This window comes from Lissotriton vulgaris, chromosome 3_1 (assembly GCF_964263255.1).
Source record: "Lissotriton vulgaris chromosome 3_1, aLisVul1.2, whole genome shotgun sequence".
Lineage (NCBI taxonomy): Eukaryota > Metazoa > Chordata > Amphibia > Caudata > Salamandridae > Lissotriton > Lissotriton vulgaris.
The window spans coordinates 1,692,264,388-1,692,336,476 of NC_141689.1; positions in this window are offsets into that span (position 1 = coordinate 1,692,264,388).

A 72,089-nucleotide genomic window follows, 5' to 3' on the forward strand; every position below is an offset into this window, starting at 1 on the left:
TAAAATATCACCAGAATGCCTGCAGCTAAAGCCAGCAAAACAGGAAATCCGCCAAACAGGCTAACGAATATAGAATGAAAGAACGCAGGGATAATACCAAATACTTTTTCAAATGTAGTCACGAGACCACTGCTAACCATTTTAAAAAAATTAGCCAGGCCTGTTGTGGAGGAGGCATTGAAGATTTGATGAACCAGCTCGGAGAAATGAAACGGCAAATCAGTACTTAAAAGTGCCTGCACCTCTGTGCGTGTGTTTGCTATGTGAAGGACATAAGTTTTGCGGGCAGAGCTCAGGGCCACCTGCTTTTGAGACAATAGGGCTCTTATGCGGCTTAAACCATTGAACTCAACTTTCAAGGTTGGTATTCGTGGCCAAATTGAAACATCTGAATTCCCATGCGTGGGTGGATATAACACATTCTTGCAACAAACCACCCTCTCTGAAACGGTTACCACATAAGCGATACCGGCCTGTAACCCACAACACAGTTCGTTATTCAAAAGTAAATAACTACCGTTCGACAATAAAGTGAACGTGGGAACTATTGCAGGAACTGGTGTCCCTTTCAAAACACAGGCCAAATTAGGTTTGTCCTGATTACAAGAACCATACAACTGGATGTGTCTGCATATTAGTGAGCGGTCAGGCGACTGTGTGCATTCTTCACCATTCAGATTCACTTCATTTCCCTCTTTTAGGCATCTGTAAGTGTATGGTAAAGACCATGTCTCATGTAGGAAAGCACTGCCTAATGGTTCATATCGCCCTATAGCCATATATTTCATACAATTTGTAAATTTATACAGAGCAAAAGGTAAGGTAATAACACCATGGATAAGCCATGTAGCAGTAGTCACCTCAGCCACAGAAAAGGGCAAGGATTCTAATTTTTCAATGTGTAACATAGAAAATGATGCATCTCTCATTGATAGCATACGCTGTTTTTCAGTCAAATTAAATGGGGCAAATAGTGATGAGACGTTCATAAAATTCCAAGGCACTCGACCAGACTTCAAAGTCTGTAGTGTCCAAGCAAACTGCATCACAGAACGCAATTGATTTTGACCATGATATAACACGGACACTTCATCATGTACAATGTCAACAACAGAAGACACAATATTGTTCAACGTGTAAATTCGGGAAGAAAGCGTGTTAATACTGTTATCGACAACTGCAAGCACCTTTTCTAAATTTGCTTGATCAATAGCTCTCAGGCGTTTAGCAGCCTCAATTTGGGAAACTTTCCAAATTTCATTGTAAATCGCATACAGCCATCGTTTAGATCTACCTTTAGCTGGGCCTTTTATAAAATCATTCAAATCCACATTATCATTTAATTGAGACAGATGTAGTTTAACTGCAGCTAACGTGGAATGTTGTAACCAATTCTGACACAGCTTCCCCACAGAATAAGTTGTGACAGTATAGTCTTCTTCAAAACGGGGATCGGGTCTGACTTCTGTGAACCCTTTAGCCAAACCCAGAAAACGGCGTTGGCAAGAATCAGCACTCTTCTGCCATATCAGCCAACCCTTGGAATCCAAACTGGAAATGTTAAAGGATGAATTGTGCAAAAGAGCTTGCAACTCATGAATGGACAAATCAGTAAAATTACCCCAACCTGTATATTCCTCTAAATCTGGGATGGTCGGTGTATTTAATTTTTTAGAAGTAGCCAATCCAAAGCATGTAGTTTGGAAAATGGAAGAATTTAAAAACAACATGTGATTCGGGACGAGACATGCACGGTGCAAAGCCTCAGTGCCTTGTACCTGCCAATCTTTGGTACCCCAAACCGATTTAAGGTCAATTGTTCCTTTCCAAAACTCGTAGCCATCTACAGCCAACCTGTCTAGAAAGGACTTCGAATACAGCAATTTTGTATCGGTAAGTCTAACTTTGGACATGGACTTTTGTGTCATTTTAAAATAAAATGACTCGGGATTAGATTGATTAAAGTCTGTAAAATAAGTGTATTTTTTCAGAAACGTATTGGAGCTGCCACCTAATGGAGCAGGGCAATGTTCCCATTGTGTATAATTTACAGCAACCCGCCTGGAATTTGTCTTATGTAAAAAATGATTACCATAGTGTTGAAAACAAAACAAATCACCATAATTAGTAGAATCTGAATACAGATCCTCAGCATCGAAGGCAGCATAATACTTCAAATCAGAAAATAATGCTTCTACGGCCTGAATATCCCAATCATCAGAACGTATATTTTGTTTAATCACATCTCCCATGTTTACTCTAAGCACATTTGGAACATTAATCACTTCAGTGGGCCCATGTATCTGAAACCTAACCGCATCCCACACAATCCCATCAAGGACAGGCCAAGCAGTAATGTTGACTGTATTTAAGTTTCGTTTCAGTCTGTGCGCTGAATGTGAAGAGGAAAGAGGGGCCAATGTTCCATTCAGGTACCGAATTCCTGTTCTTTCTTTAACGTAGTGACCATCGATCAGGCGGAAAAAATAAAACACAAAACCAATTGACATAAAAAGGTAAAATGAAAATAGGATCAACCAAATGTATGTCCATGGAGGAAACAAAAATGTTTTTTAAATAACTTGGCATATTTTGAAATATTTGAGGGTTTCTTTGAAAGTTCCGAAACAGAGTCAAAAGAGAATCTGGATTGGTCTGCCAAACGGGTCTGTAAATCAAGCATCGATAAATCAGCAGGATAAGTGTAGTTCAGCTCATCAATGTTAGTAACAGGAATAGTATTTAATAAAGGACTGGATATGGCAGGCATCTCGAGGGACACCTCCTGTTCTGCACCAGATCTTATTGCTAGCACAGAGTGCCTCACCATGGAAGGACAGGATACAGCCGGTGTCATGCTATGAAGAATCGGCCACCCTGTGTGTCTTGACATTGTCAATAGAAATAAATCTGTTTTCCTTACGACCTGGAAGTGGTGGTAAAATGACTGTTCTTGTGCCCTTCACTCCAAGAACTCAAACCGGTGCTCGATATGAGGGACCAAACTCTTTCTTGTTATCGATCTTCTCTCGAACCAGTTCTCCAACTTGGGGTAGCCAGCCAACTACCGGGATCTGCAGCGCATCATCCGATGTGGAGGGCATATGTTCCTTTGCAAGACTGTCTCTGGTCTTTTGTAGATTCTGTAAAACATTGCAATGTTCATCTACGTCAAAGGCCGTGGCCTGGGCCTTGCTGTCTAGCCCATCGAGGTCAGGGACATACATCTTGATACCAAAGAGCATTTCGTATGGGGTCCGCCCACCAGAGACCTTCTAGGGAGATTATTAAGCGCACGCTGCACGCCTATGAGGTGGGCTAACCAGTTTCTGCCAGTGCCTATAACTCGAGCTGTCAAAGATTGCTTTAAGTCGTGGTTCATTCGTTCAACTACACTGTTACCCTCAGGTCTGTAGGGACTCGAAAACTTGACTTGGACCCCCATCGAAACCATAGCATCCTTATACGCCTTAGAGGCAAAAGCCGGACCCTGATCCGAATGGAAGGTACCACAGGCAAAAATTCCCACAAAGACTTGCAAATCCTTAATGACAGTACGTGAATCAGCGATTCGATGTGGCCATACCCACACAAAGCGTGTGCATGAATCTACGGCTACTAAGATGTACTTGTATGCAGTATCAGAAGAAAATGGACAGCAGTGATCCAAATAAACGCATCCAAGCGGTTTATTCGAGATATACAACCGTGTCTGAGGCGGACCCGCAGCAGTTGAAGGCTTAATCTGCTGGCAAATGTCACATTGAAGAATATAATCGCGCGTCTGTTTGTACAGTCCCCGCCACCAGAATCTTTGTTGTAGCTGAGTTACAGTGGCTGAGACGCCCGCATGCGCAGACGCCACACCTTCATGAGCCGCTGCAATCAAAGCAGCCCTGCGATCCGAGTTGGGAACTAGCCGTTCGCCAACATCAGGGATTCTCACACAAGGAACCTTATCGGGACTTAAGTGGTATGTGTATTTAGAAGGGAACCCCGCAGGATATTTACTTCCCTTCTCCATTGCAGCAACTGCTGCCAAGATGTCATCATCTATTTTGCTTTTGGACCTCGTGACTGCTGCAACTAAGTATTTTGATACCGCTGACTTCGCTGCTTCATCAGCAAGCGAATTGCCAACAGCGTGGACCCCCACGCGCTGATGACCGAGAGTATGAATCACAAACACGAGTGGCAACTTCTCTTTAAGTTCCGCCACTCGGACCCAGATCATTTTATGTTTTATTGTGCTACCTTTGGAATCACGAAATTCATTTTGAACCCAAAAGAATAAGTTTTCATTGTAAGACTGGACACAGTAGTAAGAGTCACTTACGATCAAAGTCGTCACACTAGCATCTGCGTACTCCAATGCAAGCATCAGAGCACGGAGCTCTGCTAATTGTGCGGTGCAGTCCCCAAGTTTCTGCGTGTGCACGACACTGGACTTGAACTCATCGTTCACCATGGCACCGACCACAATGGCGCAAGCGGAAACGTAGGCATGTTTAGAGCCATGCGCAACCTGCGCCGAACCATCAGTGTAAATGATGCAATGGAAATCCTCCAACGGCCGCATTGCTAATGGAGCAGGATGAACAAATTCATACTGTAAATACTCCTGCGACCGTAAAGTGGCGTCAAAAATAAACGTGACATCCTGGGACGTCAAGGACGCAGCCCATTGAATCCACCTAGGGTGCAAAGCTTTGGAATTAGGTACACTGGCTTTCGTAACCGCCTCTAAGGCAGGACACGGGGTAACAACCAACATGCGTTTTCCTTGTGACAGGGCACGTTCCTTAAGAATCGCCATCTGTACTGCAGTCAAAATTTTTCTCCACGGTGGAAAAACGCAATTCAGCCGAAGTGTACAAGTGTGACTTGTAAGCAATAGGTACTGTATCTCCTTCATTAAAAGTCAGGTACGTGAAACCCACCGCCCCAGGGATAATTCTTATCACTAGGTTGGTCTGGTTATCACGAGTCTGTAAGTATTCAGAAGCGAGCAAATCAGCCTGCAAAGACTGTAGAATGGCTGAATGCTCAGGCAGCCAGCATGATTTGGAAAAAGATGGTTGTATCAAAGCATACAAAGGCTTGATACGCTGGGCATATTCTGGAATGTAAGTCCTCCCGAAATTCAAAAAGCCCAGCAGAGATTGTAACTTTTTCAGTGTTGTCGGAGAACGCAACTGTGCGCATTTCTCCAGGAATTGGGGTGCTAAACCCTTCCCTTCGTTGTTAAGCTCGTAACCTAGAAACAACACTGGGTACTCTGCAATGTGCGACTTTGCAAAGTTAAACTTGTAACCTATGTCCGCAAAGTTACAAATTATGCTATTTACTCGACACAGATGCTCCCAAAGATCGTCGTCTGTGAGATAAATGTCATCCACATACGAACAAGCAACTGGGTCGAAGCCCTTCAGAAGAGAGACTATGCGGGCGGAGAATACTCCAGGACTGTTCTTATAGCCCATTGGGAGTCGCCGAAACATTTTATGCACACCGCCGCATGTAAAACTGGTCCATTGGGAACTTAGACCGTCTAATCTATGGGCATAAAAACCATTGGAAACGTCAAGCGTGGTTTTGAACCGTTTACGCTCAAGACTATTCACTAACACAGAGCCATGAGTATTCTGTACTGCGCAGTTACGGCAATGCGAGTTCAAATGCCTATAATCCAAAACCAAATGATATGAGCCGTCCGGCTTGTTCACAGTAAAAAGGGGGTTATTCATCGGTGACACACACGTTTCAATTACACCTTGATATTCCAATTGTTCAAGGATAGCCGCGACTGAAGCTTTGGCTTCACGCCGTATGGGGTATTGAGGTTGAGGCTGTGGCTGAGACCGTAAAGGAATCTCGTGGCTTGGTGACAATTTATCCCAGCCACACTGATTACGGTACACAGCCGGCGCAAGCACCAGAGCCCACTCTTCTGCAAAATGCAGCGCTACCATTCTCGGCACAGTGTGCGCGAAACTGGGCAGGATTACCTCCTCCCCTCGCGGAGCTGCGAGAACAAAAGGTGGGGGCCAGTCAGCCTCCGAAAGCAAAATGTCATACGTAGACGAGAGATTTTCCCAAAATACCCCTTTTACAGTTCGCTGCATGTCACCTTCAATTAACAGGACAATTTCAAAAAGCCTTTCAGGGGGAGCAACATGGGTATCAGCAGTTTCAATCACAACATAAGTATCAGTCACTGTCACCTTCAACAGTGGACGGAGGGCCTCTCTCACTATGGTAATCTCTGCTGCGCTGTCCATCAAGGTCAGAGCCCACGTCAGATTCCGAAGCCGCGTTCTCACTATCTGGGGCATAACGATGCGCTGTCAGGGTGGCGACTTTCTTCGTGGCAAACTGTGGTCTCTTGGGCGTAGAGCCTTCCTGCTGCTCTCCACTGTTTCGCGGGCGGGGCTGACCACGTCCTTGCTGGCCACCCCGGCCCCTGCCGCCCCCTCCACCACTGGTTGACGGAGCCGATGAGTCCTGAAAGGAACGAGGAGAGCGTTGGTCAGATGCCTGAAACCTCTCAGGCGATTTAATCATCGCGCGGTCGCGCAAATCATAAACACGATCCGACTGCGCAGGCAACGGAGTCGCAGGAGCAGAAACCTGTGTTTGTTGTTGTTGTTGTTGCTTACCCTGATTCTGTTTTTTAGGCCAATTTTTTTTCTTGGACTTTTGTTGACCACTAGTTTCCGATGTCTGACCCTGGGGCTGCTTTTTCTCTTTATCAGGAAAAGCTTTAACCCCCATTGCATTGCGGCCAACCGTTTTGTAAGCAGCCACAATTATCCTTGCCAACCGTCGGGGTCGTTCGGCCTCGGGAACCAACGCCAATGCGTTAGCAACCTGAAAGTTCACTGCATCCCCCTTGACATTCGCAAGGATCAGATCGCAAACTACATCAAAGGAGCCACACAGGCGCATACCCAATTCAACAGCCGACTCCGGTCCGTGTTCGTCTTGAACACGTTTAAGGACCCCACCTAGATTGGTCACAGACGGGGAGCCATAGCACCTCGAATAGACCGCTGCAAAAGTCTTACCCCAGGTCTCACAGTCAACAAGTTCAGGTGCCAAATCTTTCGGTAAACTTAGTGTAAGAATCCGGTGTTTATCACCCGGACTCGTGTTGGGAAACACAGCTTCCAGCTGGCCGAATTTCTCAGCAAGCCAGAACGGAAAATCATCCTTGTCCTGGGGCTTTTTAGCCATCACGGAATTTACCATGACCGGATTGATTTTCAGACCAGCATGTTCTGCACAAAGCTGTGCACCCCTAGGGGCCGCGTCCTGAACATTACGGCTAGTGTAATGAACAAGCGCTCTAATCACTTTCACCGCGACTTCATGAAGCCGCCGCAGATCTCCCACGTTACAAGTGGCGCGTTGAGGGTGAGGAGTGAATCCAGCAAAGCGGGCCAAGGTGTGCCCGGAATGGACAAAGGACCTAACCTCGAAGCGGATAAAGCGTGCGGTAGGGCGTCACCAAACCAAACTCCATGCTGCCATGCATCAATAGGAACCTCCAGTGCTCTGTACGGAGCATACGCAGCCGGTACAGCTGAATCAGTGTATGAATGGAACACTCCAGAATTAGCGTCCACTGGCGGAAATGTCACCCACGAATAAAACAGTTCGTACGGGTAAGCATGTTCCGCACTCACTACCAGAACAACAGCCAAGCCTTCCACAGGAACATCATAAGTCCGCAAATGGTCACGCACCGCAATGCGACTATGCTGCGGGATGTCCACGGCTTGTGCCATGTCAGCACAGGAATGTGAAAAAACAAAGATTACTTTGTAGCACAACTGGGTAGTAATTCAAAGAAACCGTTTACAGATAGATTCAAGCTTGAAAAAGACCTATTTCAAAAATAGGTAGGTTTTTCCGACACTGCCGTTTTCCGGAAACGGGAATGAAGGCGTTAAGGTTTGAATGATATACTACTCGAGTGTCATGATATAAGGCCAATCAACGTATGGGCGCCATGTAGCAGGGTTTCCGTTCTCCCACAGAACTGTGCACAGAGATCTAGAACCTGGGTGAGTTAGGGTGACCCAAAACTCACCTTTGTCTCAGAAATCCCCTTACCAAGCTAGCTACAGTGTCTCATCGGTAGTAATAACTTACCAATGACTTAGACAATCCAGAACATGAACTTAGAATACCTCAGGTATCGTGGAACACATGAACACTCTTTTGTTATATAATCATTACAAACCGAAACTGGGAGGCAAAGAACACACGTGCAAGTTTGAAATGTTTATTTTTCAATGCAACATTCTCAAACGCAGTATCTTGTATAATATCAACATACATATTAAAAAAATCAGAGTTAGCAGCATAGTCACTAATCCATAGTAAGCAAAAGGTGATAGCATGTTATGATGCAAAAATCTATAGAATTATGTATCACCTATATTTCGCGCACCCTAATTAGCATATTATATTATATCTAAGAAGGTCTCATCTGGGTTCTATCAGGGCGGACCCATACCTCTAATTCTCAGTAGGAGGAGATCACATCAACAGCTACCAGCTATCTGCATGCGAAGCATCAAGTGTGTTGATTCATTCCCTGTAACTGTATCTTAAACCCGCGTAGAGCCTAATGTTGGCAGCAACATTATTTGTGTTATGTCTAACGTGGTGCGAGGATCAGGCCTTCAGCAACCTTGTGTTAGGTTATTCTTAGAGTGTGCAGTTCTCGGTGTACAGACAGTTGTACCAAGTGTACCAAGCACGACTGATACTAGAGCAATAACATATTATTCTCAAATAAATCACATCTTTCGTCTAGGTTGAAACTACAATAACAATTAGGTGTTGTGTGCAAACTCAAGCTGAAAGGAAATATTGCGTTTAAACATTTAATAAGCTCATGCTAACTTAACACAATATATAGAAACGTAGTAACCATATGACAGGATGTGTCCCTTGCGACGACGGTGCATCACTTTTAATATGGGAAAAAGTGACGTAAAGGCGGCGCAGGGGACTTGTAAATAAGCCCCTCAGTATCTAATGACATTTCCACTGGTTTTCCTTTGGTATCCTCACTGTATGTATAATTTATAATTTTGCAGAAACACCTCTGAGTGAATTTGAGGATCCCATTTTAAGGCCCATCAAATATATATTTTAATATTGAGTGCGGGGCCCTTAGGTTCAGCTAACCAGTGTGGTGTACAACTAGGGCACACTGGGGTCAAGACAAACTCTTCTAAGTGTGGACTCCCATGCAGACATCCGTCTGGATGCTATACAGAAACTGACAGAAGAGTTGAAAACACTATTTGTGATTGCATCACAGAAGGAAGTCATGTTGGCTAGTAATGTATTTAATCATCAATTTATAAATTGAAGACAAGTGTGTTTGCAGTTTAATGTATAAATGTGGATGTAACTCATAAGCACTGTTATTCGACATTACTCTTTTGTCACTTTTTGGCACAGGGATATTTTAGAGCAATGCCAAACATAATTTTCCTGCAGTAGTGAGTCATGTTATTACAGTCCAATCTATACAATTAAAGCATAAAATAGAGCAGGACTTTTTGTCACGGTGAGTCTAGTGGTCGAAAGTAAAGTTTGTAAAGTAGGTTTGCAGTTTCTTATTGCTAGATCAAACAGTAAATGAATTCCATTTAATAAGGGTCACAGGGAGTTCGAAATGGGAAGAAATTGTTACTGTAAAAATCAATTACTCTGACTGCCAAAGGCTCTGCAAAATTTTTATTTTAAAGGGCAAAATGGTTGTATAACAGCGATCACTTAATTAGCAGTTCAGACGGGTTCACCAGAGGGTTTTCTCCTCAAAGGGATGATTTTAAATGTTGCATAACATTCTACACATGTTACTATCTGTTAGATAGTGAATCTAAGAGTTAAATAACAAAGGCGTTTTTATACAAAGGCATTCATCGATCGAAATAATCTGCGGCGATAATCTGTATTCACAGTAAGGCTGTTATTGTCTTTATTTGATCGAAAATAATGTATTTAGTGAATTGGCAGTGATTCAGAATTCATCAGCATCTAATGTGCAATTTAAATTTACACCAATGTTTTCTTAGTTCGTGTGTATGTATGCATCATCGAAACAGAAGGGAACACACAGTCAAAATAATAGCTCCCAGTTTCATTTAATATTTGGCCCTAGAAATAACATCTAACATGTGTGGAAGACCTCGCACATATACAACAATCACAATTAAACAGTAAAATATTAGAATGATATTAAGAACAATTTTGTTTTTTTGCATATAGTTTCAACTAAACGTTATACCACAGTATCTACAGTATCTTGCAACTTGTTGGTCGCGAGGACGAGCGAGGGAGCCCTTTTCTCTGTTTTTTCTATCTATCCATATGTTCTCTATTCCATTGTACCTTCTTTTAAGGACTATTTCTATTTTACGAACTTTCTGGGCCAGATCCACAAAAGTTCATTTTAACAGTAAATTGAGGAGTGGGGCGTGGTCAAGATGGCAACTGGGCAAGTCGCATAGTAATGAGCTCATCCCAGTGCCAGTTAATTCTGGGAACTGATGCCTTAATCCCTCCCTCTTCTGTGCATGAGAAAAGTAAAGAGACCGTGCACACAGGCGGGAGTGCTTGACCTGCCCTAGGTCACGCCCTCAACGCTGGGGCTGCGTTACGGGGAGACACCGACTGTCGTCTGAAGTGGGCTTTCCAGAGACTGTTGGGGCTGGAGCTCCAGATTGGTGATTGGTGAGTGGACGACTGGGAACAAGAAGAATGCAGGATGCCCGTGGTCTCTGCAGGGGACCCCATAGGAGGGCAGGCCCCGTAGTATGGCCGTGGGCAGCCGGGCAGCCCATCCTCGAGGGGGGGGGGGGGGGGGAGGGGTGGTGCGGCGCGAGCTATAGGGGGCGAGATAAGGGGTGGGGCCTGGGGAGGGTTTATATGGGTGGCCCCTCCTATCGCGCGCCCTCTTTGCTTCTGCCCCCCTCCATAGATAGATCGCATCCCTGGCTGCTCCCCTCAGCAGTCCGGCTGTTAGGCAGCCACCCTTCCCCGCCCGGACTCTAGACCCATTTTCATCTGACCTTAGATCACCTTACCAAAAGATCGAACGTCGTGCAAGGTAAGGCTGATGCTCTCTCGCCTCCCCCCGGGCCCCGTCCTTGGGCTAAACCCAAGTTGCACAGGGGCTCCGTGGTCGAATACCACGGGGAGGTGGAGGTGTCCAGGAAGGGGGGATGAGGCCTATGAGGCATGGGAGAAAGGAGTACGAGGTTACCCTCGCATGCGGGTGTCGCTTGGCCCCATTGAGTCTCAATCCGGCCGTCGCGAGGCGGTTTAGGCTGATAGAACGGACCTGTCCATATTGGCAGGATGGGGTTACTGGGTGTGGGGGAGACCACGTGCGCCGCACAGTTCCTGCTATTGAGGTGCATAGAGGGGTTGCGTGTCCCATTCCTGGCCCAGTAAGAACCTGCCACTGATCCGACCCCGGCCCTCCGAGGATTGTTGAACGAAAATTGTCGCTAAAACACTAAAATGCCGAAAGGCCAAAGACCTTGGTTGGCCCGTTACACCCGAGTGTCCCGCCTGCACATATGCATAGTGATGACCGAGGGGGGTTAGGCACGAAGCGGAAGCTCGTCACGATCGGCCCGATCGTGTCGGATCATTCCCAATGCCATTGGGATGCCTCTCGACCCGCCATGTGTCCGCCACCCAAACCGGAGCCGTTTGGGTCTCTATACGAGCACCGGCGGTCATGGTCTTGGGGTGGGGGTGCGGCTCTTGTGCGGGTTTCCCGGGCTTGGCGGGACTGGGCAGCAGGCGACTCCCTTCCTTGCTTACGCTTACAGCCGAGGGCGTCGGCAGATAAGTAGGTTGTGGGTCGCATCTAGACCCCTCGTGGCCGGCAGCGCTGTATTACAAAATGGCTTCAGCTCACCTGGTGGGCGACTATTATGCCCGGAGTACAATGGCGGTGGTGGGGTGATGATGGCGCCTTACTGCTAATCTTTCTAGGTTCTCATCAAGCAAGGTGGTGGGCCCCTGAGTCGGCTATCTACGCCCTCGTGTGGGGGATGGTGCAAGGGGGGGGGAAGCGTACGTCGCAAGGATCACCAGCTCTCTCGGGTCCAGTCTTGTAGTCCCAAGGGGCTCGACAGATCAGCAGCTTGCGGCCTTGTAACCCTCCACCCCCGTGCGAGCGTTAGAGGAGCAGCCGCATTATTTATCACCGCTGCCAAGTAGAGAGAGCACTCAATGCCTAGGCAGGCGTCGGTACTTAGCTGCACTAACCAGACTGACACTAAGGGAGTGTTGTGTCAGGAAATGACCTCATGTGGCGGCATAGATATATTGGTTTGTGCACGCATAGGAATAGTGCCATATATCGGGGCATTGTAATTTCCGGCACTTAAGCACAGCCCTTTAGAAGCGACACTTGTGGCCTGAGGCGCTTACAATCACGTTGCGATACCACAAAAGGAAGGCATGCGCCAAGATGGAAGCTCTGCCACTTTTGAGGATGATAGGGCAGCTTCCATTGTTTTAAAATTTAAGGAAAGGACAACAAGCATAATTACCGGAAATAATTATAGGAGTGCGTGCACGCGAGTAGCTCCACACTGCATGTATGCACGGACGTAAAGGAAAATTGAATTTGCTTAATGATCCTGCAGGTGCCTTGTGCAGCAATGGATGCGTTTGGTTTCCGACCTCCGACCCCCCCCCCCCCCCCCCCCCCACGATGGCTGCCACGCGGCCGTCCAGCTTGTTTGGGGCTGAGGACATGACCGCTTTATTTATGAACAGCAGTCTGGGTTTTTCTGCAATCCGAGTCCTTATCAAGAGCTGGTACCATAGGGCCCCACCGTGAGGCGGCGGTATACGATGAGTGTAAATAATTTGCACAGGGTCTCGGAATGTTCAGCTGTTGCCCAGACTCGAAGCAAGTGCCGGCAGCTACTAAATCGGCAGCGCTAGCGTTCCTTCGCAACACAGGAAACGCTGGGCAATGTTTACTGGCGGCAGACTGACCAGAGCCGGTGGCTTATGAATCTTGGTGAACTCTAAATCTTTGATTTATTTCAGCCATAAATGAGCCTAACATTTCAAGAAATGGTGATAATTTGTCAAGGGCTGGAGAACAGGTACTATTAACGGAAACGATTCGGACATTTTAGTGTCCACACGATTGTTAGGCAGATGTCCAGGTTTTCTTCCACTTTCAATCACATATATGGCAAGTGTCTGCATCGGGTCAATCGTTAGCTCAAGTTTATCAGACAACAGAGGCAGGCCGTTAACTTACTGGAGCTTCCAAGGTGATTCTTTTCAGGTTCAATTAAGTCGGCCATAGCCATTGTTGACAAATCAGAGACAGTTTACATATGCTGCTGGACTCTCTACTGATATGTTTATGAATGTGGCCTCTGATACACGAGCAGATAACAGGGCGAGGCTTTGAGAAATAGTTACTTTCTGTTGCACTTGCGGCATTGTCATCCCAAAACATTTCGCCTTCACGACTACTAATAATTCTTAAATTGTTCTTATGGGTGAAAGGGACTGAATTCCTACTTTAATAGTTTTATGCGTTTCTAGTGCACATTTTATTTTGATAATTTTATATTACCAGTCGCGGCTCCTTGTTGTACTCCAGCTTTAAAAATTTTAATTTGCCCTCCACCCCGGTTTCAGATTCGTACTCACAGAGCTAATTCGGACACACCCCCTCATCTGGAGGGTCATCCAAGGAAGCAAATTGTGCATCCATGCATCCGGCGCTAGCAGCGGGTGTGCAACTGGCACACCAATTGGGCGCCAAAGGCAAGTCCGTCTGTGCCCATACGCGGCCAGAACACTCCAAGCGCCATGAGCTCTGGTCGGAAAAAATGTCGAGCGTAGATACTATACATGTAAGGAACTTTTAGATTTAAATTGGTACGTTTCTAATACCATTTGTTGCCGATTCAAGCCTGCATGTCAATCCTGCCCGCAAAGTCTATAAATTGCAGCTGTGGTTATATCTTGCTAAATGTAGGGCTTGCTGATATATACGGCCGGTGGCTTTATCAACATATGATATTCGCCGTGCTCTTACTAACTTGCGATATTTGGCCAAACATAATTATGAATAGGCAGATTTTATTACGAATCAAAAACGGGATCTGTAGTCTCTTACTGAGACCTGGCAGATTCTGCGTCGGGTACCTACTTTGTTACCGCGGTTCAACCGGTATTTGATATATAGGTGAGATAGACCCCTTAAAAGAGGTAGAGGGCTGGCCGTAATATACAGAGAACTTTTGCAGCCAAAGGTTCTCTTGTCATCGATACGGAATGTGAAGCACTTTACTTGTACTAGAACTTAACAATAAACATCCTTTAATGTATGCGAGTTTGAGGCTGCAACAATAAGTGATTAGCTTCTGATACAGTGGATTATAGGTGGCTCAGACAAGCCTAAAATGCTAGGAATTAAAGAATCAGCCCTTGCACTGTAAATCAGCCCCTTATTCTTGTCATTTCACAGCACTATTTACCATTTACGCCATTAGCTATGGCTAAAAATGTTGGGGTACGGATTGATAGCAAATTGACTTACACAAATTAAATAAATGTAAGGGTCTCCCGTTGGAAAGTGGATTATTAGTAGGGGCTAATATATATCTGCTGGTGGCAATAAGGCCCAGAACAAAGTACAGGGCTTAGAATAGGTCTTAGAAAATTATTCCCATGCGCAACTCTTAGTAGCTTGGCGGTAACCAGGCAGGCTTAACTTCAAAGACAGGTATTTTAAAACATTTAAAGAAAACAATTCAGTAATTAATCGAGAGACAAGGCACGATAAAAAACTAACATCAATATATAAAATAGGAATATTGTTATCTTTTAAAATGACACCAAAACAACAAAATTCAATGTAGGGAACAGGAGATATGAATTTTCAAGAGTTAGCATTATCTAGCGCACAGAAACTATTGCGACTTTTCAGGACACCTGGTCACAATAGACCAGATCAAAGCAAATTTTCAGGGCAACCGCAATAGAACCCTGCGTGGCAAACCCTCACAGCAGGCCTCAGACAAAGTTTTTACTGCGTTGGGACAAGCTCCAGGTAAACTTGGAGCATTCCAGGGGGACGATCCAAGGATCCAGGCCAACATGCGATTGAAGGCAGGAAGCTTGGCTTTGTGGTTGCTCCCGGTCACCTTTTCTTCGTTCGGATTAAGAAACTTTTACCAAATTTTCTCGCGGGGTCCCTCAATGCTCTGCACCAGGCAAGCCCGGTCAAACGCTGAAAGCAGGACTAATGAAGCTTTTCAGCGGGACAAACTTGGCCGACTCACAGTGAAGGCAGGCGGCCTGGCTGGCCAGGTCGTGTCTGTCCTTTATGGAGCTTTGTTCCAAAGTTGCTCCAAAGTTCTCCAAACTTCGGGAATTTTTCCTGAAGTTCCCCAAAGGGTCCCAAAGTGTCTCAATCTCTATCCAATGTTTTGGATCTCCAAGATGGTCTTTGAAAGTTGAGGACTTCAGTTCCCACAAGCCACTTGGAAACCCCTCCCAAATCCACTGGTAGTCTTCCAGGTTGTCGATTCTTGGTGGTGAGGTTTCAGGCGAGCTCCGTTAACGTGTAGCTTGCAGGGAGTCCTATTACAACCTTCAGAGCGCAGGCCTTAGGAAATGCACATCATCCCGTTGGCTTTCTTAGGTTTCAAGAAGCAAATCTGAGAGGCTCTGCACCTCTCAGATACTCCATGTTCTCTGGGCCAAGCAGGAGGTCACTCCTGTCCATTGGGGTGTAGGGGACGCCCCTAAGCTGAGTGTACAGAGCAGTCTCAGAGTGAAAGACCCTAGGGGCGTGTAAAGCCAGCTGTTTGACCATATGTAACGCTTTGAATACCAAATGAAAGGACACCACACAGGATATATATAAAATATAGATGCATTTATTTCATCACTATCCCTCGGAACTCTTTATGAGGTCGGAAGTGCAAGCACATAGCAAGACACGGTTAGGCCCGGGGGGCCAAGCAAACGATATATTAAGAAAGGGGTCTAAGTACCAAGTTACAAAGAAAGGGAAGGCCTAGGGCCCAGGGAATGGCTGGGGCTACACTGATCTAACAATATAGGAAGTAGGATGCCTACGGTAGGTGCGTTCAGTGCCTTCAGACACATGCGGGTTCCAATGCAATGTCAACGGGAACTTAGAAATTAGAAGATGTAGGTCACTTAGATTAGATCAAGGTGGGCTACAGATATACTTACATGTGCAACTTTACAATGGTGTCGGTGTACATATCTGTCGCACATAAACGTTTCAGAGCGCGCCGAAGGTTCGTACCAGGAGGCATGTAGCCTCTATACAGATCCTGGTGCCCTCGACTGATCCCGTCTCAACAATGACAGAAGTGCTGGTAATTAGTTTGTACTGGAACATTATCAGTATGAAGGATAGCCACTTGCTACAGTTATAAGGGCTTACTTACAGATTAGTAAGGCAATGTACATAAAATATATCATAGGTAAAGTGGCATGAACAGACGCCAAGAAACAATTTAATTTTCCTTGGGATTTAGAGGTCCCCAGAATGTATTCAGGTCACGTGAATTGCAACACCGTTACAGAGCCGCCTGGGACTGATCGGTGGTCCTTGGTCTTTAGTTCACTGCTTATGCTGCCTTAGGAATAGGGTTTGCCAATTTTCACTCACACAGTTCATGCCTTTGGACCCCCGGGCCGGTTATCTTGATGATTAAGTGTCTCGGCGGGTCCCCCTAACATAAAGTTATTTAGGCACTTGTATTGAAGCCGAACATCTTTGTATTGATAGGGCCGGAGGTCGATTTTCTTGTCTCACTGTTCTGGTTTGCTTGGCACGTAGATCTGGCGGGCACTAGTGAACTGGAACTTGCTGCAAGTAAATAATTAATTAACTAACAATGTACTGAAAGGGGCAGCGTAGAGAGCAAGCACAGCCCAAAAATAAGATGCCAGTACGAGGGTTTTTCGTCTATTAGTTACAATGAAAACTTTCCCCGGATGAGTATCAGCAAGATTGACAAGTGCTGCCTCTCAGCCGGCATTAATCCCATTCCCCAGAGTCCGCTCAATTCAACACCATACATTAAAAAATCATTTTAGAACTCCGTGCATGTACCCAACGCCAAGCGAGTAACACATAGGAAATACACAGCTGGCCCTGCAATCACAGTGAGCCGGGATTGTGTGGCCTCTGGTGTTCAGAGTTAACTCCTAGACCCTTATGGCATGGGGCGAGATTCCAGGAGGCGTTGGTTGCTGCCCGCAAGCGCGCAAACGCAACCAAGCACAAATTCAGGGAGATGCAGGGTTGGGTTTCATAAGGCACGGCCTTCTGCATGTGAAATCCTTTGCCAAAGCTACACTGGTCCAAGGTGGGCATGGCGATATTCTTACCAGACTGGGGGAAGCTCTGGAAAAAGCGGGGGAAAATAGATGAGAACTAGGGAGCTAAGGGTGGGGGCTCTGGGCGCAGCGGTCGCCACGCCCAGGGCTGTGGAGGAGTTACAGGGCGATCCCTATACAAGACAGGCGCAGGAACAGGACCTGAAGCCTCCAGTGCAAATCACACCGTGCAGAGTCATACATACTCCAAGGGGTCCTTCTTGGGAACTTGGGGTACAACGGCGCCCCGTTAGTCCTTAGGACTGTTGTAAGCCTGAGCAACCGGGGGCTTGCCATATAGCGCTCCGCCCGATTTACAAAAGGGGGTGGTGATGAACACCTTGTTGTAAATATATAGCGCTCCGCCCGGCTGTGGAAGGTGTGAGTTAACTCTCCCTTGTTCAGAGGGCGCAGTGGGGGGACGATAGGTCCACCGGTGGGAGGAGTTTATCCTCCCAGGTACCACCCCGGGCTATGGCCGCTGGTGTTTCTTTGGCTTAACTTCAGGTACCTTGCAACAAGGGGTTGCGGGGCGGACGGGGTCGCTTGTAAGATAACCCACCTTTTATTTGTACAACAAATAAACCTGCAGCTTCTTCATTCCAATAACTGGTGTCTGTGTGTTATTTTGGTTTGGGGGCTGTGGGCATAGGCGTACCGATGGAGATACTATGATGTGATGATACTGGGACTTAAAGAGCCTATTCCAGTTCCCCACCCTCAAAGGGCAGGATACTGTGGACCTTCAAAGTGCATCTGGGCAGAGCCTGCACTGGAATCGACCCCTCACTTGAGGGAAGGTGTGTCACAGTGCACTCTGTGGGGCCTAATCCCAGCTATGGTATGTAGTGTCCTGCGTGACACGTTCTAGTGTTCCGCAAGAAGCTGTAATCCCAGCCACTCCTTTGAGGGCTGGACACTCTGCACCCCCACATCCATCCATCATGGGTGTCACGAGTGAGTGGGCCCGGCAATAAAAGGGCCCGGGCGCACATGCTCGAGGGCAGTTACTACACTGAAGTCCTCTAGTGTCTGCACGACCCCAGCTACCACCCAAGAGCTGCCGAGGCCGCACCAGCTCAGAGCGACACCCAGGGCATGTAGCGTGTCACATATAGCCAGCGTGGAAAGGTACTAAGGCTGCTGCTGCCCGCTGGAAAGCCTGAACCTGCGCGAGCCGAGCCAAGGAGAACTGCATGCTTACAGCACTTCCGTCACTGCCAGCAAGCTGCCCATCACTTGTGCTCTGACCCTACTGTGCCCCCCTACCTTCGTTGAGAGATCAGCACGGCCTGAATGTAGGCACACAGCCGTAGGCTCGGCCTGCCAGCAAGCGCATAGACCCAGCTCCAAATGCCGCCACAGACCTACTCCCAACAGCTGAGGGTAGAAAGTGAAACTTCTCCGCTGCCTTCCACAGGCACCTGTATTCAGTAGGCAAGCCCCTGCCTGCATCATCAACCCTGCGTGGCCAGCCGTCAGAAGGAAAGCTGCTGCTCTGCACGTTAAAAGCAAAGACAGTGCCACCTAGTGACCTGTGGTGCAAACTGCACCTGCCAACACCGCAAGGAGCCCTACACTAGCCCTGTCAGCACTAAGTAGCCTGCAGCAGACTGGCTAAGTGATTGCTACCCAGAAGCAGACTACCAGGGCCCTGCACCTTAGACACGGTGCTGCCACCCGGTGGGCGTGAGAGACAACACACCCTCCTGCAACTAAAGACAGGAGCTCCCAGCCTGGGACTTCACAATAAAAAAAGCAAAAGAAAAAGATGCAAACACACACACGCAGGTCAAGACAAGGTGAAACATGCCTAGCATTGCAACAGCCAACTGCCCCTAATCAAGAGCCTCCAGTTCAAGCTCGGAGTGAGACTTTCCACAAGGAGATGGCTACAGTGTCACCTATGGGCCACTGAAAGACTCCACATTATCAGCAAAGAAACCACAGCACAGGTGGCTGCAGCGTCATCTAATGACTGCTCAGGAGCGTCTCCAAAACCCATGCCCAAGTGCTGCTGCCAACAGTTGGAAGAGGGAGACTCCAAACCCGCACCTAGCAAAGGGATACCAGGCCCCAGGACTGCCTCAGCACAGGAAAGTTCCAAAAAAGCGAAACACGACCGTCAGCCCAGGCAGCACCACGGACCAGAGGAGAGACACTGATGCCTCACTACCCTGCCAAAAGAGGCAGGATCAGCAAAAGGAGTTTGCGAAAGGATCCTAGATGGAGGATCAAACAAGTGCATCCAAAGAGCTGTCCAGCCCACTAACTGCCCACCGCAACCAACAGATCAAAGAGAGCACATCACCACCACCTGGAGGATGGTCTGCTCATGCCCAGTGGCTGAGACGAACTGAACCAGACACAGCAAGACGCGCCCTCCGAGAAGAATGCTCATAGAGTGGCCCTCTGCACCCTGCAAGGGAGAACAGCCAAAATGCCGTCAAAGACAGCGAAGTCTCCAGGTACCATACTCAAGAGCCCCTAAGGTGCCCCCAGCTGCACCAGCGCAAACCAGCATCATAGAAGCAAGAGCACTGCCTGCCACTTCCGCAAGTACAGGGAGAGACTGACAAACCCCGCAAAGAGTCGCAAGAAGCTCAGAACAACACACGGACAGCAACCACCAACAAAAGTGGACGACCAGCCAGAACAGCAACGTCTCAAGATTGCTGGCCCCGCGAACAGCTCAGGAGCAGAGGAGAGATAGCATCACTTGCCCCTCCTGGTACACAGACCTAGTCGCAAGCTACGCTACTGGCACACGAAGCACCAGAAGAACACGTCCAAATAAAGCATGCAAAGTCAGAAGCGCGCAGAAAACTGCACCAGTGAACCTGACAGCAGGGGCAGGCACCCGAGAGAGAGCGACATCTCCACAAGGAAACACTGCTGAATGCAGGTAGGAGAGCACCCACGTCTCCATTGCCCCATCGAAGCCCCACAGTTAGCCGCGACCAAAGACGGGCAAGAGAGGAGTCTCAAACCCCATGTGAAAAGGCAAAAAAGCTACATGCACTCCAGCTCCAACAACCAGCGACACGCAACCGGACATCATGTCGCCCAGCAAGCAAGGAACATGTCACACCAACTGACCAGTCCGGACAAGCACGCCTAAACGAAAGCAGAAGACGGCACAGACTCGAGGTCCAAACGCAACGCCCTCGAAGAAAGAAGAGTGACAGCCCTGTCACCCCGAAGTTGGATGAACACAGGTGGGTCGAACTGATCAACAAAGGGAGAAGACCAAGGACTTGTACAGCAAGCCAAGAGCACACCCTGACACACCCGCCAGCCATCAAGGCGGACTGACGGCCCTGGAGACAGCACCAAGGGAGAACCAAGAGTAAGCCACAGCAAGCCCAAACCGAGTCTCATCCCAATGCTTCCCCAGGTGAGCATCAATCGGTGTCCCTGGATACAGCTTCAAGGGAGAACCAAGAGTAAGCCGCGGCAAGCGCAAACCAAGTCTCTTCCCAGCGCTTCCCCTGGTGAGCATCAATCGGCGTCCCTGGATATAGCCTCAAGGGAGAACCAAGAGTAAGCCGCAGCAAGCGCAAACCGGATGTATGACGTTACAACGCATACTTTAACAACGCATACCATTACAACGCTATTTTTACAATGCAGGATCCTTTACAATGGGTGCCTTTACAATGCATGACATTACATTGCAGATGCTATTACAACGCATGCCATTACAACGTAAGTATAGGTAAGTATATAATTTTAAATAAAAATGTAATTTATAAATATTTAATTAATGTAATTTATTTAATGATATTTTTGTAAATGTATTTGTAAATATATATATATATATATATATATATATATATATATATATATATATATATATATATATATATATATATTTTTTCTTTTTTTTAAATAGTGTAGGTGTTTAAAAATAATATCCTAACTCCAGGGGGGTGTAATAGTAGGGTAAGTGCTGGATAGCGTAGGGGTAAAAATTACTATTCTAACTCCAGGGGGGTGTAATAGTAGGGTAAGTGCTGGATAGTGTAGGGGTTAAAATTACTTTTTTTTTGTTTAATAACTTTCTAAAATTAATATTAAAATTACTTAAATTCATTTATTTAATTTATTTAAAGTACTTTTTTTATTCATAATTATTTTTATTGTTTATATTTATTAAATTATTAAAATTTAATTAATTAAATATTTTTTTAAAATTAAATAAATGTTTTAATAAAATGATATACTTACCTACTTACGTTGTAATTGCATGCATTGTAATAGCATCTGCTATGTAATGTCATGCCTTGTAAAGGCATTCGTTGTAAAGGATCCTGCGTTGTAGTAGTTGCGTTGTAAAAGTAGTCCGTTGTAATAGTTGCGTTGTAAGGGTTGTTTCCCGCGCAAACCGAGTATCATCCCAACACTTCCCCAGGTGAGCATCAACTGGCGTCCCTCGACATAGCCTCACGGAAGAACCGAACATAAACTGCAGCAAACGCAAACCGTGGATCATCCCAACGTTTCCCCAGGCGACAGTCAGAGTGTCAGCAGTCTAAGTCAAACGGCATCCTTGCTCCTGACTGCGGATTCCATGGGTGAAGATCAGCACGGAGTGTCTTTCCTCACACCACCTCAAGACGGAGACTGCAGTGGCCCCAAGACAGGCAAGAGAGGATCCACACACTCTACGTGTCACGCCATCACTTAAACTCAACCTCTTCAAGGCGGTGGCACATGGCTGCCAAGCACCTCCTGGCATTTAACTCTCCAAGCGAGTCACCATCATCTGTCATCCTGAGTCACTCCATGGCTGGCAACCACCATCACGCCAGCCATCAGCACATGCATCAAACACCACCCCAGAGTATTGTTGGACTTGAGTCACATGTTGTTGCCACACCACCCCAGAAAGAAAACTGGAGACTACCTGTGAACTGGGCACACCCCTGAACCACGGGAGCAAGCATCAGCCAAGATATCTTGGCCCTAGAGGGTGGTGCGTACGACCAAGTAACGCTCCTCGGTGGTCCTGCAGCTGCCCCTAGTCGACACACAAGCTGCTCCAGCGTAGCCTTCCTGCAGTCCTGCAGCAACCCCGGCAACAGGCCTCTCCAGTGAGTTCCAGAGACTTTGCCCCACCGACGGGTCATTGGTTGCAGCCAAATTTTTCCACAGAGACGATTGATTAGGCATCACCTCCACGAACCGTCACCATGACCTCCATCAATGCGCATGACGCATCCCATTGAAAGAACTGTTTGAATCCACCACAGACCATCATTAAAGTCAAAAAAAGGGAAGCCATGCAAGAGATGTCATCACAAGTGAACTGACGCTATGCAGCGGACATCTCCAAGTCAGCGGTCGTGTCTTGAACCCTTCAGGTAAAACTACGAGTGCCGACCGAGAAGGTCCTGCTGCTGGCAGAATCATCTGCCCACATCTGACGTCTTCCGACCACCTGTCTCAGAGGACTGATGGACCCTGTGGTGGTTTAGTTAATTGTTTTATTCGCTCATGCTGGACTAACGTTTTGTTTGTTCTTCAATAAAGTTGGGAAAGAATGTAGTATTCTGTGGGACACGTTCTAGTATTCTGCAGGAAGCTGTAATCCCGGCCACTCCTTTGAGGGCTGGACACACTGCACCCCCACATCCATCTATCACGGGTATCACGAGTGACGTGGGCCCGGCAATAAAAGGGCCCGGGCGCACGTGCTCGTGGGCAGTTACTTCACTGAAGTCTTCTAGTGTCTGTGTTTGTCTGTTCCCTGATGTGGGCCTGAGGCCCAACATCACATGGAGCAATGAAGGTGCTGCAGTCCCGACACACCAACAAAGCTGTGCTGCGCTGTGCGTACTTTCTTGCTCAGCCCAATGCTGGGGGAGTGCCGGAGCCTGAAGAGGCTATAAGTTCTAGCCTCAATAGTGCTACCTGTTGCAGTCTGAAAAGAAGGGAGCAGCAATGAGGATGTGTAAAAATGTAGCCACAACCTGTTGAGCTCCGCAGTAACAGGATTTTGGATGATCTCCTCTTTGTAACCATTAATGAGGGAATGGGTCACAGATGCTCAGTGAGGAGTGGTTCGGTGGACTATAGGAATCTGCAGGAACCAGGAAGGTGATCTTCTGTGGGAAGGCAGAACAACTCTGTGCAAATTATTGCTCCTTGGAATCTAACTAACGAGGGGTATATATTGTTCTTGCCTCCGATCTCCCCCACCCCCAGAGGGACCGCATTGGGGAAGTGTGGACCATGCCCCTTGTGTGCTGGGCAGACCACCTTTTCCTTGTGACCTGCTAGGCCAGTGGTAGCAATACTTTTCAACTAACATGACAGAGACGGCATATTGCAAATCACCTGCACCAGGGGCCCATGGCAGGTGGAGAACAGTTGTGTCACGAAATATTCTGACAATACATTCGAATTGCAAAAACATCAGGAATCCTACTACTCAGTTAAACAATGGCCGCACCTCCAGGGTCTCAAGTACAAATTTTTTTTTCCTGCGGATATTGATTGAGGTAAAAGGCCATTTATCTCCTCCCTGAAGAAAAATTCAACTTGTTGGCAGGGGAGGCAGGTCAGGGACAGAGGCGCTTGAACATTTGGTAGCCATTCCTCTGGAGATCAGGTAGCAAAGGAAAGGGCACAAGTAGTTGCTGAAATTGAGCTGGTGGTCATGCCGGGATCGGGCAAAAAAAGCTCAGATTTAAAAGCTCCTAATTTACAGGAGAAATATCTGGACACTTGTATCCTTTATTCTCTCAGTTGGGGTACGGCTGAACAAACCTTTCACTGCAAATTAATGGTCTGATGGACCGGATCAACATGGTAGGGTGGATTCCACATGAGGAATGTCATGGGAGAGCTCCCCTCTTGTCTTCCTACAATAATGTGCCTCACTAAATGTGTGTGACCTCCCAAGCACTTGTTTGCTAGTTGCTGTGTGCGAGCAGCCACACTACACCCACATTAGATGCGACACAGAGACAGATCACAACAGATGCCCAACATGACTACTCAGGTTTATAGGATACTCACTCGGAATGTGAGAGGCATGGCACATAGGCAAAGAGATATAGAATACATGCCTATCTAAGAATGAACATTTCTTCTGCCTCCAAGAAACACATCTCACATGGGGAGAGCTCAATAAATGACTCCAACGATTGTGCAGTGATCTCTTTGGCACAACCTATATAGTATGCTAGAGGGGTCCTCACATGGCTGGCACGGGTGTCACCTGCATGGTCCTACATGACCAAATAGTCATAGAGGGTAGGTGTGTGATACTGAAGGGCACCCAGAATGGTATCCCACTATCCCTAGGGCTATATATTCACCCAACACTGGGAAGTCTTCCTATTTGGTTTCTCTCACACCTGCACCTTTACACTTCACTCTGACAGTGATGGTGTGGTCTTCCCAGATTTGACATTGGATAGGTCCACCCCTCCACTGGTATTTGTCCAGGCAGGCCCTGCCATCTGGTGCCTCAAACAATGGGCCCACCCAATGCAGGTGGCAGACACATGCTTCCTGTTATACCCTGGAAGGAGGAGTTACTCCCACTACTTAGCGGTGCATGCATTACATACTCTTGTGTACTGCACAACTGACTTAGCACACAGAATCACACATGTGGAATATTTGGGACGTACCTTACTGCACCACAACCCATTGATAGTCAGTTTAAATGGAGGAGGCTCCAACGAAAAATCCCTACATGGCCGTTAGCAATGTCCGCACTGATAGATTTGGTGTTCTACTGCAGATAGGTGAGGTAATTAATCAATACTTCACAGAAAGCGAAACCTCCGAATCTGATGAGATTGTAGAATAGGATACATTTAAAGTGATATTGCGAGGGATGTGCAAGAAAACAACATATGGACCAAAAAAGCCCTACAGGGTGAGATCCTGGGAATGAAATCCTATGAGGGCTCTAGAAGATGCATGTGTGGCACTGCCAGAAAGGCGAGCAGGGTTGGTTCAATTAAAGAAAGAGTATAGGAAGGCCTAGTTCAGACTTTCGAATATGGACTATAGGGAAAACCTGAAGCTGCAACATGAACTAGATAACAAGTCTGCTAGTTTGCTGGCCTGGTTGTTGAGGGTTGAGCCTCCCCAAATCCCCATAATAGCTATCCGAACCGGAACCAGCCGGATAGTGAATTCCCAACACAAAATTAATGAGGTCTTTGAAAATTATCGTTGGACTTGGCCCTTAAGGCAGGTTCACCCCTAATCTTTTTGCTTTAGATCTGTGATCTGTGTGGATGATTTTCTGGTCTGTGCGCACTTTTTCCCTGTGTCTCAGAGTAAAGTGCGTGCATGTAGTTAGGCTGACCTGCTCTCCCATAGGGATGCATGGGGAATGTCTGTGTCCCTAGTAGTTCCTGATGCGTGGGGAGTGAATGCTCGAATTTGGTATGTGCGAGCTCGTGAGAATGAATGCTTCGCAATGGTGTATGTGGCATGTGTGTGTCATGTGTAGAAATGCCACTTCTTGGACTTGGCATATTAATGTAAAATATGCCTGCCGTGTGATTGGCTGGAGCTGGCTGGTGAGCCTGGCTCCAGGAAGGCTGGATGGGTCTGCCCGGTGGTGAGTGTGAGATTAGCATGTTGATGGCTTGGGAGGAGTGCACCTGGTCCCTGATGGGCCTGGACTTTCCCCACACAATGCTGGCTCCACCCCCTGTAGTGCGACTGATGTCCCTAGCCCTGCCAGTGAATGAAATGGGTGGTTGAGCTATCAAGGGTACTTCAAAACCAGCTGTGACTGGTTTTCCCCCACCCTGCACCTACAGACAAAGGGATTTTACACTATAAGAAGGGGCTGTGTCCCCATACAATTTGGTTCTGCTTGTGGATCCTTACCAGAGGGGGCTGCTGCTGCTGCTTGGGCCAGAAGGACCGCCACTTGGCTTGTCTCCCTGCCTGGAGACCCAGTGTGCTGGCTCTGGCCCTGCCTTGCCCCCCTGCCTGCCTCCAGACCCTGCTGGAGCTTTGCTTTGGACCCCTAGCGCTATGGGAGCTGGATTCTGTCCTCTAGCGCTGGGGAGCGCTTTACCTTTGCTCTTGGCGCTTGAGAGCGCTTTACTTTGTCCCTGAGCGCTGGGGAGCGCTCGTTGTGCAGCCGGTGCCCACCCGGCATCTGGCCGTTTTATTTTGCCGATTTTCAGCATAGCGAGTGCCCACCTCGTTTTATATTTAATTTGAAAGCCGGTGCCAACCCGGCATTGCCCCGTTCTTGGATATTTGATTTATCACAAGGGAGCCCACTCCTCGAATACTGAGAGCCAGCCTGCCTGTCTAAAATGGGCCGCCACGCTGCCCGCGACGACCCTGAAGTGCTGGGACCCTCAGCCAATCGATGCACGGCCCGGGAGAGGCGAACCGGAAGTCCCGCCCCCGGAGCCAAGCAGCGAGGAGAAGAGCAGCCGGCCGTGTCCCCGAGGCGCCTGGAGAGGGAGAGGAGCCCCGCCCGCGGCACCGGAGCAACCCGCAGGAGAGCCGGTGAGTGCAGGAGGGCTGGGGCCTCCCAAATGAGAGCAGAGCGGCCCCGGTTGACAGCGGGCCGCTCCACCGATTGAGGCAGAAGGGAGGGGCGCTGGGACACATTGTCAGTGTCCGCCCCCCACGTACCGTGAGCTGGCGCTCCTTGTCATTGTGAAGCCACGAGGGCGTCAAGGGGGCACTACAGGCATCCCGAGTCCCCCGTGAGGGACTCCAACATTCCGCCCTAATTGATTTTGCGAGCCCACAGAAGGCTCGAGGGGGGCAAGTTGTTATTTAGAGCCCGAGAGGCTCCCGCCCTACCTGTTTTGCGAGCCAGAGAGGCTCTGGGGGCATTTCATTTGTTTAGAGCGCTGAAGCTCTTAGGTGCCAGTCACCTGTGTTCTTGGGCCACGAGGCTCCAAAGTTGCCCTAACTTTCCCTGCATCAGTTGCCCAGCACTTTGTGGGCAACTGCTACGTTTAGGCTTGTGGTTTGTGCTGCCTGCGCAGACCCCCTGACATTGAGACTCCGGGCATTCAGCCCCTTGCGAGGCCAGTTGGCCTGGGGGACAATTCTAGTGCTGTGCTACATGCACCCTGCGCATTGTAATTTATTTTTGTATGTGATTCTTGCGTAAATGTTCTAACCTGCACCTCTGAATGTGTTTAATGCCTCATGTGCAATTGTTGATGTCCCATTACCTTTGCTAAAAGTGACCTGCTTAAGTATTTTATGTTTTATCTCCTTTGCTAAATGTGACCTGCTTAGGTGATTGTTTAGGTTTCCTTCCCTTTGCTAAAAGTGACCTGCTTAGGTGATGGTATTCCTTCCTTAGGTCCTGATGGTAAGGTCCTAATTCCCTGCGTGACTTTCCTACAGTGTTTAGGGTTGCGTAGGAGGTATTTACTCTTTACCAGTGATTACTGGTTGTGTGCTACAGGTACTATTTTGGTACTAATCATTATATGTTTATGTGCTAAGTGTATACCTACAAGTATTATTTCTAACAAGTGCCTACCCCTGACAGTGGTCCATGTGGCCATGTCCTGTACATAATCCCTTGTAAATTCTGCCCGTGCCTGTTGGCACATTGTAAAGTTTGTGTGTTATCTAATGTGTTTTACTATAATAGGCTATTTTTTTTTTATATAACCTTGTGTGGAGTTTCCTTTGTGGTGGGCCTTGGGTGTTGTTGCTGGGGTGCGTGCGCAAATACTTAACTCATACCGCCTCCAAGTTTAGCCTTGCTGCTCGTGCCACGTTACCTAGAGGGTGAGCAGGGGTTATCTTGGCGTGTAACTCCTTTGCCCTGACTTAGGAGTGGTGGTCTCTGACTGACTTTGGCATGAGCCCTGGCCAGCCAGGGATCCCGTTTCTAACAATTATCATATGGGTCTGCATGAGGATATTATGGGGATAACTCAGGCGGAAGCTGTGGCATACGTGGAACATTTACATCTCTCTTCTATTGACCCCTGAAGGGTGCCCTCACACTGGAAGAAACAAAGCTGGCAGTCACGGAGATCGAGAGTTTGAAATCTCCAGGGAACAACAGGTTCTCGATTAAGTTTTATTCTATGTAAAAAGCACAGCTGGCCCATCAGATGCTGCAAGTGCAAGAAGTAACTGCGAGAAAGGGCATCCTATCAGACTTTCCAAGAGAAGCCTTATTTGTGGTTCTCCCGAAACCAGGACTAGGCCCCCTAGAGGTGACATCCTACTCCCCATTATCTCTAATAAATCTAGATTATTAGATGTTCTGTAAGGTGCTTGCTAACAGGCTGCCTTCAATAATTGGCAAGGTTGTACTCCCAGATCAGAGTGATTTTATTCCAGGAAGCAGAACTTTCCTTAACCTGTCCTGGCTGCTCAGGGTAATGGATGAAGTGTTGTGTATGGATACACCTTGCCTAGTTAGCTCTTAAGATATAGAGAAGGCCTTTGATACACTAGGCTGGCCATACGTCATGGGGATGCTGCAAAGGTAGGTTGTTCTTATATACTGAGCCTGAGGCAAGTGTGTGCATGGGAAAGGGGTATATCAGACCTGCTTCCAGTCAGCAGAGAAACCAGACAGGGATGCCCCTTATCCCCTCTCTTATTTGCTGTGGCCATGGAACCATTGGCATGCCTATTGTGCACACAGGTCCCACAAAGGGGCATTGTGATGCAAGAGACCCAGAGAAATTGTGTCCCTATAAGCTGATGATGCTTTAATTTATTTCACAGCTGACCTTGTGGTATTTCCAAAGATGATATCGCTGCTTGTAGAGTTTCGCTAGCTCTCTGAGCTTTGAGAACCAGGGACGAATCCTGTCTGTTCCATTTGACCGTGTCTTATACTCAGAGAGGCGCTCCTTAGGTTGGGACTCCCATGGAAAGTGGACACTATTAAATACCTGGGAATCCAAATCTATCATACTGAGACTGATAAATAGATGCCAATATGGGAAAGGCGCTGAACTCAATTTGTCGGTCGCTGCTGTTTTGGAATTGTCTACTGTTTTCCCGAAAGGGCAGCTATAACCAAAATGTTAACACTTCCCCGACTACTTTACTACTTTGCAGTTATCCCAATGATGCTGAAGAGGTCTTTCTTTAAGACTTGTAACAAGTACTCTCTTCACTAGTGTGGGGTGATGTAAGGTACCATGATGCACTCAACTAGTTGTATGCCATTGGTATATGTTGGTGCTCTGGGTGACCCTAGTTATGAGCTATATTTTGCTGCGGGACAGCTTCAATGAAGAGGCAATGGCTGGACAAGACACTGACCCCGGAAAGAGCAGAGGTGATGAGGGACCTGGACGGAGACTTACTTTTAAATAGGTTACTGGGCTCCACCCCATCCGGCAACTCGAGGAGCATACTGTTACAAATGGCTGTGTGGTGCTCGAGTCCTTCATGGAAGCAATAGGATAACCCTGTATGCTCCGAGTCTCCCCACGTGGGCAGTACCACAGTGTACTTCTCTTTGCATATTGCATTGGATAGGGGACCTGATGGAGGCGGAGACTCAGGTCTGAGCAGACCTAACAACAGATGGTAAAGTAATAGAAGGTCCAGAATGTGACTGGCTGTGAAAGTGCGTATTTCCGCATACCAATCAGCCACCACTTTATATTGGCTGGACTGCTGATCTATCGCCCTCCAGGCAATGACACTTGCTTGCAATGGGCTCTGAGAATTTCTGTGTTACTGGAGACCTCAATCTTCACTTTGATCTCTGTCAGAATTCTACTATTAGCAATACTCTGGCAGATTTGGAGGCACTTCAGCTCCACCAGTTGGTCTCTTACCCCACGCATGTAGGGGGACACATATTAGATCCTATCTTTACGAATCTGACGAAGGCAAAGGTGCCGCAGCCAAGCCCAGTGGCATGGTCCGACCACTTCCTGGTGAAACTATATATTACGATCAAGGATTTGCCTTTTAAACCTTTAGATAGAGTTGTCCTAAAGCGTCCCTGGAAAAAACTTAAGCTAGAGAAATTGCATCGTCTGCTCGAGGTTAACCCGCCGGTTCAGTCCATCGATGTAGTAGCTGGGTATGATCTCTTCTGTGATTGGATCACTGAGGCCTTTGATACCTTAATTCCCGCCTCCTGGAGCAGAGTCCGTTCTTTGGAACCCAGTCCATGGTACGATGATTCTCTTTTGCTCTTTTTTTTTATTGTTCTTAGCACAACAAACTGAAAACATTATCACAAATTAATATACATCAGATTCATCATCAAATAACAATGTCCAATTATTAACTTTCAGGAGAGATAAACTCATGATTCATAGTAGTTTCGAAAGGCACTCCAAATTTTAATACCCAGTCTCTTTTTCCTTGATCCTTTAATTGAAAATAAACTCCACTCCAAATTATATAAACTCAGCATTTTAGCACGCCATTGATGAAAGTCCGGTGATTTTTCCTGTAACCATTCCCTAGCGATGCATAGACGTGCAACTGTCATCGCAAAGAAAATAAAATGCCGAGATTGAAAAAGTGTTTCCATGTTATTATCTTTTTGAATTTTCCCTAACAACATCATTGCTGGAGAGATAACAACCATTGTTTTAATCACTGAAGAGATAATTTTTTCCAAATGCTCAATAAATCCCTTCAACTTAACACAACTATAAATAATATGTATCGCCCCAGAATCCTCATCACCACAACGAAAACATTTACCTTCATTTCCCGCTACCCATTTTGCCAATCGCTTAGGCGTATAATATAAATCATGTAGCTATTTAAAAAACTGAGCTTTCAGATTCGCAGACATGAGCGCCTCCTTTGACAAAATTAAAAGATCCTCTACATCAATCTCAAGATCTCCTAGAGATTCTCTCCATTTCCACTGCACTTTTTCTAGATCATCTTTCTTAGCAGAGACCAAGGATTGATAAACCACTCCAATTTTAACTGATCTACTAATTTCTTCAATGACTTGATGTTGAATTAAATTCCCACCCCTACGATTTAAATAATCCCGAATTTGTAGATATTTAAAAAAATACCATCTGGGCAGTGAATTCATCCTTGATCTCTTCGAAAGATTTACACATCCCATTCTTATTAACAATATGTCCTAAAGTTTTAATGCCATTCTGCTGCCACTTATTAGACATTACATCAGAAAAAATGCCTGGTAGGATCCTATGCGCATTAAGCGGAGTATAATATGACACTCTTGATAAATCCATATTTTCATGAACCATTTCCAGACCTTAAAAGCCCCCATGGTTACCTTAAACCTTGTTCGCTTGAAATAGCTCCCATCAATTTCTTGTACTAAAATATGCTTTGCATTTGTCCCTAACTGTATATCAAAAATATTTGACATGTTTGCATCATCACTTTCATTTACTCCTATTATCAGAACTTTCATTTTCAATAAAAAGAAAGTTATTTTAATAAATAAAAAAATCAGGTACCCCCATTCCTCCCCTTAGAGCTGGCAGCGTCATGTATTTCATTGCCCTCTCCCAGGGCTCCATACATATTTCCCACATTTAGATTGCAAGTCCTGTATTTTATCTTTAGTTATCTCTAAAGGTATAGATCGAAACAAATACAAAACCTTTGGCAGTATATTCATTTTTATCACATTTGATCGTCCAATAATGGTTAGATACAGCCTTTCCCACCTATCCAGAGATGACGTGATTTTTGCCATTAATGTATTCCAATTGACTTGCACTAATTCCGTCATGTTTGCCCTGATTAGAATTCCCAAATACATCACTTCTTTAACCACCCTACTAGCTTGCCAAATAATCCTGTCAGAGCAAAGAATTTGGGTTTTTGTCTCATTCAATTTATAAACGGCTATAAAACCGAATACCTTTGCTAGTCGTTCAATTTCCTTAATTGCTGTTGCAGGATTAGTTGTTGCCACTGCGATGTCATCAGCATAGGCAAAAACTGAAAAATAATAGTCCTGAACTTTGTAAGGGGGAATCAAAATGTTCTGACTCAATAGCTCGATTAAGGGGTTTATATAAAGAGCAAATAAAAGGGGGGACCAAGGGCAACCTTGTCGTGTGCCACGTGATATAATGACATTGTCAGAGAGTTGGCCCATAACTGATATCTTTGCGACGGGTTTTAAATACAAAGATTGTATTGCTCTAATAAATTTCACCCCCAATCCCATTTTTTTCATTAATTCCCAGAGGTACTCCCACTGCACACGATCAAACGCTTTTCCCGCGTCCAAAAGAATCAGCGCTAGATCATTCTTATGTACTGAGGCAGTGTCAAATAAAGAAATGACTTTGTTGACGTGTTCTACCGTCCCCCTTCTGGGAATGAATCCATGTTGATGCTGTGATACTAAAGGGGTTTTACAATCAGACAACCGATTAGCTAAGATTTTAGAATATATTTTATTATCGGCATTTAACAGCGAGATCGGTCGATATGACCCAACGCATTCTGGTGGCTTACCTTGTTTACAGAAGACAGCAATAGTAGTCTCTGTCCATGTTCTTGGGGGGTTTCCCACCTGAGCTTCTCTCACTGTTTTTAACAGTTCTTTTTTAATATCCTGATAAAATTGTGTATATATTTCACTGGGTAGTCTATCAGGGCCAGCAGCTTTACCTTTAGCTAAACTTTTAACAGCCCTATCCAGCTCCTCCTCTGTAATTATGTCCTCTAGCCACTGTGAATCAGTTGAGTCCACCCTTTTTAAGCCTTCTGCTAGTATTGTATTCCAGTTTGGTCCCGGAACAGATGGTCCTTCATATAACTCAGAATAAAATTGTTGGAAAACCTTAAGTATCTCTTGTGGTGCCGATTGTACCACCCCTGCAGAATCTATCATTTGAACAATATTTCTGGCCGACTCTTTAATACGTAGTTGAATAGCCAATTTTCTCCCAATTGCCTCTCCATATTCATGTTTATCCATTTTTGAGAGAGAAATTTCCTAGCATTTTCCTCTGCCAAAATACCTGATATTTTCGCTTTATCCCTGGCAACTTTATCCTCTAATGTGATTAGACCTGCCCCCTTATTGATTATCTCCTGCATTAGCTGTGTTTCAGAATGTGTCAATTGCTCGTATAGTCTACCTAACTCTTGTCTGGCTTTTTTTAGACTCCTAGACGAAAAGCTAATGCATTCTCCCCGAAATTCAGCTTTAAAAGAGTCCCATATTATAGCCTGTGAACTGGATCCCTTATTCTCTTCAAAATATAATTTCATCCACTTCCTCATAAGTTCTCTAAACTCCACATTAAAGTTTAATTTCCTATCAAATGTGAAGCTAGTTTGTCTAGGTTTATTTAACGCCATATCAATCTCTAGTAGTAACGGCGAATGATCAGATGAGATTCTAGGATATACAGAAATAGTTGCACCTGAGGTAATTGAGACAGGGGTAAAAAAATAGTCAAGTCTAACTAGTTTTATGTGAGGGTAAGAGTAAAACGTATACCCAGTGTCTTGTGGTCCTAATTGCCCCCACACATCCACCAACCCATGATCCTGCACTAAACTTACCAAAGCCTTGTATACGTTTGGTTTACGGCCTTTATACCTAACCAACCCTCTCCTTCATAGCAGTATTAGTCAGATTTATGTTCATATCTCCACAAATCATTATAGGTTGGGACCAGGTAGTTAACTCCATATTTATTTCTACTAAAGCCTCAGGGTCATCTAAATTTGAGCCATAAATATTAGAAAGCGTTAGCTTCTTGCTTTCTACACTGATTTCCGCTATTGCCCATCTTCCCTTTTTGTCAGCCAAAGTTTTACCTATTACTACAATGTTGCCTTTACACATAATCGCAACACCCCTTATCAAACTAGTTTGACCTGTAGCGATTACAAGTGTATATCCTAGTTCTCTTAAGACCAATCTCTTGGACCAAGGTAAATGCGTCTCCTGTAAGCATACTATGTGTGGTGCTGTATATCTCAATTCAGCAGCAACTTTCTGTCTTTTATTCACATTATTGAGTCCTGATACGTTTAGAGAACACATTTTTCATCGCCTAGTTGCCATTATCTTTTTTGACAAATCTAGGGAGGTACCCTTTTAATCTTGTCTTTCGAATTGTATTCAATATCCAAATCATTTCTAAACACTCATATACAACAAAAAACATAGTAATCCATACCAGCACAAGATCACAAATGGTCTTCTCAATTTGCAGTTCACTGTACCCAAGAACTATTTTTTCCCACTTTTCCTCCCTACACCTCCCCACTGTGCCACCCACAAACCCCCCCCCCCAGCCAAGTGTCCCCCTCCCCCCTCCCCAGCCCTTTAATGAGGCTTTAGGACTTATGGTCCTCTTAATGCGAGCTTGCCCCATTCTCCCTGCCTTCGCCCGCAAACTTAGTACTAATTTAAAGAAAAGAAAACAACATGTGATAATCATATGCGTCGTCCTGCTGGAATGAGGCCTAAGCCATGGACATCATTACCCGTCTCTTAGATATTCCTCTAAAGATACAATATATTCATTATATACTCATTTCACTAAGTAAGCTTGTACCATAACTAAGTCTAATTACATTGAGTCCAAAAAAGTCTTAGCTGCAAGTGATGTTGTAAAATGAGTACGCTCTTTATAAACAACTTTCATTTTTGCAGGAAACATAAGATAGACCTGAGCTCCCTTAGATTAAAAAACAGCTTTAAGCTGTCGCAGCTGCCATCTCAAGTCCACTGTTTGTTTACAGAGATCCGGACGAACAAAATAATCACAATCAAATGCACTGATTTTCTTATCTTGTCTTGCATTCTAAAATACTTCCTCTCGTGCTAAGAAGCTATTAAATGCCACTAATAAAGCTCTTGGTCTCTGATCGCGCTGTTCCAAGTGGTTTGACTGTATTTTGAAAGGAAACCGGTGCGCTCTTCCAACTTCCCGGTCCCAATCCCATCTAGTTGAATCTGGAAATGATTTTTTAAGAAGCTCAATTATGAAGCCTCGAGGACCTGACCCCTCCTTTCCTTCAGAAATTTGTAAAAACCGCAAATTATTTCTGCGAGCGCGATTCTCTAGGTCAATGACTTTCCAGTTAATCTCATCTTTATGGGCCAACTGTTCAGCTATGATCCTCTTCTGTTGCGTTACCTCGTCCTCTAAAGTAGATATGCGCGACTCGGCCTCAGTAACTCTGCCCAAGAACTCTGAATGCGATTTAGCCAAACGCCTGACAGAATTTAGTAATTTTTTGCTTGAATTCTGCACTCTTAAACTGTCTTGTCTATGCTCCTCTCTGTGTAACATCATGGTCTTGTAAATCAGCTCAAGTGATATCTTTCTTCTGGCTCCTCTCCAGACAGTGAAGCAGCTCCTGTGCGGTCATAGTGCCCATCCTGTGTCAATCGCAGTTGACGTACAGTCTGTCCAGTCTGTCCATTCGTTTGCTCAGATCCCCCCCTCTTCGGCCTCATAGCTACTGTTAAGGCTTCCTTTAACCATACTCATCTGCACTGCATACTGTTGAGCAAGATCCTCAGTAGATGACATGGAGTGCTCTGAAAGTGAGTAAAAATCTGCAGAGTCTGTGCTCTCAATGTATTTAACGGGGGTAGTACCAGCAGGGGGGCCAGCATTAACTACCGCCTCTTGAACCAAGCCTGTCTCTGCTGGCTCTATCTCATTCTCTTCAAGCATCCCTCCATCCTCGCCATCATCATCATTTAACTGTGCCTCATTTGACAGAAAATTATCAGTGCCTCCTTGTGGCCCCTGCCCAGTCTCAATACGCTCTATCAGAGCCTCAACAGATTCTAAGGGCACAGAATCTTAACAGAATCTTGGCACAGAATATGCTTTGTACCTTTTGAGAGCTCCTTATTTTTCATAGAATTAAAAAGTTCAGGAATACCTTTAGTCGCTTTTACAGTCTTAGACGCCTCGTGTAATACACTCTCCACCTCCTTCTCATGCAGTCGAGGATTACCTTTTCCAGCTCTTTCAAGTTCCTTGGCCGGTGCCTCCGCTCGATTTAATGCCTTTGCTTGCAGTATTCCGCGTGGGTGTTGCAGCAGCATTGTCCGCTCCCGAATTCTCACACTCTCCCTGTGTCTCAGCCCCGGGGGCAGCCTGCCCCCGGCCCCTTCGCCCCTTGGGAGGCATTTCTCGAATGTTTGCCGATTCCAAGACACAAGCTGTGTCTCTGTTAGTGTTCTTGCAGCTCTCAGTAGCTCAGCTCTCAGTAACTCCGACACCCGCTCTGCAGCTGCCACAGGTGTGCCGTCTTACTGGGCTTAAAGAAAGCTTGCAAACAAGCTGAAAGGCACTGGCGTAAGTCGTATGAGGTAGGGAAAAAAACGCTGTATCTCTCTAGGGTTAAAAGTTATCATAGAGCTGTATGCAGGGCCCGTGCAGCATATTACGCTAAAGAGCTTAAGAGCAGTCCTAACCCTGCCAAGCTGGTCTTTAAGGTTCTTAAAGATCTGACTGCTAAAAGAGCTCCCGCAGCGGAAATCTGCTCGGTGTCTCACTGTGAAGACCTTGCAGATTTTTTCTTGGAGAAGGTTCAGACAATCTATCGTTCCTTTACCAATACTCCTTCTGAGACTCCTAGGCTTAGTGTCAACACTCCTGAGACTTTTGCCTCCCTCCCCGCTATCTCAGCAGAGGTGTTTGACAGGCTAGTTATTAAGATGAAATCGGGATCCCCGGCTGATCCCCTCAGACCGGCGCAATTCAGAGAACTATCCACCCTCTGTCTTCCCTCTGTGCATCATTTAATCAACCTGCCTCTATCCTCTGGCTCAAATCCGATCAAATGGAAGCAGGCGGTGGTCACTCCTATTCTTAAGAAGCCCACACTAGATCCTCTTGGGCTGGTAAACTACCGCCCGATCTCACTCCTTCCTTGGGCTGCGAAAGTAGCTGAGGCCCATGTCAATGTCCTTCCGTCTGAGCATCTCCAAAGGGCAAACATTCTAGACCCTTCACAGAATGGTTTTCGTGCCGGCCACAGCACTGAGACTGCCCTTCTCGCAGTGACGGTGATCCAGCGGGTCTAAAGAAATTCTGTGTCATATATGATTTCTACACCAGGATACTCACCATTATTTACAAATCTATCACTAGGCCCATATTTAGCAGATAACTGTATTTGACCTACTGAATCATATGACCTAATTATTTAAATCTTACACATTCATTAATCAGATCACATATAAAGGCAATGGATTAACTGATGGTAACACCAAGAAACGATCAAGACCAGCTTGTCATTTCAAAATCTATTTTATTAAATTTTATTTCAGAAAGGTAGCTCAAATTTTATTAGCAATTTTATTTTTCAAACATTAATTATTAGGCACAAACGGTCATAAATTCTCAATAAACCAACATCAGCATGAATAAAGCTCAAACAGTTATTTATTTCTCCATAGCCTAATTCCCTGACTTAGCTAAGGAAGAGACCTGTAAGTAAGCAAAGTATAGGGTTTTTACGTGAAAGGGAAAACTGGCAGCGTCTCTGGAGCACAGGATCGATGGAACAGTGCTCTTAGCAAGGGGGCAATTTTTATAGTATTTTCCTATCTAAAACTAACTAAAAGAATACAATTATTCAAGCAGCACAGCATCCCATTGGCTACCGAGAGTCATACGATGCAGTCATCATCCGTTGCTCAAATAGCCAAAGTCACTTTTCAAGAGTACTATTGTTCCAAAGTATGACACCGGCAGCTTCCGAAGAAAGCAACATTTAGCAAGAGCATACACTTCCTTTGTCCGCTCATAGTTCTCTGACTTTGCGCTGCCGAACGACAAGAACGGCCTTGACCAAGGAACAAATTGAACCAAATGTCTTAGCTTCCACACAGCCTTTGTTTGCAAACCACTTTCCAAGAATAAATGTAGAAATATATTTTTTCATTTTCGGCGTAGCTGTGCAAGGCTCACTCTGGTCAGGCTTCAGATCTACTTTTTAGAAGTAGGCCTCAAACTTTTTCACAAGGAATGCAATGCAATGAGGGTGTCTAGTATGCAAAGAAACACAAAACAATAATTAATTTAAGAAATGATAATTATTCTGTTACCCACACTTTTCCCACTAAGTTTAACCCATTAGCTAGGTTACCTAATTTTGCATTACAAACAAACAAACAAACACATACACATGAGACGACAATACATAAACAAAAGCACATTTAAAGAATGCACATGCTATTATTTCAAAAACAGCTTCAGTTAATAAATGACAAACAAAAGACAAAGTAAATGTATTAATAAAAGCAAAACGATAAGCATAACAAGAGCACAAATGGTTATACCCATATGTTCGTGATGGTGCGTTTTAATCTAGGTTGAATAAGTAACATACATATCATGCAACACACATTAGTAAAAATAAAAATCACGAGAGTTTCATTTGCCACAAATTTTTTAGAAATAAATCTGAAAGTCCGCTCAATCAACTCCCTCCTCTGGTGATTTTAAAATCACCAAACAAAACCCACAAAAATTATACTAAAATTTTATAAATGTCATATTATGAGTTCTCTCGGTATTAGAAAAATCTAAACTCCTGTCGCATCAATCTGTCTCTGCCTTGGTCTATCATTTTGAGTTCTGCGAAACTCATGCATTTCAATCTCTTTCTCTTGTGCCTTTTTGAGCTTATAGATCCTCCTCTTTTCCCTCTTGTGCTTCTTTCTTTTGTGAATCATGCAACTAATTTTCAACAGAAGTGTCACTATAACAGGGTAGAGTACTTTGCCAATAATTGAACTGCTAATGTCGGCGAACCATTCTTTAATTGCCTTAAATCTTTTTGCCAAATGTTCAGAAAAACTGTCATCTTCCATGGGTACTATTTCAGAATGGAATTCCGTAATATTCCTAATTAAAGATTCAATATTCTGACTTTTATCTGGGATATATGTGCAGCAGTGCTGAACATGCAAAATCTCACAGACTCCTCCCTCTTTTGCTAGAAGGATATCAAGGGCAAGCCGGTTTTGCATAACCATGCTTCTGGTGGCAATAAGCTCAGTATTGACCAACTGGAAACCACTTGCAGTATCAGTGGACAATCTATCAACAATTGTGGAGACTTTTCTGATTTTTACTGAATTTAGAGTAATTCCCACCATAGGAATTATCGCACCGAATATATCTCCCATGATTTCTGAAAAACTCTCCCTTTTCATTCTATTCAGGTGTTTGCCAATTTCAAAAGATCCTTCATTGTTTCTGTCAACATGGACATTTTTGGGAAAAACAAGACCAAGGTAACATGTGCCATACCAATGATCAGGAAGACTGAAATATGCTTTATTACCACAGACAAAATAGATTCCTGGAAAAATTGGGTCTTTGCCACCTTTAAATCCCCATCCCCCAATGATTCGATAGGTATCCTCACATTGACTTGCACCAACAAAATAATTATCATATAATGTATTATCCCTTCTAATACAAAGTTTTCCACTAACTGGTTCATCAATGTGAATGGCTGCAAATCTATTCTCTCCATTCAGTATCTCGTCTTCACTCTGCCAAAACTTAGACTTAGTCTGTTTCAGCATTTCATTCCTTTTATAAATTGCCCTCCTCTCCTCAACCTGATCAAGAAAAGATTTCTCTTCATCTCTCATCTTGCAAATTAAATTATTCTTAAATGTGTACTCATAGGTTAATTCATTAGTAACCAGAAATAAATATCTCATTTGCTTTGCAGGCTTAACTTTGTTTAGACTGCTCACAACTTTCAGATTAGCAAAAATCTCATCAAAGTCTGAATAATAATATTCCAGACGACCAGTTTGATAGAACAAGCTTGATATAACACTACAGGTAATTCCATATGTTAGGGGAAGCATATTGTACTTGACCCCTTCAGAAACAGAAGTAGGAAGCTTAACACGCACGTAGCAATCTTTTACATCCATGACTCTAACATATTCTGAAAGAAGTCTGGAAAATGAATTAGTAGAGAAATCTCCAACTGATCTGTCCTGATGGACATCTGGTTTGTGCTCAATGATTCTATTAATTATGCCTATACCATCATGACTAACTTGTTTTGTTTCAGCTTCACTTGTTACATTTGTTCTAAAATGCTCCTTATCAATTCCAAAAGGGAAAATGACTGCTAAAATTAACCAAACTAAAATAATCATAATAACACAGATAGAAGATATTTTACAGCACCTCTTAAAAATAGCACACCTAGAGTTATCAGCATTAGGCATTTTACTCTATTAAACAAAACTTTTAAAACTATGTTAAAATATACTACAAAAATATACTACCCTCCTCTTAAAAAATTTTTTTAAAAGAGAACTTTCTAACAGCTTTTCTTCTACCTTGCGTCCGTAAAAAGTATTCAGCTAACACAATTTCTTCGACCTTGTGTCACCTAACACAATTTCTTCAGCCTTATGCCAGAAACAAAATCAACCTAACTCAACTAAATTCAAATTTCAATCCTTGTCACTATTTTCTCCCAAATCTTCCTGACTACTGCTGCTCACTTCAACTATTGGTGGGATAATTATATAGGCCCACTCTGGAGACTTATACTTCTGATTAGGCTTTAATGGTCTTTTACTTTTTCTATTTATTACTTCAATTTTCTTTCCAATTTGATCTTGTTTGTCTGTTTCACCCTTCTGACTTGATATTTCATTCACTTGATCTTTTGACTTGTTAACCAATTTGAAATTTAAATTTTCTTTAGGCCAAACATCACCTTTTCTCAAGAGCTTCTTTTTCGGTTCTACTTCGTTGCTCTCAGCTTTCCAAGTTCTTTTTCTGAATTTTCTTATTTCTGATTCTTCATCACTGTCTTCTGAATCATTTTCAGAGATTTCAATACTGTATCTAAGAACTTCTTTACTCGGCAGTTTCACTCCATTAGGAACCACATCTCCGTAACTGGTACTTGGTAATTCGTCTTCTTCTTCTGGAATTACTTCTAGCTTCCCAGTATCAGAATTTTCGTTCCTGTGTTCAGAGTTTTCCATCTGCTTTTCAATACTCTCCCAATCTTGAATCTCTTCTGACACATTCTCTTTTTCAGATCTTTTCTCTAGAACATCTTCATCATTATCCGAATCAACGACAACGATGTCTAGATCTTTCTCATTAGATGCTTGTTTTGCTTTTGTTTCTTCCAGATGTCCTCCGAATCTGAATCTGATGTAGTCTCGTCACTGTCTTCAGGATTATCTGGTGCAGGTACACGAATGGTATGACTAGGATGCAACCATCTTTTCAAGCCCTTGCACTTTATAGCATTAGTTGTTACCAGAATTACTTGCCTTGCTTTCTGCCACCTGGGTACCAAACAGTTCCTTCTTCGATGAACTTTTGTTCTCACCCAGTCTCCCGGCAAAAGATCATGAGCTTGCGGGCCGTGCTCAACTCTGGTCATACAGCGGCACTGGTGCTTCTTGACCTCAGTGCCGCGTTCGACATGGTCTCGCATCCAATATTGCTGCAACGTCTTAGAGAAGTTGGCATCTGCGGCCTGGCACTAAAATGGTTCCAGTCCTTTCTGACTGACCGTTCATTCTGGGTCGCCACCCCACCGTTTGAGTCCAAATCTTATCCTTTAGAACTTGGTGTACCTCAGGGGTCGGCTTTAAGTCCCACACTCTTCATCCTTTATGTTCACCCGTTGGCTGCGGTAGCTAAACAGTGGGACATGACCATCGTTTCCTACGCTGACGATACGCAGCTGGCGGTTGTGCTGAGTGGGAAGCCAGACATTGAGGCCCTCAGGTTCAGAGCAGGGCTCTTGGCGGTGGCTGACTGGATGACAGCCAACTGTCTTCAGTTGAATGCCAAGAAGAATGAGATACTGGTTGTTGGCAAACATCGTGACAGGTGGAGTGATGAGTGGTGGCCCCCCGAGCTAGGTGTTACGCCTACCCCGGTATCGGAGGTAAAAATCTTAGGGGTCTGGCTAGACTCTGCCCTTAGTTTTTGCGCTCATACCAAAAAAGTCGCAGCCACTTGCTTCGGGATTCTTCGAGGACTCAGACCCATCTTGAAGTTCTTTGACGCCGCTACTAGGCAGTTGGTCATTCAGGCCACCATTCTGTCTCGGCTCGATTACGCCAGTTCGCTCCTGTTAGAGGCGAACCGGGCGATATTGCCCGGATACAGCGCAACCAAAATGTCGTGGACAGAGCACTGGTGGGGCTTCCGAGGTTATGCTCTGCGAATGCAACCATTCGGTCTCTGCATTGGCTGCCTGTGGCGCAGAGGATCGACTTTAAAACTCTGTGTCTTTCTTTTAAGATCCTCAAGTTGTCCTCCCCTCAGATTCTTGAGAATCTGCTTATCCCCTATGCTCCCTCTCGCTCCTTGAGATCTGCCTGTCAAAATTTGGTGGTAGTGCCTCGGTTCAGGTTGTGTAGAGTTGGAGGCCGGTCCTTCCGGGTCATGGCGGCTAAACTTTGGAACTCGCTTCCGCCCCATATCCGTGCATTTGACAATTTGCTTGCATTTAGGAGGGCCATTAAAACTCATTTGTTTCCTAAGGCTGTTTAATGTTTTCCCTTCCTGCTCCTATCCGTAATCTGTGTGGCGTTATGTGTGTTATCTGCCTGTTCAAAAGCGCCGGGACGCCCCTTTGCTGGGGCAGCTGTGCGCTATAAAAATTCCTATAACATAACATGTCTTTTGAGGAATTGAAAGTCACATATGCCTTGGGACTAATGCAATTTCTGCTATACACTGCTCTATCTGTCTTACAGCGAATAATGATGGTAGTATGGGGAATGGACAAGACCATTTCCCCCACAGTGGCCCCCTTAGAAACAATATTAACAAACGATGGAAACAGAGAGGCCATAACATGCATTTATGAGTAGTTGCAGGCTCATCACATGAGAGGGAAACCGAGTCTTAAGGAGTGGTGGAGCAATGCGTTGCATAATGACATAACGGACACAATGTGCAACCAGGGTTTACAATCTTCTGAAGGGATGCAACATTTTTCTTTGTTCAATTAAATTTTATCCCCCATATGTATCTGACCCCAAAGAGAATAGGGGTCCTCATGCCCCCGCTGCAAAGCAGGAACCGCAGACATTCTCCACATGGTGAGGTCCTTTCCGATAATAGCTCAGTTTTGGACACTGCATATCAAAGGCGACTTCGCATTTTCTCCCCTGAACATCTCTTAATTGTTTGTTGGATGTGAGGCCTGTTAATGAGAGAGAAAAATGGCGTGCAAGGTTATAAAATTAGGTTTTGATTTTATCAAAATGTTGTATACATTTTAAATCTGAGACAGTGCCGCCTTTACATCGCTGGTGCACAGACTTGGTAATGTAGGCAAAAATTGACTGTTTACAGCAAATTACGATCTGGGAGGGGGGCACGGACTGCCTGGGGCTCTGAGATCATGATCTATATAAACTAGACACCAAAACTGATGAAAGGCCCCCATGAGCAGTGTGCAGTCTGTCCAATATTGACCGTACAATGTTGGGGAGTGGGCTTAACATGGGGGATCCCACATTAATGAGATGTGGGTGGCTGAGGAGATTGCCGGAGATCCAGTGATTGGGCAGGGGGGAGATACTGTGTTAGTAGTGGTCACATCGTATGGTATGAACGGACATAGGATTTGTAACTGATTTTCCTTTTTTGCAGAAGATTCATGCTGATTTTGAAATTAAAATTCTTGGATCATGTTTTTCTCCTGTTTCTGGGATGCAATAATATTGCTCAGACCCCCCCAACAATTGCAAAAACTCACTCCTGCAGGGTGGGCATTGGGAAAAAGTAATTTTGGGAGACTGAATTTACCATCAAGTTCCTTTCAGCTATGTTTGAATGTGACATTGACAGTAGGGATCCATCAAAGGCAATATGTGGATGGCAGTGTATTGCTGTTGACAAACTAGAAAAGACTAATAAAGATGTGTGGAAAAGAAAGTCGGCGAGTGCGGAGACTCAGCAGTCGGGCGGAGAAGTCCGCACATGAAAAGACAGGTTTGTCCTTTAACTTTCCAGTTGTACATGTTTTGTATCTCTTGCATTTTTGCTGATAGGTTTTTTCTTCTCTGACCCAGAAATAAGCACAATAATTAAATACATGTGTTATTGATCTGATCAGCTCTCATAGGAACAAGGGGCCTCATATCCTAAAGGACAGGTCAAAACAAGTGGACAGCAGTTTCGGTCTGACTTTTCAACCTCCCACACACCAACCTGGTTGGTGTCATGCTTCATCATTGGGGTCCCAACCGGTGCCCCCCCCCGGTTGTGCTACAACACCTGAATACAGCGGAGCTGGTGTTGGTGCGTAAGTGTGATGTGATTTTGTCCAGTTAAAAATACTGCTGCAAATCCTTGCCTTTATTTTTAAAGTTGGCAGCTCGAGATATATTTAAAATATGTGTGGTGCAACAATTTCAGGAGTTATTACCTTTAAGTTGGCTCATGTGTGGCGGTCTACATGTTTCAGCCCCCGCTGTGTGATTAGCAGGGCTTTCTTCAGGACCAGGTGAGTGATAAGTGAGTGGCAAAAGGTGAAAGGTGCCACTAGAAAAACCAGTGCGGTACCTACACACGCGCTAAGGTGTGTGGTTGAAAAAGTGTTGGGGTACTCACTGACACTTTAAAATAGCAAAAACTTCCTGTGGGAAAGAAGAAGACAAAACAAAACATAAAGGGTTTGCAACATAAAATGCAATCTTATTGGTCATATTATAGTTATGTAGTTGTCCTCCAGGAAGGCTACAACAGTGCCTGGCATGTTTGCTCATGCAGGTCGCTGCATGCGTAGATACTGTGAGGCATGCTGCACTGACTAGAAAGTGAGCAACAGGGTTCCGGCAGCTGGTTCTTGCTGCCCAAGTGAAAGCGCTGGACGCTGTCTATAACTGTGATAAATGTGGCAATATATCGTGTGTGAGGGCCACTAAGGTGAGTGCTTAGCGTTCCGAGGCGCACAGAGTGCACTACTGTGGTTATATCATGCACTAAAGAGGTTAAGTGCACCCAATTATGGCCTGAGTAAGGGGACAGCATTACAAGAATTATACGAAAAAATAAAGTATAATACAAAGGTTAAAAACATGCACAAGTAGATTCTATAGTTACAATGCTAATGAGGGTAGGGCAGAAATTGAGGCTAGAGGGTGTAGGCTCATTCCAGATCAAACCTGAAAGTAAAAGTAAACAGCGCTGCAGTAAGCCCTATCATATAGCTAGGCTTTATGTGGTGGCAGCATTTGGAGCACCCAAAGCCTTACTTGGTGAAGACGAGTCATCCACTGCAAACCTAGTTATGGTCCCCCGTAGTCCCGGCTGGTGCAGGGAGTGCTGGTGTGGGCAGCTTAAGTAGTGTGTGACTTGGCTCCGGTACGTGCAAAATTGCATGTCCGGGTCTGATCATGACTAAGCTTCTCGGTAGGGTGCGCATGTGTGCACATGCGCATTGGCACCAGTCCTGTGGTTAATGCAGGCGGCCACATTGGAAGGGGTTGATGCAGGTCAAAGGCTAAGGGTAGTTTATATGAAAGAAAGAACTATGTTAGAAAGAACCAGTGCATCAGTCACTGATGGGTAGACTTCTGAGAATGAAATAAGGAATGGGCTGGTGTGAATGGCACAGAGTAAGCCAGTGCACACCAATGTCTCTGCGTTGTGGAGCAAAGGTGTGCGTGCCACCGTTCTTTAGAATGCTGAGTACACGAGAGAAGAAGAATAGGTGTGCGTGTCACCGAGTAAGCCGATGCACACTGGATATTTATGTTATAGACATAGATGAGTGTTTCACCATTCAACACTACTCCGACGTAAGAGCTCAAACATATCTGTTGTGCGTGTCTCCCATATACATTACTGTACGCTTTGTATGTTTCACCGCCTGTTTTAAGGTGAGCGTGTCACCGATGTCAGATGCACGCAAAGAGGTGCTAGCTATGCTGTTAATATGTAAAAAAAAATCAGTACCTTAATGTCACTGCGCCGCAAGGAACCAAGAATGAGTGGACCCTGGAAAGTAACCACTCACTACAACGAGATTTCGTCTTCAGTAAAGAGGTAGTACGTCAGTTTCAGACACTTTTCAAGATGTCTATTTCATTCGGCTGACACAGGAGGCAGTAGAGTCCGAAGCTGACTGGACTGGTGAGGGAGCCGTCATCCTCTTCCGTGTGGTGGAGCTTCCAACCAGCAATGAATGCGTCACTGGCAGGCCGAGATCAGGAGCGCTTGACCTGCAGTAGTCCCGTCTTCCGTCTTGCAGGAGCTGTACTCATGGAAATTCAACCCAGGGCTGAGGCTAAATCAAAGCTAAAGTTGTGCTTGCCTCACAGGACACTTGTACAACCGTCACTCGCTGGCACGCTTCACATCTGCGGCAACAACACGTTGCCGAGATGAGGTGATAAACTCTGTAGTGTGTCTTCAGATGTCAAGCTAGTGTCCAAGCAATTCTTTAATTTCCTTGTCGTTGAACAACAGCTTCCGCCAAAACTGCGTGGGTGATGTGTGGGATCCTCGTCGCCACAAAAAATGTATTAACCCCTTCGATGCTCATGACGAGCTCAGCTCGTCATGAGGCACGGTTGAGCTGTGCTGATGACGAGCTGAGCTCGTAATGAACAATGGAAAATCTGGGAATGCAGCACCGGGGGAGAATACCTCTAGCAGCCAAGGTGTCAAAACAGGAGTCTTCATAAAGTTTAAGGTAAGCTTTAATCATAGAAACAAGTTCCCACAGACGGGCAAAGGGTGCTTGCAAGCACCTCACAGGCGGTGGCGTAAACTGACCACCGTTGAATCCAACTGTCATAATCAGAACAGGGTCTCTCGTGACACAGGCAGCGTGAGACAGTAATCATAACAATGCACTTGCGCAGGGCTCACACGGGTGCAGAACACTACACATAGTTCTAGTTGGTATGGAGGTTTTCAAGACCTATCTAGGCTTTTCCCTGTCCTAGAAGCTTCTAACTGTTACATACTCACACATTTCTTGTAAGGTAAATGTCATAAAAAATTGTTAGATTGCTGGAGCATGAATTGTCATACATTGTATCAAGAGAATACATTGACAAAAAGGGGCAAGATGGCTGATGTAAATCCTCTAAAGGCCTTAGCTATCCACCACCATCCACCAGGTGAAACCACCAATAGGAAGTCTTGTATCAGACCAACCACTGGGCTACATGTCTCTGCCTGACAACTTCCTTCAGAGTTTTCTGTTCTTTTGATGAGCAGCTCCTGTCACTTACCCAGACTAAATGTTTCTGGAAGCTCTGGGACCGGTCCTGATGTTCTCCCTCATGCCTCTTGAACTTAAGACTCCTAGTGAAGCACTGACTCAGCTTATGCTAATGACTGCCCCTGGCTGTCTCCTTTGCAACAAAATTACATAGAGGTAAAGACCTGCAACATGATTATACGAAATATATTACATAAGCCCAAACAAACCTTATTGTTTGAAATTACGTAATTTTTTGTATAATCGTATTGCGGGACGTTGCCTCTGATGTAGCGGAAATCGTATTTTATTTGTAGGTGTGCATTATAATCACATGTGTAGAACGCACCCGCATATAATGCCTTGAAGTAATTACATAAAGTGTTAGGATTTTGGAACGCATTAACCTGAACCGTGATATGCTTAGGTCTTTGGAAAGTAACATAGAGAATTAACATAGAAAGTGCATGTAACTAACAGAAAATATAAAAGTTAGAGCTCGTTTTGTGAAACTAACAATCATTAATTCACTAAACGTGATTATAAATTGTGTCATTTAAATATAGGAAAATGCATTAATTGAAGGTGCTTTATTTCCCTATGCAAATTCGTAAAGTTCATATGCTGGTTTCTTCTGTTAGCTGAATTTTGTAGGCCTGAAATGCTTTTTCCTTGAAAATCTTGCTTTAGAATTAATAGCTGAATTCATGTGTGCTGTGGAATTTGTTCTTTCTCACATTTTGTGTTCCAGGTCAAAGAAGCTTGTGTTGCAGGTGAAAGAAGTGCTCTTGTTAGCTAGAATAATGTCTTTCTTTTATTAGTCAGGCAATAGTATGCGCACAATGAAACACTCTCTCCCCTTCACTTCTGACACGCATCAGCTCTCACTGGGCCCAAGAATATCCGAAGTTGGTTATATTGACCAAGGCGTAGACTTTTATTCATATTAACTCATATAAATCTACACAACCACAACAGGAGTAAAGTACTACTTGGATATATAAATCATTATTCACATGAACAGACCTTTAGCGACATCCACATGACATAAGGCAGTAAAGAAATTAGGCATAACATTATAATTGATGTCAGCTTCGCCATCCACATGTATTTAAATTTGTGGCCGACTCGTCCACATCCACATGACAAATGCAGTAAGGAAATTAGGCATAACATTATAATTTATTTCAGCTTCGCCATACACATGTATTTTAATTTGTTGGCCGACTCGGCCGATCCAGCTGCGCACATTGTGCTGGCAGGCCCCAACGCGCTACAGCAAACATTGCATTGCTTGAAATACAGGCCACCGCATACCGCACCGGGCCACTGAGGTACCTGAACACAGGCAGCCTCCCAAAGAGTCCACACAGCCTATACATTGCGGGCTAGGGCAGTAGAGACAGGACTACCGGCAGGTCAGTTCCCTCCCCGCGCCTACCCTCGGCCGTAGAGTCCAGGACCACCAGCAGGTCAATCCCCTCCCCACCTATCCACTGCACAGTTCCATAGTACCCCCTCTTGGGGTCCATCCAGTCGCTGAACTTCCATTGCTGCGCATGTCCCTTTTTGTGTTAACTGGCAGCGCTCCGCCCTCCGCCTTCATCTTCTGCCTGGTGGGTGGGTGGTTTCAGACGCTCTTGCGGCTTCCCCAGGTCCAAGGAGACAAAGAGGAGGATACTCGAGGGACGCTGCCTTATAAGCTAACTGCAGTAAGTTTCGGTTTTGATACGTGTACCCACACGTCATCACGAAATCTGATCACGAAGACCAGCACTTCCATCTGGAGCTTGGTTTCATGGCGCAACTAACGGCGCCCCTCCTCTAGGCGAGGGGGTCGCCTAGTCAGGAGAGAAGAACTGTCATTGTAAACTTGAATCTATAAAGGAAGGCTGTTGTGTTTCACACAGAAGAAGGCCTAATAAACCTGAACAAACTGTTGCAAAATGAGAACTCCTTTATCCCATAGAAAACTGCCTTTAGAATCGTACTCAGATCAGATGGCATGAGCTGCCAAAACTCTTGGGAAACATACCTATAATATTGCGATTTTGAAAGAAGGGAAAGGGCCCACTTCTTCTTCTGAGAGAGAGCATCTTAGAGCAATCTCTGTCTCAGTAGTATGGAGGCTGAACCTGCTGACAACTTTTATTTTTTCTTCCTGAAGATGCTGAAGTAGGGTTCTCGCTATAGTGTTAGAGCAGAGATAGATTAATGCTTTTTATTCACCAACCCTCGATGCAGGGAAACTTTGACTCATACTTTCTGATCCTCTGTATCATGTTTCTTTAGCTAATTGTCTTGTTTATGCTACATCCTCTCAATTCGAGCATGGGGAAGTGAGAATTCTGTGACCGCCTTCTTCTGTTCTCTCTTCCTATCTTGTTGGAGGGACTGCTTATCTGCAGTTCTCTGGACAGGACAACTCCTGGCTTGGCACCAACTTGACTCCTGACTCTTGGCTGCTGCAGACTGGACTCAGTGACTTACATTACAGCTCGTCTGCTGGCTGCCATCTTCATTCATCCTGCATAAGAAGCTGGCATAGACTGGTGAGGTAATCTCAGGTGTGAGTCTAGGGGAAGCTCAGTATCTCTGCATCTATCCTTTAGACTCGGTTCCTCATCACTTCTGAATTAGCTAGCAAGAGGCTCCTGGTTCCCATTAGGCTCCTTGCTCCTGGTGGTCTCTGACTCGATCCTAGCCATGTCCATCACGACCTCTCTGAGAAGGTGAGCCGTTGTGGCCACCAATCTCTTCCACTACAGAGACATGACTTTCATTCAACCTAGTCGGTGCGTTGATTTTGCGTGGGCTTTCCAGTATCGGTACAGCCCTTTGTTATGGCACTCCAACCTTCCCCTTGCTGCAAGGTGTTCTCCTCCAAATTGCCCTCTGGATGAAGGCAGTACCTATGGGACCCTTGGGGTCTCCTAACAGTCTCCTGTTTGAGTACCCCACTTGTGTGTGATGGGGTTCCTGCCATCACCATCTCCTCCTTATGGAGACGTATTACTGTTGCAAGCTTGGTGCTGTCCTTGGAAATGGCCCTTTCTGCAGGGTCATTCCCAAACTTTTTGAAATTCCTCCTCCCCTTTATGTTGAATTAATTCTTGTTGGCTTTGGAACTTTGTGCAATTTACCACTGTTAACCAGTGTTAAAGTCCTTCTGCTCCCTCCTTAAAACATGGTAGAATTGGCCTATAGCCAATTGGCATATATCTAAAATGTTATCAAATGTTAAAGATGCATTGTTTATTTAGTTAAAGCCAATTGTATAATAAAACAGTTGAGAAAGGGCACCATTTTTTGCCATGTTCAAAGCATGGCTGTACAATGAGTGAGGAAGCAGTAGTTGCACTCTGTATTTAAGTGTCTTTAATATAATTCACCGACTTGCCCAATCTTCTGTAGACTGTGAATAACAAATAAAGTGCAAAGTGCAGATGTGAATGCCCCAAAGTTCTGGGGGTGTGGGGGGGGGGTTAAAATACCCAGAACTCTGCCTATGCAAGATAAATGTTGGGCATTAGGGTGATTGAGGGGTCAGCAAGGGGAGCCGCTTTTCCTTTTGGTGTGCTGTGCTTTACCACAGAGATACTTGCCATGCCATTAACTAATTCTGGGTCACGCTATGAAGTAGTCTGTTATCGTTATTTGACAAAAGGTGGCAGGGTGGGGAGTGGTTGGAGTAGGTCTTCATGCTTCTTGACCTATTTGCTGCACCTCAATAGGGTTCCTGTGTCTTTTTGGGAGATGCACAATGACGAAGCCTCCAGACATGAGTGTATTTCTGTCCTTAGGTAGATTAGTTTCGGGAGAGCTCTTCTGGAGGCATTGAGCATGGTGCTACAGCACAGAAGGTGAAGCCATGATTCTTTCTTATAATTGCACAATCTACAGGCCCCCTCCTTTCTTTGTGAGGCCCATGGGTTGAAGTCAGCCACTGGTAGTCTTAGCAAGCGCATAAATAAAATGTCTCTGCGGACCTGTCTGTTTATACCTTCTGAGAGGTATAGGAATGACTTCCTTAATAGGTAGGAATCATTCAAGGGTGATAAGATAATTGAGGACTTTAAGGAGGGTGTGTCCAGCAGGTGTAATGTTAATTTTTGCTGCCTGTTGCTAATCCTTTTCCAGTCTGTGTACAGGAGAACATCCGAGATTAATGCAGTGCCTTCGATTTGTAAAGAGGCTATAGCTATTCGGACTTGTCCGTGCCTGGGATTCCCATGGCCCTCAAATGTCTCTTTTAGGTGTGCGTTAAGTGTGTTTGCAGATGCTTTTAGGACCCTATATAAAATCTCATGGTATCAGCCTTGCAGGTGAGAGCGATTGTATCAGGAGGCCCAGTTCTAACGGTAGTCTGGTCCTTCGCTTGTATCTGGTGAGTTGAAATACTCACTTTTAGGCCATGCATTGAGCACATTCTATGTTTAGGGCAAAGGCCTCTGGGAAGGCCTGTTGCCCGTAGTGTAGCACCGTGAGAAGACAGGCTTTCATGACCTTCAGTATGGGTACATGCCCTCAGGTAGTTGTATTTCATCATTGTTTTAATTATCGCAGCCCTGATGTGCCATTTTAGAAGTTTCATTTTTCTACAGTGACCAAAAATCAGATCTTTGGTCTTGCCCTGGTTGATCATTAGAAAGTTGGCTTTTTTGTTTTCCCGGAGCTTGCTCAGGGCTCTTTAGATTCCAACTTTGGTGTGGTCCATTATGACGATATCATTAGCATATTGTAAAATGTGTAGATTTGAGTGGCCACATGTTGTTGGTAGCAGGCATCTACTCTCCAAGAATCTCCACATGCCTGCTGTGTATAGGTTGAAAAGGAGGGTAGCAAGGATGCATCCCTGCTCAGGCCATTATCTGTTGTTATTTTAGAGGATACAGTGCTGGGGCCCGTTTTCACTTGTACCCAATTATGTATGTATGGAGCGATGGGAGAACATCCTTTACAACGCGGATGTTACCCCGCAGTGCAGTTACGACGCGTCTTTTACAACGCAAGTTGTAACCACGACTTGCGCTGGAGGGCGCTCTAGGCTAAGGAATAGTAGATTTACTATTCCAACACCTTCCCTATTGTACGTAGGCTGGTGTTGGAATAGTAAATTTAACTATTCCTAAGTCCAGCACCCCTACAGCGCAAGTTGTGGTAACGACTTGCGTTGTAAAAGAAGCGTTGTAAAGTACCGCGATGTAATACATCGCGTGGTAACAACGTACATCTGAGCGATGATGGCCGCAAGCAGCTTCTGGGGTAACCCCCATGTATATAGTTTCCTCCAAAAAATGTTGCGGTCTACCTTGTTGAATACGGCACTGTAATCAATGAAACAGCTGAAAAGAGGAAGTTGGATTTTTTGGGCTGCACGATAATAAATGCAATGCTATTGTTGAGGCATCAGCGTGAAATCTGGCATAGGCTTTGGTCTCTAGGTCCAGGAGAGCTCTGAGTCGACAATTAGATGGAATGGTCAGGTCTCCTTTTTTTAAGATTGGACAAAGGATGGAGCCCCCTCCATGATTCTGGAAATTGTGCAGAAATGTAGGCTTGGTTGAAGCCCAGTCCTCCAGGGCACATTTGAGTAGGCTGGCTGGGAGGCAATTGCGGCCAATAGCGTGTCGTTTTTCATGGCGTTTTAGTAGTTATAGACCTAGATCTGCATGACCAGAGCTTGATTTTCCCCAGGCGTATAATCTGCAGTCCCCCAGCTAGAAGCATTGCTTGGTCCCTGGGACAGAGTGGTGTATTGTGCTTTAAAGTGTTGCACACAGGAGTCTTCTGGAATTATGTTCCTCCTGGTGAAGTTGGGAAATCTGAGTTTATTGATGTAGTTCCAGAAGTGGGTCTGGTTTTTCTCTTGCATCATTTGGTGTATTTCTAGCCATTTGTTTTGCTCTGAGTTTTTCTTTGCTTCCCAAGTAAATTCGTTGTAGTTTTTGCGTAGATTAGCAATGTTCATTGTGAAGTTTGCAGTGGAATTTAGTTTATGAGCGTAAGTTGCCCTCCTTAATGCTCTTCGTGCAGTAATAACGGCCCTGTTGTGCAGCTAAAACTGATCCTTCATGAGTGTCTTGAGGTATTGATGGGAGGAACCAGATTTCACCAGGTGGTCGCTTAGCTTGTTTATTAGGTCATACCATCTGTGGTGAGAATCTCCCAGGGAGTTGTTGTTAGATTTTATGATTACATCTTCCAGCAACTTGCCCACCTTGGAGGTATCTGACACTCACCATTTAATTCTTCTGACTGGCTTGTGTGCTTCAGTTAGTTTAGATAAACTGACTTCTTCTGAGACACTGGTTGCCATTGTGGCATTTAGGTCAAGTGTTACAGGCAGGGGTTTCTGTTCGCTTTCAGGTTGGTCGATGATCGCCAGTTTGACCAGGTGACTGGCTAATGGGGCTGACAGGAAAATGTAGTCTATGGTGTAGATCCCTTTGAATGTGGCGAGGAACTGAACATGAGGGTCTTGTTGTCTGGGTAATTTTTCGGAAGAAAGTAGGTTGTGATTAGACAAAAGAGTATTCATTATTACCTGTCTTTGGTATTATGTACAGGATTGTAGGTGCTCCCTGTTGCCTTGATGTTTATGTCTCCTACTAACAAGGTTTCATGCATGGCAAACTCCAAGAAGAGATCCGCCGGGCTGTTGCCTAGAGGTTTGGTAGCAGGCAGTTTGGGTGTTTTAGTTGCATTACGGCAGCAGTTTATTAGAAGAAGGGGAGTATCTTTCTTGTTACGTGATGTACCAGAAATTAGTACTGCTTGCCAGGCTGGAGAATTACGATTTAGGTGTACGACCATGATCTTGGAAGACTGTTTAATAAAAATTGAAAGGCCCGCTGATGGTCAGCCAAAAAGATTGGTGCATTATGCCGGTTTGAAGAGTTCATAATAGCCATATAGAACAGAATGAGTAGGTGCCCATGTATCCTGTAGGCAGAGAATTTCATTTCGGTTCCGATAGGTCAGCACAGGCTTGCTTGTTAGTATTGACCTAAGGCCTGCCATGTTCTAGGAACTAATTGTGAATTTTTACCTTAACTGAAGTGTCTGAATATGAACACTGCCTTGGGGGTTCAAACTAGGAGTAGTTGCCTGTAAAACCTCATTGGAGGTAGCCCGACTGACTCCACCCATTGAAGTTGTTGTTGCTACTTGTCATGCATAATACCAGACTCTTGTTGTTTGTACATGAGACTTTGATAATATGTTCAGCTTTTGATGTACTTGGGAGCCAATTGTGGGTGGCTCCCCATGTCCCTCTCAGCATGCTCTTATGAGGCCTTGCAGGGTTTTCCTGTAGCAGAGCATGTGGCTATTTCTGAGGATGAGTTTTCAGGATCTCGATGACCCAACCCTCAAAGGTTTTTGCTTTGCCCAGGATGAGGAACCTTAGGCTCCCTCCTGACCATGTGGTGATGGTGGCCTCCGTTGTTCATTTTTGAGGGATTTGAGTAAAGTTTACGGATGTTAAGTTGGTGGAGATCAGCTCCTGAAAGAATGGGATATGTTTAAATAACTGTAGGAGATTGCTCTTGTTGAGTATGTCATATGTGCCTTTATAAGTATAATGCGGAATAAAGACCAGTACATGCTGTTCCAGGGTGCTTGCATTGGAGGATTTGCCTGGTTCTGGGGAAAGAAACTGTGGAACCCTAGAAGGTTGAAGGAGTCGGGTTCTGAGTTCTCCAGAGAAGTGGCTCATGGGGTCCAATGAGAGCTGATGGGCGCCCCGCTCCATCTTTCGCCATCAGGCTTATGGATGTGGTGGGGACTGAGGATGGTTAGTTGAAACTTATCATTTGGAATGGAGTAAAGTGCCCCTGGATCTGAGTATTAATTAAGTGGTAAAGGGTTGGACTAAAGTGCTTTTTGAATGTTGTTGGTGTAAGTGGGAGTGTCAATGTCAGGCGTGCTGTTATTTAGTACGATATGTAATGGTTCTATGATAGTACTTATATCTGCTGATTGTTTTTCGGAAACCACTGTCATAGTAAAGTGAGCCACAGGGGTCTGTGGCTTGGTGTAGGTTTTATAGGCTCTGTTGATCCTTTTTGTGGTCGTCATAGTGTCATTGTGTGGTATGTTTGTTAGAGAGCGTGGGGGATAACCTCTGAGCTCAGTATAATCTGGGTGATGCCTGGGGGAGGGGGATTACCCTCTGCTTTATCTGACCCTTCAAGTGTGAGGATTCCACCCAGATCTTCCTTGTGTATCTTTATTAACCCAGTATTGAATGTAGGTGCTTCTGCAGCCCTATGGTCCTGGGCAGTTGCCTTTGATGACTCCTGTGCGTGTTTTTTTGGGGAGGGCTGATCTGTGTTGTTAGTGACTGCTTCATTGCCGGTATTCTCTGTTCTTGACACCAAGTTTAAGTTAAAAAAGGGGAAGGGCTTTGTAGACCCCTGTTCCTGGTCCGCCTTGTTGGTATTGACTGTGCCTGGGATCCAGGATCTTCTTTTTTTGAGGTATTGCTTTTTTGACAGTTTTTTAAGTTTCTTTTTTTTTCCCTTGTGGAGTGAATAGGTATTATTGGGGGGAGGGAGATGCGGTTGAAGGGTCCCTTTGTAGAACTGGTTTGTCTTCGTTGGTTGAGCTCGGAGAGGGTCAGACCACAGTTCTACGATTGTGGGTGGGTCTCCCTGTGCCCTTCGCCTCCATGGATAGTGCCTCTTCTGTGAGATCGGCAAAGTGCATTGTTTGTTTGGTAACAGGGTGGAACCTCTTTTTTCGGGGGGATGACTCTCCAGATGTGGCACCATTGTTTTTGGTTAATGTAGTTGACGCTGTTTTCTGCTGTTGTAATTCTTTTGTGGATTTACTGGTGCAAAAGATGTTGCTCTTGATGCTGTCTGTGAGTGTGCATAACATTTCTGGAAGAGAGCTTTGTGTGTTGATCGATGGGTAGCTTGGACATGGTTAATTGGCATCCAATAGGCCAATTTCTTTTCTCATGGAGGTTAGTCTAGAACCCAGGACTGTTAAGGTCATTTCCATTGACTGGATGACGTCTATCTTCGGGATTGCCATAAGAGTGCACTGGTGATTATATCTTGCTTGATGTGTAAGTGGGACTGAGGAAGGGCTCAGAGGACCAGAAAGGAGGGATGCTTCTGCCCCTGACTGTGTTGGACTGCGGGGCTGTGTTGGAGCTCTCTTCGGAGTACTGGTGTTTGAGACTGTGAGGCTTCTATATTGGCTTTCAGCGTAGTTAGGAAGCTGTCAGATAGGTTGCTCAGCTCCTGATTTGGTACGCTTTTTCTCCTTTTCCTCTTTATGAGCATCTGGATGTGGCTTGACTCAGGTGTGTTGCTATCCAACTGAGAGCCATATAGTGTCTCTGAGATGTTGGAGAAAAAATGAAGCCAATTGCACATGTGTGCACCTGGACAGTTGTTGTTGTTAGAGGGCATGTGCTTTGGATGCTTGGCAAGGTTGTAATGTCCCCAGGCCCTCCCGAGCTGGGAGATTGATTGCCTTTCTTTGAATCTGGGTTTTTAGGTGTGTTAGCCTGGATCGATGTTAATTTGTCAAGGGAGGGAAAGAGGAGTTGTAGTGGCTCAGGGTTGTCCAGGGCATCCCGTTGTTGGTTTGAGCTAAAACAAGACCAACCAAGTTGTGGCCCGGCTGGTGGTTGTTTGTAGTATTTGAGGACTTATCTAGTGTCGGTGAGTTCAGTTGGGCCGGTAGAGGTGATAACGGACACACCTGACGAGGAGCCTTGTTGATGAATTAACTAATTAGCCCCTGCAATGATTGGGCCCCTTGGTCTCTCGGCATGGTAGAAGCGAGGGCTGTGGTCTCTAGCTCCAGCTCCTGAGGCATGGTGTCTGATAGAGCTGAAGAGATGCCAGAACGGAGAGTGGTACCCTACCTCCGGGGTATTATTTTTCTTTTGGGATTGGCCCCCCAGCTTTGTATGTATCCTTGCTTGCTTAAAGTGGGTTGGGCTGAGCTGGCGTGGATGTCGAGGCATGGCTGAGAAAATGGTAGCACTGCCTTGCTGTCCCAAACCTGTCCTGTAGGGCTTAGTCAGGGTGGATAGGTATAGCTCTAGCACACTACTGTGGCAAGGCTTCCTGTGCGGCACTGGGCATTGTAGATGTTGTTGATGTTATTGACTAATTCCCACAGTGCTGTGCGGGTGGAGCACGTCACGGTAGTTCTGGAGCGGTTCCAGGTGGTTATGGTTATAGTTGATGCTGACAACCTTTTAAAATGCTGGAGCAGAGAGACAGCAGAGAGACAGGCCATTTATGACTCACAGATAAGGCGGTGGAGATGCAGGGGAGCTCCAAGGGTTTGCAGACTGCACCCGAAATTCGTCAGGCCATCTCTGCTTCCCCTGGCTCTACCCTTCAGTGACAGCCCTTAAGCTCCCACCATGCTGCCTTCTGATACTAATTGTCCAGTGTGGCTGGATTTAGCCTGTTTAAAATGTGATGATGAAAAGGAGTCTGCTGGCCAGAAACCAAGGGTGAGGTGTGCTTAACTGTGAGCACTGTATCTGATGTTGCAAAGGCTCCTACGGTGATGTCTGTAAAGGAAGAGTCAAGTCAGACTGTCTTTGTTGTATGACCACACCCTTGTTGTTGACCCTGTGGTACAAAGTGGCTGGTGTGGGTTGCTGCTTAAAGGCAAACACACTGTTTCTGATGTGGAGGGCAAAAGTTTACCGGGCACAGTCCTGTTGCCCCCCAGTCTCACTGCCCAGCAGGACCTCCCAACGATAGGTGCAGCTCTCACCTTGGAAGCCAACCTGAGCCCAGTCCTTAGGTCCTTGGGTGACTTGGGTGATCAGGGGGAAGAGATGTGGTGGCTGCTTGCTCCCTCCAGCTGCTCCCCCATGTATCCTGTGACAGGACCTGCTCCGCCCTGTGATGAGGTATGGGGATGGGGTATGTTGTTGCAGCACTGATGCCACCCCAGCATACTCCTCTAGGGTTGAAGGTAGTGATGAGGGGTCATGAACATACGAGCACTGGTCCAGTTTGGCGACAAGGACTTGAGCTCCAAGCTCCCAAGCCCCAAGAGCTGAGGGTGGGGGCTGCAGAACCCGACTGGGGCAAATAGTGTGCCAAGACTGGCCATGATGGTAAGTAAGTGGAGCCAAGGCTGATGTAACAGCATGAGGAGGCACAGCATGCAAACAGCAATAGATAACAGTAGGTTAGAAGCTAGCACAAGATATTCCTCAGAACACAAGCCGCATCTGTTCTCTGAAGAGGCTGCCTCTCAGCTGAGGGTTACCTACATTGTAAATGCCTAAAGCGCTCCTCTTCTCAGGCTCCGACTTTCCTTGATGCTGCCGTTAGAGTCAAGAGGCAGGTGTATACTCCTCTAGGGTTGAAGATAGTGATGTGGGGTCATGAACATATAAGCACTGGTCCGGTTTGGTGACCAGGACCCGAGCTCCAAGCTCCCGAGCCCTGAGGGCTGAGGCAGGGCAATGTAGAACTCGACTGGGGCAAATAGTCTGCCAAGACTGGCCGTGATGGTAAGTAAGTGGAGCAGAGGTTGACCTAACAGCATGAGGAGGCACAGCATGCAAACAGCAATAGATAACAGTAGGTAAGAAGCTAGCACAGAATATTCCTCAGACCACAAGCGCATCTGTTCTCTGAAGAGGCTGCCTCTCTGCTGAAGGCTACCTACATTGTAAATTCCTAAAGCACCCCTCTTCTCAGGCTCAGACTTTCCTTGATGATGCCCTAAGAGTCAAGAGGCAGGTGCAGCCATAGCAGCCGTCACAAGAGTAGAAGGTGAAATCAATCCTCTCCAAACAAAAAAAGATTGCAGGGAGAGTGCTAATGCCAACACCAGTAGAAACTGCCAGAGTGACTCCGAGGGCTAGCTAGCTGACCTCCTGATCAGAAGACTCTGGGACATAGCAGACTTCCAACAACCATAGGCCTGCACCTGGACTCTTCAATCTTTGTGTCTAACATGCCGGTTGGTGCCACCCCAGTCTTGGAACCTTGGAAATGGGCCTAAAGTCCTTTCCAGTGGAATCAATGCATCTTTCTTTTTTCTTCCAAATTGGAATACTCCATAGCAGAGCCGACGCATCTCCTCAGCTGAGCGGTGCATTCCCCGGAAGAACCAATGCATTGCTGCTGCTGCGTGGATTGGACCCATTGCAAAGAACTGAGTAACCCCCGTAGCCCTCGTAACGGTCTCATCGCCTTTTCTGAGCAGCGCAACCACAGCCCAGGTCCTTGCATCTCTTATCAATGGCAACTAAAGGGACAGACTTTGCATCGCACCCTCGCAGCGCCTCAGAACTGACGTGTTGCCAGTTGCGTGCCACATCACCGACATCGGACTACGCATCGCAATCTCGGTTTGCGGGACCCTTGCTGACAACGCAACAGGACCTTTCACCCCATCCTCAATGCATCTTAGAACTTGTGACTTTGTCCTGGTCCAGTGCGACCAGATATCCCAAGTTAGCACTTTGTGCTTTTGGAGCTATTTGTACTAGAAACCGTACGATACAATATCTCTGGTTCTACTGATTGTTGTCATTGTGGCATTATTTTATTTATTACAAATTATTCTATTTTCCTAAAACTGGTTTGGGATCTGTTTCTGTGGTGTTTTGACTTTTTCATTGTTTGAAATGTTGCACAAATACTTTAAACATTGCCTCCGAGTTAAGCCTGACTGCTCTGTGCCAAGCTACCATGGGGTTAAGCACAGGTTAATTTGGGGTTTAGTTGTGCCTACCCCTGACTAGGATTGTGGTTGCTTTTTGGCCAGGGTTTGCACCCCAGTCAACCAGTCACCCAGTTTCAAACAGGACCTCTGATGTTGTGGGACCCACTGAGGACAACTCCACTCCATGACACTTGAGGGCTGCCCCTCCACCAAAACAGTTACTTTCACCTTTAGAATTCTCTTCTGCCAATCACATCCCATGGCCCCTGAGGGATTCCCCAACACTTAAGCAGGCCTCAAAATCCACTCTGAGGTAATCTAGCTAGATACCATTTCAAGTGTTTTTTCTTACACAGCAGTATCCTTCCTTTGCGGACATATGTGGCTATGGCCTGTTTTAACAGGTTATGGCTGAAATAGGATCATTTTTGCCAGGGTCTGAAATTAGGCCCATAGCAATGACTCTGCTAGGACGTAAGTTTAGCTGGTTTTCCAGCCTCTGTTGGGGCCAGTCACTATCACTATTATTGGCAGGAATCTCAATTATGGTATCCTTGAGTCTCTCTATGTCCTGACTGACTGGGATTATTCAGACAGCTTCAAATTGAATTAATTTTAGGGCAAAAGTTAATGTACAACTTTCATTTCTTTGTGGGTCACATTTAGGGCCAGATAATCAGTTTGTTCTCTTTATGCCAGAATCCTTTAGATTTGTCCTGGGTGAAATTTTAATTATGCAATAGTAATAGGAGTCATTTCTATAATTTAGTTTTACTCTTGTGATGCACAATTACCGAAAAGTATGCAATGACACCCGTTTTCATAATTTGGAGTATTTGGGACAAACATGACTCCCCGAGAGCATACGAACAGAATGCAAGCTGCAGCTGTTCTTGTTCTGTTGTATTTAGAATACTTTTCTTAGCACAAGGTGCATACTCAGGTTAATTTTGGAAGCAAGGGTGCAGTACTAAGAAAATAATGCTATATTGAGGGTTATGCTCATTCACATAATTCCATGTAATCTCGCTACACTACAGTAAATTACATGACATACACTTGCCCGTACTGTAGATAGTCTATATATTCATTGTCTTACTTAGATCAGCTGTACAGACTTGACCTTGATGGGAATTATGATCATGATCAGGAGCAGGGATCACTCAGGTTCTGGAACGTACAAAGGTAGCATACACCTGGTACTGACACAGCTGATGTTACCTTCCTGTCTGATGCTGACGTGGTTGATGCACTGGTCTCACCCTCGATCTGGCTGAAGTCGCTCTCTGAGTGTCAGCATCTAATCACGGAAAACACTTCTGGATTTCCTAACTTTCTAATCTAATATCTCCATGCCCTATCTTTACTATTTCGATTATTGCCTTCCCTGGGGATCTAGATCTTCTTTGAAGAAGGCCAACAGCTGGTGTAGTGTACTGACAAAGGGTAAACCCCTCCACATGTAGTGACGGTTTAATCCAGGCTCTACCCTTTTAACATTCTGCACCCTATGAACACCCTTGGGCTTTGTATTGCAAGGAAGCCCAAGGCAAACCACAGAAAAGGACACTATAGAGACTCGATATGAACATTGGAACTCTACTCTGGACCTGGCCCTCTTGTCCTGCCCTTGTATTATGTTCTAGACAATAAAATACAGTCTGGGTTCTGTGGCTGCTCAATGGACCCATCTCCTGAGAACAGGCTTTAGAAAGCTGGTTCTAAATCCTTCAAAATCATTGCGAAGCTTAACTTATCTTACAGTGCACTAAGAAATACCAAACACAGACTGCTGAAAAATGTACCAGAAATTCTAATTTCCAATCTCTACTTCTGTGTTAAAAAAGTATTTAAAAAATGGATCCGATATTCTGCCCATGCTGCAGTGCAAAATGGAAAGAGCTGTTCATTATTCACCTCTATCTTTTATAACACAACCAAAGTAAAATAATCTCAAGCTGACTATTTCACCCTCACCCAGCTACAGAGCTGAAGTAGTGGTATCTAGCTATGCAAACAGCTACATCCTGATTCAAGCCTCTAATCTTAGTCTCAAAATGTTTGATCTTCACTTATCCACTCTGTTGTATCTCCTAATCAACAAACGTAAATTGATCTCCTTCAAGTTTGCAACAAATAATGAACACACTTGACAAACCAAGCAAACTTTCAGAGGCACTATCAAACTCAAGCCTACCATTACCACTCCCAGATTTCTCTATCCCACAAATTCCCCTAGGTAATAAAAGCTTCAGAACCAAGAGGTAGGCAGACTTAGGGCCTGATTTAGAGTTTGTAATTGTGATAATCTGTCACATACGGGATGGATTTCCCCTCTGATGTATTACAAGTTCATTATATCCGATGTGCAATACGGTGGACGGGATATCCGTCGCATTTACCACAGAGTAACCCATCTGCTAAACTCCAAGTTAGGACTTTAGACTACATCCTCACCACTAATAACCCATTCAGGGGAAAACTCTTTTACTTGAACAATATCCCGTTAACTATGGGATACAGTAATCATAGACCATGTTATTACGAGAGGAGGTCTGCACTGAACTTCAAAATCAATGTTCTCATCAACTCAGACTGGAACTACTATGGCAACTAAAACCATCCTTAAATGCAGGCTGTAAAGCAGTGGATTGGCAGCCAAACACAGCGTACAGATAACTGAATCAATCTTATCTTATGAGATTCACATCCTCTTACTCACTAATACGTAGCTAAATATCCTTCCCTCCCTGCAGATTGATTTATTGGCCCCTCCTAAATGCTCCATCAAGTGGCGTGCCTGGGATGGTCAAGCTGGTGGTGGTATTGCCGTTATCCAACAAAACACTCTTAAACCTGACTGTTTTAATATTGAAAAGTACCCCACCTTTGAATGTTTGGCGGTTAAACGCTGCACTTCAGACTAGAAGCAGACCGAATTCTGCACCAGTTACCACCTGTCATATGACAACAAACATTTCACTGCATATATAATCGATCTCAATACTCAACAATGGCTCGGACCCACCACCATTTTTTGGTGACTTTAATCTCCACTGAAACAACCCCAGCAACACTCAATTAGCTCATCTTAAAAAAATTCTGAGCAATCCCGCCCCGGGATATATGGGCACCACTGCTCTCGTATCTTCAGAAACACAGTGACAATGCCCTTGATGCTCCACTGCTGCAGCCTCTCCCAATGGTTAGTGCAGCAGATTGTAATAAATGAATTTGTGTATTACTTATACTAGAAGCGCTTGTTCGGTAGCTGGGGCAAGTGGGTCACGGATTTCAAGTTGATATGTCGCCTTGTACAAGGGTCTGCTGGGCCCCTTCATTTTGACTGAAGTTGGACAGGGGAGAGTGGGATATGCTTTTATGCATTGCTAGTATTCACAATTGAACTCGGTTTACATTCGGGACTGTACGAACAAATGCCCTCTGTATTGAATGTACTTATGTTACATACCACAACAAACATCAACTGTCATTGTGATGTCTTTTTATTTTGCTGTTTATTAAAAAACCAATAAAAAAAATAATTCTGAGCAACAATGACCTGACAACATTTTGTACTAGGCCAATTCAAACTAAAAGCTCTACTCTCTCCCTCTTTCTTGGGAATAGAAAGTCTTTCCTCATTCATTTGCATCTGACCTCTACAAAACTAACTATTAAAGGACAAGGATGCAGGCCTACAAGTTGGATTATAAGCACAAAACAAATCAATACCATTGACTTATCAGTGAAAGTCATCACAAGCCTCCGATCCATAAATGAAGTATAATGTGGATGACCTGACTTCACACTATAATAAAACCATGTCAAATAAACTCTATTAAGCAGCCCCACTGTATCTCAAGAGGTAAAAAAGTAAACACTCTTGTCCATGGTTCAACAAAGATCTAAACTAAGAAACTGCTTGGAAGGACAGAAAGAAGATGGAGAAAAGACCTTGCAAACCTAAAGCTATCTCTTCTATGAAAGGATCTTAGATCCCTATTAGGCATGGCAAGGAACAGCCCAACGGAATACGTCAATAACAATTGACAACAAGTATTCCCTACTACCAAAACAACTATGGACTCCTCAATAGTGAGATATGAGGAATTCTCTAATTTCTTCATTTGCAAGAATACAAAGATAGATGACTTTCGGTCCAATGTGCCCAAAGAAGACCTTCCTCTAATATCCACAACTGTGTGTGCCATTTCTGTGGCCAACATAACAAGACAGTTGACTTCATTCGCCCACTACTGAACCATAAAAACAAAGCCTGCTAGAATGAATTTGGATGCTAAAAGAATACAAGCTCATCAAAATGATATCTAGTACAAAAGCAGCTCCTCACATCTCTGATCCTATACCTCCTCCTTAATCAAGGAAATTAGACACCTCGGGCCCGATTCACAGAACTAATTTAAGACAAAATCCTAAACGTACTACCATTTTGGTATTCGCAGAAGGCACTTACTCATTTTGGTATTCACAGAAGGCACTTACTCATTTCGGTATTCACAGAAGTTAGTTAAATGCCTTCTGTGAATACCAAAAGTCTTAAAGTTAGGATTTTTCTCAGTTTAGGAGTAGTAAAGTTAGGACTCCTATCTTTAGGACTCCTAATCTGAGAAATATTATAATAATAAATAAGTTAGTTCTGTAAATCTGGCCCCTAATCTCTGTCATCTGGACTACAGTAATCAACTCCTCACTGTCACAAGCTGCAGTCCCAGACTACCTGAAATCTCACTCTACTCCTTAAGACAGACAGCCTAAGCTGACTCTGAAGACATGAACAATTCCTGTCCTGTGATCAACTCATTAAGCATATTGAGGAGGCCAGCCTACTAGACAATTTTCAGTCAGTACTCAGGGCTGGTTGCAGTACAGAGACTGCCATCCTTAATATTTTGGATGGAGCCCTCTCCATATGGAAAAATAGGACTCATGTTGCATCATACTCCTCAACCTCTCCTCTGTCTTCAAAATAGTCAGTCACAACATTCTTCTAAACACACTAATGTCACATATGGGGCTTGGTGGCACTGTCCTAGACTGGTTTACTTTGTAGCTAAAAAAGATGCTTCAAACAAATCAAACTAAAGGACTCCCTATCAAACTGCCCCTGCCAACCAATTGTTTCATTATGGTTGCATTCTAGCTCCTAAACTCTTCAGTCTCAAAAAGGATCTCCTAAACTCAATCCTACACCATGCCAATATTGTATATCATCTATATGCAGAGGACACAAAGCTCTACCTAAAAGGACCTTCACTAAATGATATACTTCATTAAATCAAACTTTGAAAAATGTATATTCATGGCTATCAACCAACCACTTAAAATTAAAAACACTAAAGACTGACTTCCTTTTTATCCCCCCACCCATCTACAGCTCTTTTCTAATCCAAGATCTGCTCCGCTTCCTAGATACACTCAAGTGCACTCCCAAAATCAGTGAGTGCACCAAATCTCTTTGAATCAGTTTTTACAAACACCTGAGCGTGCTTGGTCCTATTAACTCCACTACCAAAAGCGTATTGTAACAACTCAAAAAAGGTCAAGCCTTTCATCCCACTACATGACCTTCAAAATGTCACACACGTTTGTAACTTTTATACTTGGCTATACAAATATGGTTCTAACTGCACGCTGAAGACCCGACTTGCTCCAATGAAGAATAAGCTCAAAGCAACTGCTAGGCTAGTCTCAAGAGCTAGACCCTTTCCCTGGTCACTTCATCTCTGATTCCCACTCAACGATCTCCTGATCTAAATATGTTGCATCCTCAGGGTAGGCAGTATTACCCACAAAGTGCTTCACTTTAGTAACCCTAAATACCTGGCTCAGAATCTCGCTCTTTCTGGAGTTAGCTGCGTCCTGCACAGCTCAGATTCACTGTTTCTATACCTGTCCAGGTTCACGAAAGGGAGATCCAACTCTCACTTACTTCCAGGATCTGGAACTCACTACCTACAGAGATATACACTGACTCTTCCTTTGTGGCCTTCAAGTAGAGCAATACATCACTTTTTAAAGGATGCTTAATGAGTTGACTTGCATGCTTATGTAATGAGTGCAGTTATGTAGTTCCTTCATAGTGGTAAATTCCCTAACTCCCCCTTTTTCTATTCTTATATATTGGCCTTGGGATGAGGGATGTCTTTCCTCACTTCATATGGTCAGTTGTTTTGCGATTTCTATTCCAAAATTCGCTCGAGATTTCTGGTCCGTATCCTGAGAGGCAGGGGTTTCACTCAGGTAAGACCGGCCGGTCTTCCTACAGTCTTTGTGTAATCCTGGGGATATTTTTAATATTGCATCTTTTGAGGCAGCTGCTGTGAGGCTAAAGAAACAAAGAAACTTAAAGATGTTTTCTCCCTAAGTAAGATTGCAATTTTTACTGTAATTTTAAGGGACAAGGGGTAGTATCATGTTTTAGTATTTTATTTAAGCGTACAGAAATTTTGTCTGTGTATTTTAATTATTAAGTCAAATTTATTTGTTATATTGTCTATGTTTGTGATTTGTCTTTTGTACTTCTATGATTTTAATTAATTATTCTGGATCAAGAACAAAGCATATGTGGAGAACCAAGGGCCAGATTTATTAAAGTGTTGTGTCGCCCTTGTGCCACACATTTTAACCCAATGGCAACACAAATCTAAACTCAGCTTTACCAAGCCACAAATGGCCACCTTGCGTGGCCCTGTAGTGCTTGGTAAATCGGCATGGCAAGTTGCAGACTTGCTTTACTCTGCCACAGGGAGGTTCTCCACATGTGGTATTTGGGCGTTCCCACACATCATCCATGAATTCTGGCACAGATACCATCTGTGATAGACCCGAAAATGCATCAAAATGTAATACCTTCAGAGGGGAGGCATAACAAAGAGAAATATCTTTATTTCTCCTCATTGTTTCCTCTTTCTACCTGTTCTCCATTCTGCAGTACACATAGAAAGAGGAAAACACCTCAGAGGTTTTTTTTTTCATGAAGTTGTCCCTTCCTGCACATAAAAAATACTGCCTGCAATCCAGGCACCCTTGCACCATGTCTCAAGTGTTCCTGCATTGGCACTAGGCAGCCAAACTGGACCAGTGCAAGGAGAGGACAAGAATGTGCCATATAATGTTAAATATGGCGTATTCCTGCCCTCTTTCTTCCACAAAGCGCATCAAGGTGTCTTGGTGCCTTTCGTTGAGGGAAAGTCTAATAAATCTGTTCTCGGATACTGGCTTTGAGTCAGATACCAGGATTTCATTCAAGTAGCTTCCAGACCATGAACAATAGTTTTAATTACTAGAACATGGCAACAGATCTTGGTGAGTGAAAAACTTCTGACAGCACAACATCACTACTTATACTTTAAGTGGAGTCTGAAACCCATACATTTGTATAATCCTTTGACAAGCACAAGCCCTAGGTACAGCAAATGAGTAATGGACACAATGTCTGACCCCATCAGAGCACCTCCATGACAAGAGGCAACCTGCTACACAACGACTAACATCCATTTATCCTCAATAGCTTAACCTCTAACTTAGATGATGAGTTAGGGTTTTTGCCGTCATCATCATTCTCTGGCACATACCTCAATGAACATTGTACCAACTACCTGAATTAATACTCTAATCAATATCACTAGTCAGGCTCCGAACTCGACTAGATCTTATAATACGATAACACAGCACAGCACAGTAGTATGCCATGTAAACAAAACTTTATTATTAACAAATTGTCATACTGTTTTCAGGGTTCAGGAAGTGATGTTTGGTGCTACATATAACACCAGAAATAACTAAATTAAATAAATATCACGATATGGAATAATCCAACTGTACTACATCCAACTATGACATTCCAAGCACAGCTGTTTTAATATAGTTGCTTGGTAAATGTGCTATTGCAGAAGTCGTTCAAGCCTCTATAAGTCCAGTCTCCAAAACATGTCTCCTCACTTTTACTGTTCATCCTCCTCCTTGCTGTAGGGGTGCTGTAATGACCTAATGCAACAGACGTCTGCTTACAAACTTCCCATTGGAAGTCTTCCCCAGTCATACTCCCTCAAATGAAACATCACTTCCACTTCAGGCTATACCATGAGACCTGGCTCTATATTCTTACCTTACGTGGCCCTGTACCTTCATCTGTTTCTGTTGGCATCCACATATCACACTGGAAATATATGGGGGCACATCATCCAATCGACGAGACATGCCATATCATGAGTAGTGATGTACAAAGACTTTATTACACTAGCAAACTCTTGTGGGGATACTGAATATTGAGTTTTCTGTACTTTGTGCAGCGTCTAGCTTCTCCTACGTTTATACTCTGGCCTGTTTTGTTTTTTAACCTTGCACAACTGGTACAACTTCCACACAAATCTGGATAATGCTGAAATAAATGTGACCCTTTCTCATGAATTATCTGTAGAACCATTTTTCCTTGTAACTTTGTGAGTAGATGTTGTTTTTTTTCCTCAAGACACGTCATCAGGGGTGTGAGATTTCAAATGCAATTGTGAATACCAGAGCCTGAAACGCCTTCTTTCCATTGTTTGGAGTGTATTGTTGCAGATTTTCTTTGTCAGGAAGCCTTCTGTATATTCCTGACAGGTGTAAATAAAGTTGTTTTTGCATACAAAGGGACCTTTACAGACACAAATGCCATTATGAATTGCCTTTGTGAACTAGGTATCGTAATTGCAGTATTTAAACAAATTATGGGAGGGTGGAAGCAGAGCACTCTGCAACTTCCTCTGTTCCTCAAAATAACATGCCAATTCAAATACGGGATATTTCCAGATTCCTTACATTTCTTTGTGGAATCTGCCTGGAATATCCAAAGACAGCATTTCTTTTGAACTTTCAACAAACGTGACTATATCTTGTATTTTTGCCGAAAACAAAGCAATCCATTCCCATGTTTAATGAATTAAATAGTTGCAATTTTGTGACTGCGTTTTTCAGATTTATGCAAATTAATAAAGCTTTAAATCCTCTTAAAAAGGCAGTACTTATTGACAAACGTATTGCATTTGTGAGCAGTTTAATAAACAATGCTCCTGTATGTGGTGTGCCATGGAAGTCAGACAAGGACAAGAAATCAGACAAAATCAATATTGCTAGACTTAAATGTTCATTTGTATCCTGATAACAATGTTATAGATAACACTTGGAGACCTGAAATATCCCTTGATAGTTAATTATTCATATGCATTCACAAAAATATATTTCATTTACAACACACTGAAAAATAAAGCATTCATTATAACATATCACTGGGAATTGAGAGGCTCACGGGTTTGTTGCACATTAACGATGCTGGTTGCTCCTACTGTACTGCATTCAATCCGAAGGCTTACCTCCCGGTCTTTGTGAAACGAGATGATAGTGCCAATCCAGACAATATCAGCAGAGGTATCACAGATCAAAAGGTCATGGCGTCTCTCAGCTGCCTCAGTACTGACGGTGTTGGTAAACAAGCATTTGCAAGGCAATAGGTCTTGCATTCACCCGAGTTTGAGCTATTGGCATTGTAAATGATAATGCCTTTTATTTATGTTTTGGGTTCTAAAATATAAATAAAAGGCATTGTCATTTACAATACTAATAGCTTAACCTCTTCCATGCGTCGGACGTGCCTCCGCCGTCTGACGTCACAGTGGGCGTGTGCGGAGGATGGCCTTCTGTTCCGAGGGGAATTTGCGCAGCGCTAAGCGGTTAAATTCTCGCACATGCGAGCTGTATTGCATTGCAATAAAGGGCCTTCTCAACCACTTGTTAGATTGTAAATATCAGGGGAAGAGACAGGCCTGCGACGTCTTCAAAGTAGTGATAAATAGTGCACTGAAGAAGATGTGTAAGTGTTGTGTATTACACAGACACAAAGTGTGAAGTGAGAGTTGCATAGGATCAGAGCTATAAAAATTAATAATATGAAAAACAAAATCGGGCTGGCTCTAATCAGCAAGGCTGAGCCTATATTATAAATAACAGAAGGGGGTGCCAGTGCTGATAAACATGGATAAACACTAGAATGAATCCTCCATTAACTGAAAATCAAATTCAGAAAAGGGAATGCTTTTTAGTCGCAATTTTATTATATATTCAATAATGTTTTATAAAAAATCTGTTTGTACATTTGGAAATGAAACATTCAAGGAAAAGACAGGAATTCAAAGGGGACACATGGAGAAACAATCAATTTGGAGCAAACCACCATTCATTCCTACAATCATATCAGTTTCGCCAAACATTCAACAGCATACGCGCTACTTTCACACATACCATATATACACTATCTACAACAATAGAACCAAGGACACTGGTACTGCCTTAATGTGAACACGCTATTTGTACTCTGTAATGGAAAATGGACCATTAACGAAGGTTTTTACAATTTCAAAACAATCTTTTGCAAATCCAACGGAAATTAGAGGGAGTCCAACAAATAGCAACGGGTCTATGCAACGTTGTAACTTTTAGATCGGTTGGCAGACCAGTAAGAAGATGGGCCTACGCGTTTCGAATCTCCTCTAATCTCATGGAGATTCTCATCAGGGCCTCGGGCAACTAAACAGAGAAATGAAAGAGAAAAATGGAAATGAATACTTGTAATTATAGGAAAAAATACCAAATATATAGCAGGTAGACACGTTAAACAATTCTCATAGAATAGTCACACACTTCAGAATCTCTTAAACTCAGTGGAAACCCAGCTATACACTATGCCTGATAGGAAATAGGAAATAGAACCATGTTAAAGAGCATAATTCACAGGACTCAATAAGACTGGCAGCGTAAGCTGCTGCAGAACGAATAACAACAGTGGAACAGTGACTCCCCAATAAAGGGATGCTTCTGAGCGAGGGGGACTTACCACCTAATGTTGCTGGCGGTAGTCCAGGACAGGAGAGAAAGGGGCAGTGAGCCCCACCCTCTGTGGACATAAATAATGAATTTTAGTTATACTGTGGAGGTTTAAATGGATCGAGAAATCGCATGGTGCAAGCTTGGAGCGGGAGTCTTACCGCTGCAGCGAGTGTAGGATGTCCTCGCAGGATGAACAGCGGTGGAAACCTAGGTTGGCGGGACTGAGGAGCGTCGTGTCTAATGCAGACAGGATCAGCGTGTCCTGTATGAAGGAAAAAACAGGGTGGAGGGATTCAAGCCTCAGGAGGAACAAACGCCAATGGGACGACAGCTGCCACTCTTTGAGGTCGGATTACATTTTCCGTATGTTTGTAAGCCCTGCTGCACTTCACGCTACATTACAGCATTGTGAGCCACACACCACCATGGACCGCCCCTGAACCATCCCACACGTGTAGCGAGACTCACTATAAAAAGTGCAGTCACCCGCGATCAGGTAACGCGCATGCGCGAGTGACCAGCGCTTGCTACGATGCCGACCGCCTGTGGGTATCCAGTACCTCCGCCTTGAAACCCGGTAAGTCTGAGCTACCCCCTCAGCCCCCGAGCACACAATTCTGCAGTTGTGAGCAGCCTTTCTTCTCATGCTGCTATTTTTCAATTTATACCACCGATTTTTTTCAGGCTCCGACAGCACACCGGACACCCGCCTGCTTGTGCTGACGCTGCCGTTCCTACGGAGGATGCCTGAATTATACATGCTCCCCGTTTAGGATCCGAAGGTGATTATTTATTTATATAGCAGCGAAGCTAAAAGCATTGGCGTTTGTTCCTCCTGAGGCTTGAATCCCTCCACCCTGTTTTTTCCTTCATACAGGACACGCTGATCCTGTCTGCATTAGACACGACGCTCCTCAGTCCCG